The 72,089-nt window shown below is 36.9% G+C and overlaps 2 protein-coding genes and 4 pseudogenes across 3 annotated transcripts; 4 read left to right on the top strand and 2 right to left on the bottom strand.

Annotated features, from left to right (window-relative positions):
- Positions 1–706: 706 nt before the first annotated feature.
- LOC107625205 (uncharacterized) lies at positions 707–4,383 on the bottom strand. The gene is made up of 4 exons (XM_016327787.3): positions 3,484–4,383; positions 1,902–2,161; positions 1,094–1,240; positions 707–998 (listed from the first exon to the last, which is right to left on the bottom strand). Exons 1-3 carry the CDS (start codon positions 4,342–4,344, stop codon positions 1,105–1,107), a joined length of 1,257 nt encoding a protein of 418 aa, XP_016183273.2. The 5' UTR covers positions 4,345–4,383; the 3' UTR covers positions 707–998; positions 1,094–1,104.
- Positions 4,384–33,445: 29,062 nt separating this feature from the next.
- RID3 (Transducin/WD40 repeat-like superfamily protein) lies at positions 33,446–39,685 on the bottom strand. 2 transcript variants are annotated; one of them, XM_016327786.3, is made up of 9 exons: positions 39,391–39,685; positions 38,401–38,758; positions 37,994–38,107; positions 37,753–37,886; positions 37,501–37,648; positions 36,617–36,816; positions 34,744–34,871; positions 34,091–34,323; positions 33,446–33,949 (listed from the first exon to the last, which is right to left on the bottom strand). In XM_016327786.3, exons 2-9 carry the CDS (start codon positions 38,599–38,601, stop codon positions 33,773–33,775), a joined length of 1,335 nt encoding a protein of 444 aa, XP_016183272.1. In that variant the 5' UTR covers positions 38,602–38,758; positions 39,391–39,685; the 3' UTR covers positions 33,446–33,772. The 2 variants fall into 2 exon arrangements, with proteins under 2 accessions (XP_016183272.1, XP_020971394.1); XM_021115735.2 differs by having other exon boundaries at positions 38,401–38,735; positions 39,391–39,651.
- LOC148573500 (ethylene-responsive transcription factor 4-like) lies at positions 35,590–36,418 on the top strand (annotated as a pseudogene).
- LOC148573499 (GDP-fucose transporter 1 pseudogene) lies at positions 39,396–41,139 on the top strand (annotated as a pseudogene).
- A 1,048-nt stretch (positions 41,140–42,187) lies between these two features.
- On the top strand, positions 42,188–45,634 carry LOC148573498 (GDP-fucose transporter 1 pseudogene; annotated as a pseudogene).
- A 17,654-nt stretch (positions 45,635–63,288) lies between these two features.
- The window catches only part of LOC107627122 (GDP-fucose transporter 1 pseudogene), a 9,372-nt pseudogene continuing 571 nt past the window's right edge, over positions 63,289–72,089 (top strand).

The raw sequence follows: 72,089 nt of genomic DNA, 5'->3' as shown, positions 1-72,089 counted from the left end.
TGGGAGTTGGAATTTCACTTTATACATGTAACAACCTATTAGCCAACAATAAATCCTTAAAAATAGAGTTCAATACTGTGGCAGATTAGTCCTTGACCCATTGAAGTAGATGGATACCGTGAAAAACTAAAAAATTATATATATATATATATATATATATATATATATATATATATATATACCAAAAAAAAATATTTATAATACCAACATAGGAAAAATTGAATCAGTTTAGGTTGGTTAATTGAATCAGTTTAGGTTGATTTAGTGGTTAACTCATTAATGCACTTAACTAAATATTAGAAGTTTGAATTCTGTCTTATACATGCAGCAAGTTTAATCTGTTGAGTTGGGAAATGCTATGAATAAAAAACAGAGAAAAAATTGACCCAATATTTGTGGTTTGGCAGGTTTGCACCTCCGTTCTTACCACCGTATCTGTTATGTTAAGTTTTCATTACTTTATATATTTTCTTACCGTCACGTAGCTTCTACTCCCCAAATTGAAATTTTAACCTGAAATTCCTTTTTTTTTCCTATTCAAAAAGCCATGGTCGACGGTTTGCAATAATAATAGCAAACACCATAGTCAATAGTAAATTTGGTGTACTTGAACCAACCTGATGCTAGCCGTAATAGCAACAGTTTCACAAGGACCAAACTGATTTAAACACATTCTAACAATTTCAGAAGCCTGTGCAGAACCATAACAATTTATGACCTGTTCAAGTTGCTCATTAACTTGGGGATAAGCTGGCAATTCACTTCACTAAAACACAACCATAGTTCAATCCTAACTATTTGCCAAAATCATTTACATCAGACATACTATCATGTCTTTAACTTATCATATCCTATCAAATTGAGGATAATATACTTAACTGAATCGAATGCAGTTTTCTTCCGACAAGAGAGAAGTATAAGATGAACATGTATGTCAACAACGACCAAGTTGTTCCATATATGGTAGTTCGGATACATGGATTAAATGAAGTTAAATGCTGTCATAAATCATATTTGTTATGACAATTGAAAATATGCATCGCAATTCACAAAGCAATTTAGAAGCATATTTCCACAATATAGAAATACTTACACGCGCATCACTCAGAGTTGAGCAAGTAAAGCCACCAGTGAGTAACTAGAATAAGCACAATAGGATCCAACCATACACTGTAGTCTGTAATGGACAGAGGAAAAGCCCTCCGATGTCATCAAGATCAGTAGATCACCCACAAACATGCTATATATTCAGGGTAATGAATGTAACATAGTTAACATTTCAAAACCGACTATCTATCTTGCTCAGGCAAAACTATCCAAATTCAAAATAGAGGATCACCGAGTTACAGTTGTGGTTGATGGAATATGTATTTAGGTTCTTCTACCTTTCAAACAAAAGGTAACCAATAAGTTCATTTTAGAGCAAAAAGATAACCCTATTTATACATCTCACTTTCCATCAATGATAATAACAATAATAAGAAACAATCCTTTTTCTACTAGTTGAGGTCGATCATATAGATCCAACAATACCATTATGTTCTATCTTCTATCATAAAATATGACTACAAACAAACCCTTTCAAATCTCACCATCCATATCTACCAACACTCCTATCTTGGAATTGTGGCAATTATTGTTATTGTAATTTTGAACAACCACCAAAAGCAAAATTTATCACCTAGAACGTACAACATTAACACTCACCTAGATTGTAGTCCAATCATTCAACACAAGTTAAGAACGATCATCATTCTCTAGAGAGTGGTGGTTTTAAATTCAAGACAGTGCAATCGCAGCTCTCTTAGTTTCATTTCGCCACAGAATTTGCGAACTGAATTCAAAATGATGCTTGAAACCATAACTAATTCTAAGCAATTCAGCTCATCACTCGTTTTCACCTCTTCAGAGCCGCTTCTTTCTTTTGCTCTAGCTTCTGCAAGAACACATTAGCATTGTCCTCAAAATAATCTTTGTGATGATGATCCTCTGGGACAAGTTCCCTAAACTTCTCAAACTGTCTTTCAGCTTCATCTTTCTTCTTCATCATAGTATACACCACACCCTTACACAAGTAAGGCCTAAAATCCTTCGGTTCTTTTGTCACAAGATCCTCATACACCTTCAGCGCACTGGATAATTCCCCTTCCAAAACCTTAACCTGTATTAGAAAGTTAGTTAGATATGCATTTATGTTATAGGTACTTGTTAGAGTGAACTTAGTGAAGTACTTAAAGAGCCCCCCTAAAATATCATATCAGTGGCAAAATAGTAGATGGAGGATCGAATATTTGTCCAAATAATTATCATCTCTGACCAAGACAGATTTAAGTACTACAATTTTAACCATGAAAGATGTAATCTAGCTTGACACCTATCAATCATTGGGCTAGTTCGACCCACAATGGGGAAGTCGAGCTAGTTTATATATTACATGATTAAAATCTGTCCAGCCTCAAATCTTTCATGGTCTGAAATGTAGAAATGTAGTTTATCATATCTTTCATGGCAAAACAATCAATGGAGGATCAAACATTTGTCCAGAATAAATCATCATTTCAGGCCATGACAGATTTATGTCCTACAATTTTAACCATGAAAGATATAAACTAGCTCAACACCCATCAATAAATTGGGTTAGTTCGACACAAAATGATGAAGTCGGGCTAGTTTATATGTTTACATTATTTGTGTCAGAATTCACGATAATATCTCAAAGGTTTAATTATTCTATTGGTCTCTATAGTTTCACCAAATTTGCAATGAGATCCTTATACTTTTTTTCTTTACAATTAGGTCCCTACACTGCTTTTAATTTTGTAATTAGATCATTTTCATATCAAAAATATTAAAATTAGCAGAATATTTTTTCCAAAAAACATGTGGTTAAAGATCTAATTAGGTTTTTAATTGTAGATACACTCAATTTTCAGAGAAATATTCAATTAACTCTAACCGTTTTTACACTTAAAAGGACCTAATTACAAAATTAAAAGTAGTGTAGAAACTCAATTGAAATAAAATAAAGGACCTAATTACAAATTTGGTGAAACTATGAAACCTACAGAGTAATTAAACCTATCTCAAAAATAATAAACTTGATAATCAGATGTTTCTATGAATATGATACAAGGTAAATAGGTGATGAACAAATCAGATAATAATCAAATAATAAATGCTTAATATCCCAGTATCAATTCAAATATCCTAATATTTTCTAACAATTTGAACTACTCAAATATTTCATGTTTTGTAGTTTATTATTTTTCCCACATATCAGGGAGAATAACTTCCTTTGACAAATAAAAAATGATACATCTACAACTCCATCATACAACTCCAGCAACAACTCTGCAACTTGCAAGTTTGCAACTTATTCGTTAGTTAGTTAGTTAGATAGTTATCCTCTTTTGCTATAGTTAGTTATGGGCTGGTATGCACTTGTATATGAACACTAATTGAATCCCATTCAATGTTGATTACCTGCGCAATTAGCAGCTTCAAGTCCCTTGCCTCAGAATCCCTCTCTTCTTTCTCCAGGAACTTCACAGCTTCTTCAAACCTTGGCATAAAATCCTTCGTTGGTTCCTTCAACTCAAAAGCCGCCACAAGAAGACCATGAAGCGCAATCACGTTATAAGGGTCTCTCTTCAGCACTTCTTCAAACAAGTTCCGCGCCACCGCGTGGTCGTTGTTGCGGGCACGCAGGTGCGCCTTCAGCAGCGGCCAATCAAGCTCCTCCGGCTCAATTTCAATCAAGCGGTCTACCATCGGAACCGCTTCGTCGAATTTACGCTCTCTGATCTTTGCTTCGATGAGGGACTGAAGATCTTCAACGGTGCTGTTCTCTTCACCCGAAACCTTTTTTTCGGGGGAGATTTTTTCTTCGCCGGAGGCATCTTCCGGAGAGGATTCCGTCGCGGAAGATGGTGGTTGCGGTGCGGCTGTAGCGGCAGCGGCGAGGGCGGGAGAATTGAAGTGAAGGCGCATGAGGAACAATGCAGCTGCGATGCATGCTGATTTGAGGATGAGTGAGAAGAAGGGGTTTAGTGTTTGGGTCACGTGGGTTAATGGGTTTTTGGGTGAGTGTGAGGCTTTGATGGGTGAAAATCGAAAGGAAGCGGAAGAGGAAGAGGAGGAAGATGGTAGAGAAAGGAAAGGAACGGAAGAGAATGGTGTTGTTGAATGGTGGTGATTAAGAGAGAGAAGGGATTGGTGGTGGTGATGAGAGGGTTTCAGGGAAGAGAGAGACTCCATGGATGAGGCTGAACTGGGAATTGAGAACTGCCAAACCGGTAAATAACTAAATATCTCAACCCGAGAGATTCTCACCGATGAGAACATGCCGAGGTAGCCAATGTGTTGAGTTATGACTATATGGTGACCTTGTTAGTGTTTTCTTTTTTTTTTTTCCTTTGAAAGAAATTAGAACCCACGAGCCAAAAGAAAGCATAAAATAAAAATGATTCGATGGTTCAGAACGTTTGGACTATTAAACGATCCCATAATAAAGTATGTTTTTTAAGTTTTTTAATAACTGATAAATAGTCTTTATTTAATTTTAATTACAAATTAATCTCATATATTTTATTTATCATAAACACTATTTTTTATTTTATAAATTATTATTTTATCATTAATCTATTATATTTATTAACAATAAAAAATAAAAACAATAACGAATTAGATCTTCCATTGATCGTAATAAATTTTTTGGCTATTCCAATCGATTAAAAGATTATATTTGATCCGTAACGTTTGTCCAGAACTGTGAAATCGTGTTTCTTTAAAAATCAATCGATTGGATTATCAAAACAATCAATTGAATTTCAAATTTTTCATAACTCAATCGATTGGACTACAGGTTGTTATCACAAAACAATCGATTGAAAATTGCAAGGCAGCATGATTTTCACAAAAATCAATCGATTGGTCATATTATCCAATCAATTGAACGATGACTAAAATGTGAATTTTTAATAATTCAATCGATTAAATGCTTCAAATTAAAAGAATTGATTGATAATCCACTATTAACGAAAAGAATTGAGGATATACATGCCTATTCAATTTCCCCTTTTTCTTTTCGTGGTCACCATAACATTCACACTAAGGTTAAAGTATTCTTAAAGACTTACATAATTGAGATCCACGACATTGGTTAAAAAAATATATGTTAATAAAGGTGTAAAAGCTTAATAGTTAATGATGCTGTGCAAGTCAAGAATTCTTGGGGGATATAGGCATAAGCATATAGAAGTTGTTATATTCAGAAATTCTACTTAATTATTATTGGTGGTAGGCTGGGTGCAAGGATATATTAAATTATCAACTACTATTATGATTTTGTGAATAAGTGTTACTATTTTCTTATATGTATGATCTTTTGTTGCTCCTAGGTGTGAGGCTTTTCCAACATACCCTAGAACCTACGATTTGGTGCATGCAGACGGACTTCTATCCCTCGAAACTTCTCAGCAGCGCAGATGCACTATGCTTGATATGTTTATTCTTTTAATTTGAAGCATTCAATCGATTGGGTAGTATAAGCAATCGATTGAATTATTAAAAATCCACATTTTAGTCATCGTTCAATTGATTGGGTAATATGACCAATCGATTGATTTTTGTGAAAACCATGCTGCCTTACAATTTTCAATCGATTGTTTTGTGATAATAACCTGTAGTCCAATCAATTGAGTTATGGAAAACCTGAAATTCAATCGATTGTTTTGATAATCCAATCGATTGATTTTCAAAGAAACACGATTTCACAGTCCTGGACGAACGTCACGGATCAAATATAATCTTTTAATCGATTGGAATAGCCAAAATGTTTATTACGATCAATGGAAGATCTAATTCGTTATTGTTTTTATTTTTTATTGTTTATTAATGATAAAATAATAATTTATAAAATAAAAAAATAATTTTTATGATTAAATAAAATATATGGGGTTAATTTGTAATTAAAATTAGATAAGGACTATTTATCAGTTATTAAAAAACTTAAAAAACATGTTTTGTTATGGGACCATTTAATGGTCCAAACGTTCTGGAACCATCGAATCCGGTGCCATCAAACAGGCACTAGTAAGTCTCTACGAAAAACGTTTCGCAATCTCGATCTGAGAGAGGTAGCTTTTAGAAAATGGATCATTCTCCATATAATTCACTTATTCTAGAGGAGATTGGTCATACTCAAAATCTTTAACTTGGAGTTGGAGGCCTTCTACTATTTATGTCATAGGGAGTATCTTAGGTGGTCATGACTGAAACTTGTATGTCTCTTAGGTGTTGAGTAATGGCATTAATATGTTGGGACATGACTTTGTTTTGGGCTATAAGGATAACCGACGCATTCAATTTCATGATTCCTTTTTTTATTGTTCTTTCATAAGAATATAGATATTAATTTTTGGCCACTATCTCAGTTAACTCCAACACTTCATCATAGTCTTTTTCATTTGCAAAGAACCTTCCGCTGAATTATCCAATGAGATCCTTGAAACGAGGGTAATTTCATCATAGAAAATCTAGAGTTGCACCCAATCAAAAAAATGTTCGGAAAATACTTTTGCAATATCTCCTGGTACCACTCCCAGGCCTCATGAAGAGACTCTTATTCTTGCTATCTAAATGTCTGAATGTCGGTTCTCAACTTTGTCAACCTTTGAGAGGAAAAGAATTTGGTTAAAAACTTACTCAGCAAATCCTCCCAGATTACTATACTTTTCTTGAGTTGTGTCTCAAGTCACTACTTAGTCTGGTCCCTGATAGAAAACAGAAACAATAATAGTCGGTAGACATCAGCAGGGACCATTAGTCTTGATTGTGTTACAGATTTTGAGGAAGTTAGAAATGTATCGGTTGGGATCCTCTTGAGGACTTCCACCAAATTGACAATTTTGCTGAACCAAAGTGATGAGTTGAGACTTTAACTCAAAGTTATTAGCATTCTGATAAACCACTATTTTATAGTATATTTTGGATTGAATTAAGTGGATTTTGTCAATTATTCTCACACTTATTCATCTAAATTGCATGATTTTAAGTTTCTGTTCATACCCTGGGTCAAGTTGTACGACCCGGGCTGATTAGCGACAAGTTGACCGACCTCTTTAGGTCCGAACTACCCGACCTCTTCTCAAATAGTTCGGCCAAATCACCAAAAAGAAGCCCAAAAAGGGGCCCAAAAGGAGGAACACGACCCAAATCCAAAGACAGCCCAAGCCTTGAGAGATAAGGGTGGTTCCCTTGAAGATAAGATGACTTCACTCAAAGATAAGATAAGATAACTATCTTATCTCCAGAAAGGTCACTCCACACCATTATAAATACACTGGAGCACCCAGGTATAACTCATATACTGATTCTACTAAAAACCTGCTTAATACCCTTGCTAACTTAAGCATCAGAGTCCCTTGCAGGTACCACCACCCTCCGGTGACGAAGGATCAGCATCACTAACAAGTCCAACAAGTCGGACACATCAGCGCCGATTAGCACAGAAGATCTCGTCCGAGATCGACCTACAGTTTCAGGTAACCGTCGGAACATTAGCGCCGTTGCCGGGGACCTGGAAGTCATCTCATCAAAATGGCAGACAACCTTGACAACAACCACAACTCTGATCTAGAAGACAGGACGCCGCACAAAAACGCGGACACCACACCAAAGGATACTTTTCAACCAAACAAAGACAAGAATTTGCCAAATTCAGAAGTCATGGAGGCACTTCAAGCTCAACAAGATCGCCTCAAAGAGCTCAAAAAAGAGGCTGAACATCAACGAGAAGCCGAGAGGGACCTTCGGAGAGAAACTAGGCGACGTCGAGAATTAGATGACAAGCTCTTGAAGCTCGAAGCCGAATTTCAAACAAAAACTATCCAACCTGATCCTGAAGGCAGCTCTCACAAAGATCAAGATCCATTCACCAAAGAGATCATGAGGGCCAAAGTCCCAAAAGACTTTAAAGCTCCCGACATGACTACATACGACGGCACCTCGGATCCCAGTCATCATCTCAGTAATTTCAGAAGTCGAATGTATCTCACGGACGCCTCGGACGCCATTCGATGCAAAGCCTTCCCAACAACCCTAACAAAAACAGCAATTAAATGGTTCGACACTCTCCCCTCTAGATCCATCACGAGTTTCGACAACCTGGCCAAGAAATTTCTTGCCAGATTTTTCATCCAGAAGGACAAAGCCAAACATGCCCCAAGCCTCCTAAGGATCAAGCAAGGAGATCGGGAGAGTCTTCGCAGTTACATGGAGAGGTTCAACAAAGCATGCCTGGACATACAAAGCCTACCAATAGAAGCAGCCATTATGGGTCTCATCAATGGCCTGCGAGAAGGACATTTTAGTCACTCCATATCAAAGAAACATCCAACATCTCTTAATGAAGTGCAAGAACGAGCTGAGAAGTACATCAACATGGAGGAAAACTCTCGGCTAGGAGATACCTCAAAACCTAGATTTTCTTACTCCTCCCGGGATAAGGAGAAAGAATCCAAGAAAAAAGAAGAACAATACGGTGAGAAGCCTAAAAAATACAACTATACCCCTCTCCGGGTGTCTCTTGTGGATATTTATCAAGAAGTATGCCACACTGAAAAGATCCTACCCCCTCGTCCACTCAAAAGCAAGAAAGGAGGAGGAAATTGGACAGAATACTGTGAGTATCACCGAATCTACGGACATCCTACCAATGAGTGCTTCGACTTGAAAAATGTTATTGAGAAATTGGTAAGAGAAGGACGACTAGATCGGTATTTAGCCAACAAATCGGAGGAGCCTCGGAAAAGAAAAAGAGACGAAGAGGTCGGACAAAGAGAACGACCACCTCACACCCCAGAAAGACACGTTCACATGATAAACAGAGGATTCGCAGGAGGAGGGATCTCAAAATCATCTCACAAAATGCACCTCAAAGAAATATATCATGTCGAGGGAGGAGAAGGAACATCTGACCTCCCTACAATTACTTTCACCCAAGACGATGCAGCAGGCATCCTCCCAGGACATGACGATCTTATGGTCATCACTATCATATTGGCCAATGCAAATCTCCACCGCACACTGGTAGACCAAGGAAGCTCGGCGGATATCTTGTTTAAACCCGCCTTCGATAAACTCGGCCTACAGGAGAAAGAACTTAGAGCATATCCGAACAGCTTGTTTGGGCTAGGAGACACTCCAATACAACCGCTTGGATACATCTTACTACAAACAACCTTTGGAAAAGGAACCCGATCAAGGACACTCAACATAGACTACATCGTAGCCGACGTAAGTTCAGCCTGCAACGCCCTGATAGGTCGGGCAACATTGAATCAGCTCGCAGCAGTAGTTTCAACTCCGCATCTATGCATGAAATTTCCAACTCCAGAAGGGATTGCTATGATAAAAGGAGATTAAAAGATAGCACGACGCTGTTACAATGAAAGTCTGAACCTCAGAGAAAAAAGAGAAGAAATCCACACCATCAAACTCGGGGGGAGTTCGAGGTCGGGTAGAGCTCCGTCCACAACCTGAGGGCGAAATTGAAGAAGTCCAGATCGGAGACACCCCGGACAAAACAACAAACATTGGGGCAACCCTAAAGAAAGAAGTAAAAGAACCTTTGAAACAATTTCCGGGCATAGACCCCAAGCTAATATGCCACAAACTGGCAGTATATCCAGGATCTCGGCCAGTGCAACAGAAGCGTAGGAAGCTCGGACCGGAAATATCCCAAGCTGTGGAAGAATAGGTACAAGCTCTACTGGAGGCAGGATTCATAAGAGAAGTCAAGTACCCCCTATGGCTAGCCAATGTTGTTTTGGTGAAAAAGTCAAATGGAAAATGGCGGATGTGTACTAATTACACCGACCTCAATAAAGCTTGCCCAAAAGATCCCTATCCACTTCCAAATATCGACACTCTAGTGGATGCCTCCTCCGGATACAAATACCTCTCATTCATGGACGCTTATTCAAGATACAATCAAATCCCAATGTATCCACCTGATCAGGAAAAAACCTCATTCCTAACTCCTAAAGCAAACTACTACTATGTCGTCATGCCTTTCGGACTCAAAAATGCAGGAGCTACCTACCAGAGATCGATGAACAAGGTCTTCGCCGACCATATCGGGAAACTCATGGAGGTATATGTGGATGACTTGTTGGTGAAAACACGAGGCGAGGAAACATTATTGTCCGACCTTGCCCAAGTGTTCGATACCCTCAGAAAGCATGACATGCAACTTAACCCTGCAAAGTGCACCTTTGCAGTAGGAGCTGGCAAATTCCTGGGCTTCATGCTAACACAACAGGGAATTGAGGCAAATCTGGATAAATGCCGGGCTATACTCGACATGAAAAGCCCAACCTGTGTCAAAGAGGTACAACAACCCAACGGAAGACTGGCAGCCTTGTCCAGATTTTTAGCTGGATCAGCCATAAGATCCCTCCCCTTTTATGCCACTCTAAGGAAGGGAAAGAAGTTTGAATGGACAATGGAGTGCGAACAGACTTTCCAGGATTTCAAAACGTTCCTGGGACGACCACCTATTCTGACTCGACCAAGGGAAGGAGAACCACTCGTACTGTACCTCGCAGTAGGAAATCAAGTAATGGCCTCAGCGCTAGTCAAAGAAGATGAGAGTGGACAACAGCCCATCTACTTCATCAGCAAAGCCCTACAAGGGGCCGAACTAAACTATCAAAAGATAGAAAAGTTCGCCTACGCTCTTATACTAACTTCTCGATGACTTCGACCATATTTTCAAGCTCACACGATCAAAGTCCGGACTAACCAGCCCATAAAGGCATTCTACAGAAAACAGATTTAGCCGGGAGAATTCTACAGTGGGCAGTCGAGCTATCTGAATTCGACCTTCAATATGAAGCTCGGACGGCCATCAAGTCCCAATATTTGGCCGAATTCATTGCTGAATACATTGATACTCCGGGAATCCCCACAGAATGGAATCTCTACGTAGACAGCTCTTCAAACAAAACCAGAAGTGGCACAGGCGTGATATTGGAAAGCGATCAGGGAACCCAAATCGAACTTTCCCTCAAATTCGAGTTCCCTGCTTCAAACAACCAGGCCGAATACGAGGCACTACTAGCTGGTTTGAAGTTGGCTAGGGAGGTTGGATCTCAAAAGCTTATCATCTTCAGTGACTCACAAGTAGTCACCTCACAAATAGCAGGGAGCTACCAAGCCAAGGATCCCACCATGAAAAAGTACTTAGACAAAACCATGGAACAGCTCAGAAAACTCGGGGAATATGAAGTCTGCCACATACCTCGAGAACAGAATGCTCGAGCTGATGCACTCTCAAAACTAGCCAGCACCAAACCAGGGGGCAACAATAGAAGCCTCATCCAGGAAATACTGCAGAACCCATCAATCTCGGAGGAAGAAAAAGTCCTAGCCATAACAGGTCTGGATCAAGGATGGATGACTCCCATAATTAACTACCTCAAAACAGAAACACTCCCTGCAGATAAGAAGGAGACAAAAAGGTTAAAAAAAGAGGCACAATACTATATCATCATAAACAATACTCTATACAAAAGAGGAATTTCAACACCACTGTTAAAATGCATGCCGACTTCCAACACAAAAGAAGTTTTAGAAGAAGTATACAGTGGCATCTGTAGCAACCATCTCGGAGCACGAGCTCTCACCAAAAAAGTACTCCAAGCCGGATTCTATTGGCTGAATATACAAAAGGAAGCAACAGAATTCATAAAGACATGTTCACCATGTCAGAAACATGCTAATTTTCACATCGCCCCACCAGAGGCAGACTATTTTACAAAATGGATCGAGGCAGAACCCCTAGCTAACGCCACCGCTTAAAGAAGTCAAAAATTTCTATATAGAAACATTGTCACAAGGTTTGGGGTTTCTTACTCCATTACCACAGACAATAGCACCCAATTTACAGACGCAGGCTTTAGAAAATTGGTGGCCGACTTGAAAATAAAGCACCAATTCACTTCCGTAGAACACCCCCAGGCTAATGGACAGGCAGAAGCCGCCAATAAAGTCATATTAGCCGGGCTAAAACGGAGACTACAGGATGTGAAGGGAGCCTGGGCTGAGGAACTCCCACAAGTCCTATGGGCATATCGGACAACTCCACACTCCACAACAAGAGAATCACCTTTTCGACTGGCTTATGGAATGGAGGCAATAATCCCAGTGGAGGTCAAAGAAGGATCCCCCAGAACGATCTACTACAATGAAGAGGCCAACTCCCAACTTCAAAAAGAAGAGCTTGACCTACTTCCAGAAATCCGAGAAAGAGCTCGGATTAGGAAGGAAGCGTTAAAACATCGCATGGCCTCAAGATACAACCAGAATGTAGTATAGCGAAATTCTGCTAACAACGACCTCATCCTAATCCGAAATGATATCGGAACAAGTCGACCAGGAGAGGGGAAGCTAGCAGCTAACTGGAAAGGACCTTACCGAGTCATAGAGGTACTCGGAAAAGGCTACTACAGGTTGTCCGAACTCGACGGGCGAGAGCTACCAAGGTCATGGCACGACTGCAACCTGAGAAGGTATTATAGTTAGGAGATAATAAAGATCTTAGGCCAAAGTGCACTCTTTTTCCTGAGAAAGTTTTTTAACGAGGCACCAAACCAAGATCTATAAACTCCCTGACTTAGAAGGGTAAACACCCACATGTATGTATTTTTCCTATTTGTCTACTTTCTATTTGGAATAAAACTTTTCAGATTTCTTCTGCAAAGCCTCTCTATAGGTCGGCAAGGTGAAAAACAAATTCATCACCCGACCACGATGAAAACCAAATTCATCGTTGATTTCGACAAAGGTCGACAAAGTGAAAACCAAATTCACTGCTTGATCAAGACAAAGCCATAGGTTGGCAAGGTGATGATCAAGCTCATCGTCCGATCACGATAAAATCGACAAAGTTATAAAAAAGTAATCCATAAGCTGAGCCTGGCCAGTCCTAACTAAAAAATAGATTACTAATAACTTAAGAACGGACCGACATGAAGAAGTCGGACCAATCGACCAAAGCAACAAAAAGTTATAAAAAGCAATCCATAGAAAGAGGCCTAACGAGGTCTGAGAAAAAATGAATTGCTATAACTTGGGATGGACCGACATGAAGAAGTCAGACCACACTGATCAAAACGACAAAAAGTTATAAAAAGTAACCCATAGAAAGAGGCCTGATCAACCCTTATCAAAAGTGGATTACTAGAAATAACTTAGAAGGGACCGATATGAAGAAGTCGGCCCAAGACGATTAAAAGTGACAAAGAGTTATAAAAAGTAAATCCATGGCAAGAGGCCTGGCCAGCCCTGCCCAAAAATGAATTACTAAGAAATAACTCAGAAGTAACCGACATAAAGAAGTCGGCCCAAGACGATTAAAGCTACAGAGTTACAAAAAGTAAAATCCATAAAGAGATCTGGCGAGATCCAAATTAAAAATGGATAACTAAAAGTAACTTGCAAGACTCAACAAAAGAAGTTGACCGGCAGAAGGCGTGCGTTAGCAGGGACACAACTCGACCCAAAGAAAGCCACGACCTCTCCTAAAATCGATTCACAAGTAGAACAGTCAAACAAGGCTAGCCTCAAAAGGTCACTTCAGGAAATACACCAACACTAAGGAAATAGAAAAAGTGGTCGGACAGCAAAAAAGCTCCAACACTCTTAAAGATTCCTGGATATGCCAAAAAGTTGCAAACAATCATATCATGAGGAAACAAAACTACTATAATCAACAGGCCACCCGAAGGTCGACCTCAAGAGTTCAAAAGACATTTGTTTTTCTAAATAAAGTCGCTAAGAAAAGCAACTAAAATATCCAAATCCAACATAGCACAAGTTATCAAACTAAGAGTTCAAAGACCCACAAACTGGGCCATCAAGATATAGAAGCAAAAACTACAAAGGGTTTAAAGATTCCCCAGTGGCGGCATCTCGGGGTGAAGGAGGACAAGTCTGGAGGGGGACAGCATGGACGGTCCCATCCGACCGGTTCAGGATCTGAACATCAGGATCCAACTCAGGGTGGTCGACCTCAGCTGCAGGAGTTGGAGAAGTCGGCACAACAGAGGCCTTGATAGATGGCGCAGGAGGTGGATCTACATCATCATCATCTTCATCCGGGGCAAGGACGATCTTCCTATTTTTCACAATATTGTCAAAACTGAAGAGAGACAGGTCGAGCTCGGGAGCAAGAACTCGAACCTGATCCTTCAAATTTTCATAAGCAGAAGTCACACTGCCCACAAGATGGCCCTGGAGCTCGGCATAATCAGCTCGAGCAGATTCCAAACTCTCCCTGAGCTCTATCATCTCACCATAAGTCCGGACATAGCTATCCTTATGCTGCTGCGCCATCTCCTTAGCCAGATTTGCAGAAGCCACAGCCGCAGTAGCTCGAGCCTTTTCATTCTCCAAATCAAGTTCCAACTTGATCACTTTGGCATCCAGCTCATCCTTCAACCCCTTGATCCTGTCGAATTCCGACTTGGCCTCCTCCATAAAAGCCTTTGTCCCGTGCACAGGAAGATCCTGGGCAGTTCGGTACAAGGCTGCTCCCATATGTGCCATTTTAATACTGCTTCGGGTAATAAAGTCTAGATGATGAAGAATGGATACATCATCAGTAGGAACAACACCATAAGGAGCAATTTGTTGATCAACAAACCCAACAGCATCAAAGTCAGGGGCGTCCAAGTTAAAAGGCTCAACAGTCCTCTGTCTTTTCGGAGGAGGGCCAGCAGTGGGAGAAGAGGTAGCAGCAGAAGTTTGGGAAGGATCAACCAAATGGACCTGAGGAGTAGGGATCATCATCCTCGGCCCAGAAGTGCCCAAGATTGGCTTTTTAGGAGGAACCTGAGAAGATCCTTCCCCAGCGGCCTTAGCCGAGATGTTCTAGGCAGCTGTAGCTTTTCTCGCCTTCTTAAAGGCCTTCATGGAATCGTTAGTCTTTGCCATCTCTGACAAAACACAGCAAAAACAAGTTACAAAACTGGAAAAAAAGAAAAAAGCAAGTAAACAAAGCGAAGAAAAAAGAAGTCGACCACTACCAAGCTCAACTCGAACAAGGGAAGGGTTCCCTAAGACTTTCTTTGTATCGAGATGGGGGGCTGCCACCAAATCTCCTCCAACACATTCACAAAATGTTGTTCGACCTCATCAAGCATCTCCCACGAATATCTAGACACCACAACATTCTTCTGCCAACTTAAAGGAAAGCCAGGTTCATTGTTTGACTCCAAGAAAAATGGCCGAGCTCCTTCAATAGCTCGGACCTTAAAGTAATAATTCTTAAAGTCCTTAAAGGACTCATCATACATGGAAAAAACTTTTTTTTCCTGGGGATCGAAAAGAAACCCGAGAAGCTTTCTTTTTTGAAGAAATCACAGGCTTAGTCAAAACAAAAAGATAAAGAAAAAGGGTTTGAGAAGGCTTAATATTTAGTTCTTGACACAACAACTGAAAGATCTTAATAAAACCCCATGAGTTTGGATGAAGTTGGGATGGAGCTACATTACACGACCACAACAAATCGGTCTCGAAGGATGTAAAAGGAATGGTAATGTTCATTTGGCTGAAAAAATAGTCATAAGTAAAAAAGAAGGGACGTTCCCCCCTGGGTCAGAGAAGGAAAACAAACCCTCTCATCAGGGTCTGTCACTACCAACTCATAGTTCTTCTCTTGATCTCTACTACTACAGATCCGGTGATGCTTTCTAAGCTTCACGCAGTACTCAGAATTCACTACTGAAACATACATCAGGACGAGGGAGTCCAACCAGTCAGACATTCCCTCGAGGACTTTGGAGGAGGTCTCGACAATATTTTTTTCAAGAAGACATGGTCAACTAGTCCTACAGCTAGAAAAAGAAAAAGGGGTTACTATCCACAACAGGTCGGGCAAATCAAGAAATCAGCTCGGACAAATATGGATACAACTTAGACTAAAGCATGCAAACAATAGGAGTCAGATACAGCAGCGAAAGGAAACCCCAAGACTCACACCAAAGGTCCAGGGGCATCCTTTGGAGGCAGTAACAAAACGAGGACTTAGAAAAAAATCTACAAGAATATATCCCAACATCTCTCAGCAAGAAGAATAACCCTCTTTCAACAAACGACACTCCGAGAAGAAAATCACGAATCAAAATAGCTATCTTTTCTTATGGACCAATCAGCAAAGGAAACTATCAACATCAAATAGGTCAAGTGGAAATCATCAAAGGCGCAATCTTTTTCAGAAATCAAGCAGTTCATAAGCTTCATAATCAATGGGTACAATCAGAAACAGTAACGACATTTCAAAATCCTAAATGCATCAACTATCAGGAAATACGCCAAGGATCATACATAAGTCGAAAGAACTCCAAAAAACATGCACCACAGCAACAGTCAAAGCACGACGAACAGAAAAAATTCAAGTTCTTCAACATGAATCCAAGCAAAGATCAAAACTTTTCCAAAAAATAGAATAATGCAAGCATGAAAAAGAACAGCGTAGGAAGAAAGAAGAAGAAAACCAACCTGCAAATAGTAGAAGACAAGAAAATATTGAAGCAACGACGAGGCCACGCCAGACGATCACCTTTCGAAAGAGCGAAGCACCAATAGTCACCTCCGAAAACAAAGAGAAGCGCGAAGATGTGAAAAACTTGGGAGCAAGCAAAAACGAAGAGTCCAAGGCGAGCCAGAAAATGCAAGAACAGAAGGGTAAAAGATGGAGTTACAGTAAGCAAAAGAGAAAAAGAAGCTGAAGCAAAGTCTTTTGGAAGTTCAAAACGAAATATGAAAGAGGGAAACGGCAAAAAAGAGGAGTTAATGGGCAGTAGAGAACCCTCGAACGTTCCCAAGAAGAATACAAAACACAAAAATGCGCGTTTCAAACTAAAAGGAGTGAAGGAAAAACGCTTCACATTCAAAAAGCCTCAGCAGGACCAACCGAAGTGCTCGAGCTCGACTTCTCCAAAGAAGGATCGAAGTCCTAAGAAAGGACTCGACCTCAACAGGAAGACCATGCTCGAGCAGGGGCACTGTTCATACCCTGGGTCGAGCTGTACGACCTGGGCTGATTAGCGACAAGTCAACCGACCTCTTTAGGTCCGAACTACCCGACCTCTTCTCAAAGAGTTCGGCCAAATCACCAAAAAGAAGCCCAAAAAGGGGCCCAAACGGAGGAACACGAACCAAATCCAAAGGCAGCCCAAGCCTTGAGAGATAAGGGCGGTTCCCTTGAAGATAAGATGACTTCACTCAAAGATAAGATAAAATAACTATCTTATCTCCAGAAAGGTCACTCCACACCATTATAAATACACTGGAGCACCCAGGTATAACTCATATACTGATTCTACTAAAAACCTGCTTAATACCTTTGCTAAATTAAGCATCGGAGTCCCTTGCAGGTACCACCACTCTCCGGTGACGAAGGATCAACATCACTAACAAGTCCAACAAGTCGGACACGGCGGCTCCGGCCGCCACCCACAAGTCGGACACATCAGCGCCGATCAGCACAGAAGATCTCGTCCGAGATCGACCTACAGTTTCAGGTAACCCTCGGAACAGTTTCCTTCCTAATTTTGTGCTATGATTGAAAACATGCTTCTTTGGCCTTAAAATTACTAATTTTTAATATTTTCTTATTACCATTCGATGTCTGATATGTGTGTTAAGTATTTTCAGGTTTTATAGGGTAGGAATGGCTTAGATGATGGAAAAGAAGCATGCCAAAGTGGAAGGAACACAAGAATTTGGAGATTTGAGAAGCTGATCTTGACGCGTACGCGTGACCAAGCCATAGTCCAAATGATGTGTACGCGTGGCCAGTGAATTATCAAAGCGACGCGTGTGCTGGCTGACGCGTACGCGTGACGAGCGTCATGTACCTCAGTAAAGAGAAAATGCTGGGGGCGATTTTTGGGCTGCTTTTGACCCAGTTTCAAGCCTGAAAATGAAGACAAGAGGCTGGGAAGTGGAGCTGGACGGATTCACCAATCATTCATTCACACACTTTAGTTTGAGATGTAGAATTCTAGAGAGAGAAGCTCTCTCTTCTCTCTAGAATTTAGGGTTTCTTCTTTCAATTTCTTCTTAGGTTTAGGTTTAGGTTTCAGTTTTATTTTAATTTAGTTTTCTCTTATTTTTATTTGTTCTAACACTTTGGTTCACCAACTCCTCTTGTTAACTTCTTTATTTTGAAATTTTAGTTTATGAGTCCCTTTGTTACTCTCAATTTTCTTTCAACGCAATTTTATGTTTTCATGTCTCTTGATAATTGCCTTAGTTACTATTATTGATTTCTTGTTTATGTTAGCCATAGCCTTTATTACTTCTTGCATTTTGTGATGTTTACTTTTATTGCATGCTATATGTTTGATAAAATGTTTCTTTTAGCTATAGAGTAGATTTTTCTATTCTTGGCTTGGGTTGGTAACTTGGGTGACTTTGAGTTGCTAATGTCCAAGTGATTTATGATTGATGTCCATTGACACTAGCTTTCACTAATTCGATTAGTGAGTGGCTAGGACTTATGGATTGAGATTGATAAAGCTCATTTGACTTTCCTTCAATTGTTAGAGGATGACTAAATGAGGTTGATCCCTACAACTATCATATTGTAGTTAGTGACAAGGATAGAGATCCTTAACCATTAACCCTTGCCAAGATTTTTTTTACCATTTGAGTTTTCTTTACCCTCCTGCTATTTACATTTCTTGTTCCCTATTTCAAAACCCCAAAAAGAAGTACATCATAACCAATAATAAACACGCTTCCCTGCAATATGAGAGATGACCCGAGGTTTGAATACTTCGCTTTATTTTTATTGGGGTTTGTACTTGTGACAACCTAATTAAACGTTGATCGAGGTTTAATTGTCGGTTTAGATCTATACTTGCAACACGATTTTATTTAAAAAAAAATTTACTGACATTTATCCTCTGTCACATTCACAGTGGAAGTGACAATGCTACTACCATAATACCCAGGATTTGGAGTAATGAAGGTGCCAAGAGTCTTTCTAACTGGCTGAGCATTAAGGGCATTGTGGCTAACATCATTATTATTGTTTGTCATGTCAATTTCAATTTCTTCAATTTCCACTTCACTTTCTTCTTCAATCCTCTATTCTCTAGCTTGCTTTCTTTATCGCTAGAGAGTCCTTTCAATTTTAGGATCATAGTAAAGAGGTTCTTTGTCTTTATTTCTCTGCATAAACACACAGAAAACCAAGAAAAAGTGGAATTTCCTTTGTCAAAGAGAGGAAAATTCCAAGTGAGGCAACTAACAAAAATTAAATAAACAGAAATAAAAGAGTCTAATCTAGGTAATCAATTAATGGGTAGTTGTTAGTCACAATTAATCCTCGGCAACGGCGCCAAAAACTTGATGCGGGTTTTATAAAACCACAAACGATCGGCAAGTGCACCGAGTCATACCAAGTAATACCACGGGAGTCAGTTATCATTCCCACGAGGATTAACAGATTAAGCAAGCAATAGTCACTTGATTATGCTAGTCAGACAAGCACAAACTTAGGGTTTCAATAGCAAATAGCATTGATGAAAAGGATTTATGTCGGCTTAGAATTTCTCAATAGAAAATAATTGTTTCGTTGCAAGCATAGTTCGAACCGACAATTGATCCTCACATCAAAGATTAAATAAGGATTGTCACAATGCAAATCAAAATAACTGGGAGTTTTAAATCTTGGGTGGTCTGATGTGTGGAAAACGATCCAACACAAAACTCACCGGCAAGTGTACCAGGTCGCATCAAGTAATAATAACTCACGTGAGTAAGGTCGATCCCACAGGGATTGAAGGATTGAGCAATTTTATTTTAGTGGGCAATTTAGTCAAGCGAACAAGAGTTGATTTGAGTGATTTGTATCCAACAGAAATTAAATTGCATGAAATTTAAAGGGAGAGGGATAATTGACAAGAATTTAAAGTGCAGAGAAATTAAAAGAGCTAAATCTAAAGTGCAAGAAATATAAATTGCAGAAATTTAGATTGCAAGAAATGTAAATGACTGAAACTTAAAGTGCAAGAAATGTAAATTGCTTGAATTATAAAAGGAATTGGGAATTGGAATTGCAGAAATTAAACAGGGAAAAGTAAATTGCATTAATCAGACAAGTAGAAGATGACTTGAATTAAAGTAGATCTCAAACAGAAAATGTAAATTGGCTTGAAGAAGCCTTAGCAGAGGAACAGAAAGGAAATTCTAGATCTCAGGGGTCAAGAGACTAGAAAACTAAGTCTAGATCTCACTACCTTCCTTGATCCAATTCAGAAATCAATTGCAAGTGAATTTAAAATCTAACAGTAGAAGAACTTGAATTTAAATTGCTAAATCTGAATTATGCAGAGAAAGAAACAAAGAGATCCCAAGGTGAGATTGATACAGAATTTCCTCAATTCTCAAAACTCAAGACTCAAGTAAAGCTTTGCAAAAAATGAAAACAAGAAACCCAAAGAGGAAGAGAATTCAATTCTCCTCCAAGATCCAAAATCAAAGTTATAGTAAGCAAAATCCTCTAAGAGGTACAAATTCAAAAGTAAAAGTTCATGTCCCTCCTAAATCAAACTAACTTCTATTTATACACTTTCTTCTAATAGTCTTGGAGCCTTGAATTTGGGCCTTGGTCTTGATGGAATTGGATTGAAGAGAGCCTCAGTTGGTTGCTCTTAGACTTGGGAAAGAATCCGTTTGCAATTTGGACCTTGGAGCCTTTAAGTTGAGTCAAAGTTTGAGGCAAACTTTGACTCAAACGTTGGTGTTAAAATTATGCAGAACGGCAATTATCTGTCACTCACGTTTGAATTCACGTTTGAGTTCCAAGAACATTTTGGCGCCAAAGTTTGACCTCAAGTTTGAGGCAAACGTTGGCGCAAACGTTGGCCTCCCCTGGGTATAGAAATTGTGCCAACGTTTGACCTCAAGTTTGAGGCAAACGTTGGCGTAAACGTTGGCCTCCCCTGGGTATAGAAATTATGCCAACGTTTGACCTCAAGTTTGAGGCAAACGTTGGCGCAAACGTTGGCTCTTCCCTGGGTATTAATCATGCCAACGTTTGACCTCAAGTTTGAGGCAAACGTTGGCGCAAACGTTGGCTCTTCCCTGGGTATTAATCATGCCAACGTTTGACCTCAAGTTTGAGGCAAACGTTGGCGTGAACATTGGCTCCTCCCTGGGTATAAATCATGCCAACGTTTGATCTCAAGTTTGGGGCAAACGTTGGCATAAACTTGAGCTTCCTCCAGGGTGGTTTTGCTGCCTTCTGCCATCCCCTTTCTTCAACCTTCCTCCAAGCCTTTTGGTCACCTGTCATCAATCAACAAATGCATCAAAGCTATGCTCAAATCATGAGATTTATTATCATCCTTGACATATAAGCAATTATAGCACAAAACCTCATGAAAATGCATCAATTTACTCATGATTGATTGAATCCAAATACACATGAATTTCCACCCAAATGGCTTACTTGTAACTCAAGAAAGTGTATAAAACCTATTAAAAACAAAGAAAAAAAGACTAGTAAAACTAGGCTAAGATGACTTGTCATCACAACACCAAACTTAAACCTTGCTTGTCCCCAAGCAAGAAAAGAATTATGCTCAAAGGTTCTTTCTATTAGAATGGATTGAAGAATAGCTTGTAATGTCCTGTGAGTGAAGTGATTAAGTGACAGTGGAGTGAACTCTAAATTATATGCTCATGCAAGGGCTTCAGTGCTTACTAGTCCCTACATCTTGGAAGTCTTAGGTCCTAGGACTTTCATCCAAATGATATCATGGAGGTCTCTCTATAGGTAATCACCTTGAAGCAGCTTATGGTTTCTGTGCTTTGGCCTTGACTCTAAGTGTCATGTCTCAAAGCGGCTCTTTAGATAAGCTTTCAATCAATACTCCTAAACCAGTTGGTTTTAAGGTATTAGGTGTTAAAGCACCCCTAAGGATTTTCTTGCTCAAGCCTCTCTCTTTGACACGATTCGACCACAAGCATTTACTAGGATAACAACTCTTTGAGTTTTTGTTTCTTCCTTCTTTTCTGCCTAGTAATTAATGCTCAGAGCCTTGGGCCATGTTCTTTCATTTTTATGTTTTCTTTCTTTTGTTTGCTGCTTCTTGGATCAATAAATGTTTGAGAACCTCCACAATACTTCTTTGAACTCCATGTCCTGCCTATGAGCTCCCATGCAAGTTTTCATAAGCATGCAACCTCAATGCATAATCATACAACTAGAACCACCACTTCTCCTAATCTTTTGCTTGCCTCAAAATTGTTTAATTCCTCAATCTTTCTTTTCAAAGAACTGTCATGTGATGCCTTTTCGAGACATTAAGTGCAAGCAAGTTTTGGAGAGTATAATGTTGTGAATAATCAAGTATCTCAATTATTGAATTACAGAAAAACTAGACAGACAGGTAGGGGTACAATGTCACTCTCAATCATAGCAGTGTCTGATGTAAAATAATCACTTAACAATACAACCTTTTGGAGTTTACTTGCTTTACTCATCATCATCATCATTGCTGGTCTTCACATTCCTCTTTCATCTTTTTTTTTTTGGTTGATTATGCTTAATCTTTCCAAAAACTTGTATGATACTCTGCAATGATATTGAAAGTTGCTTGTTCTCCAAGCACTTGAAAAATGGTTAGCATGCATGAATTAATTGTGGGCTTTTGAACTTACTTTGGTGTGGGAACACCAAACTTAGTACCTTGCCAATGGTTCTCATGCATCAAATTGACCATATGTGGAACCCTTTTTCTTTGCTAAAGGCAACAAGACTAAAAACTAGAAAACAGACATTGGTTAAGTAGTTTCTCTGCTTGCTTGGATCTAGCAACCATTTATGCAGAAGGTGAGAATGTGTTTTTAAAAGAGGTTTTCGGTGGAACACCAAACTTAGCATTCTTCATTCTCCCATTAATTGTTTTGGTGTGCAACACCAAACTTAGCTCCTTACAATATAGAGAAAGTTACTTAGCCTTTTTATTAAATGGAAAGAAAACACTACCTTAGGTTGGGTTGCCTCCCAACAAGCGCTTCTTTATTGTCACTAGCTTGACATCCTCCATTCTTTGATCATGGAGGTTGAAAATCCTATTGCCTTTGATTTTCTTCTCTCACTATGGGCTTCCTTCCCTCTGTTTCTTCTTGTGGAACTTCTCTGTGATGCTTTTCTTGGATGATTGTTTCTTTTTTCATAGCCCTCTCACTTCCCTCTATGACTGCTTTCCATTTCTCCAACCTAGCAGCTTTTTTGTTGTCTTTTGGGTCATCTTCAGTAGCTTTGGAGATGGTGTTTGCCCTTTTCTCATCCATTTCTGCAAGGTGTTTAGCTAGTTGTTCCATTTGCCTCTTAAATTTTCTAATTGAAGCTTCTTGGTTTTTGCTTACCATCTCTTGATTTTTCATGAGTTTCTCCATCATCATCTCCAGACTAGAGATTCTTTGAGAGTCTGGATCCAGCTGTGGTTGTGTAAAATGAGATGGTTGTTGAAAGTTATTTTGGGGAAATTGTGAGGTGTGATAGGGTTGGAAGGATATGTGTTGTGGTGGTGTGTAGTGGTTGTTGTTGGTATGGTGGTATTTTCACTAGTTTGTGAAGTTGGAGTTATTGTAATTGAGATCTCTTGGTCCTTGATTTTGGTGCTCGCTCCTCCTCCAGTTGGAATGAGTCCTCCAAGGTGGGTTGTACACATCACCCTGAGATTTGTGTTGGAATAGGCTTGAGGTACTGTTTGGAGATTGTAATCGCTCAGGACTTTGTAGCTCATAGTTAATTGTTCCAAAACCTTTTTCATTTTAGTTCCAACCATGTGAATTTTGAGGTAGGTTGTGTGCATGTACTATAGCAGTTTGCAGCTCATTGATTTTTCTGATCATTAACTCAATTTGTTGCTGAAGTTGTATGATAAGAAAATAAATACACAAGGATAGATAAAGGTATTTTCCTACTAGACCTCTAAGATACATGTTCTTAGCAACCTAGGTCACCGGAAAGGATTTCCTACTAGACCTTCAAAGAACTTGTCCTTGACAACCTAGATCAGAGGGATGAAAATTGAATCACTCAATCTTCTTCATGCAACAAGCGAAGCAAATCACTCACCTCACTCCTCACACAATAAAAACGTGCTTAAAAGCAACTGAAAATTTATTCATCAAAAGTTGTATAAATTGTCTCACCAGAAGGTGTTTAAATAGGCACCTAACAAACTAACTAAAAGATAAGATAAGATAACTTAATTTAAATCAGATTTGATCTTATTTGGATTAGACCAGATTTGATTTAAATTTTAAAATCCTAAAGATATGATAACTAATTTAAATCAGATTTGATCTTATTGGATTAGATCATATTTGATTTAAATTTTAAAATTCTAAAAATACTACTAAGCAAATTATAAGTAAATCAAATTTTCTAACAAACTCTAACAGAAAAATAAATTAAAATAAAAGCCTAATAAATTCGAAATAAATAATAAATTATGCCTCCCACTAAATTTGAAAAGCATTATTGGGCTTCTTGCTGTCCTGACTTAGTCTATTGGGCCTTATGAGTTGTCGCCCTTTCAGCACCACTGTTTTTGAGACGAACTCTTGGTCTTCTAGATGTCCATGATTCTTCTAGTATTCAGATCTTTGAATGTGACGAGATTACCATTCTGTCCCTTAACTCTAAGATAACGAAAATGCCCTCTTGACCACATATCATTCTCTCCCTCTTCAAAAAGATTTGTCCTCGAATCTTTCATGAGATGCTCTTCGTCCCTCCAAGGAATCCAAACCCAATCTTCGGGTTTAAATACCATGGTTTGTTGACTCGTCTCTATCCACTGAATTGTGGTTATGTCCGTCATGTGTGCAAGTTCAATCTTTCCAACCATACTTTTACCATCTTGTCCAAGGTGTGCAATTTGTCTTTCTTCCTTTTCATCCCTATTAATGCCTCCATAATTGACTAGTGAATCTACAAAGCCTGGGAAAGTTGATATAAAAACACTAGGAATTTCATGGTTAGATGTATGAGAAACTAAGGACTCTGTGGATTTCAATAAGACTAATGCACTCTTGTCTAAGCTAGAACTTTCTAGATCTCTCTCAAAAGTGTGTTTATTGAACTCAGTTTCTTTTTCGCTCATTGACTTCTCTCGCTCACTATTCTCATCTTTTCTCTCAAAACTCTTGCTTTCAATCAAACATGGATTCTTTTCACTCAAACACTCAATCTCTTTCTCAATTTCTTTTCTCTCATATTTTTCAAATTGCTCACATCCCAAGGACCCAGTTGAGAAATTCTGCACTGTTGAATCTTCCAAGGACACATCACCCTCTACAGCATACTCAACAAATTCTTCCATCTCTGGCTTTGAAGAAGAATGAAAGATAGGCATAGGAGAATTCCTCTGGTTATGGCGATCTATCATTTGTTGCACTTGCTCCCAGTCAATGGCCAATTTGACCAAATTGTCCATGGTCGTGTAACGATAACGTTGGACTTCATCTGTAAGTTCTTCACGTAATCCAAACAAAAATCGGGCCTTAAGAACCTCAGGACTCCTTTTAATATTAGCCATGTCCATCAAATATAGAAACTCCTTGTGGTACTCCATCACTGATTGTGAGCCTTGTTGTAACGTAAAAAATTTGCCAAAAAATGTATTGTGGTATGATGATGGCAAAAATTGCCTCCTCATGATTTTCTTCATCTTCTCCCAGCTGCTAATTGGGCGCTTTCCGTACCGTCTTCTAGATCTTCCTAATTCAATCCACCATATACGGGCAGCATTGGAAAAATTGGCTTGTACCAGTTGAACCTTCTTTTCTTCCGAAAGGATGCAATTTGCAAAAATCGATTCTACCTTTCTTTCCCATCTGAAATACGCTTCAGGATCATCCCTCCCTTTGAATGCAGGGATTTGAAATTGAGAACTCTTTTTCGCATATGAGCTTCCTTCATCATCACTATCGTAATACTCAATCATTTTTTTTATTATTTTTTTCAGACACTGACTTAAAGATGGAATAATTGCAAAAACAAAATTAAAAAAGAAATTTTTTTTGTTTTTTTTCGTTTTTTTTTTGTTTGACTCTAACGTGAATTTACAGAAATTAAAGAGAAAAAAAAAAGGAGACTAAAGAAGACCCATGGAACGTGTAGATAAATAATAATTTACCTACGACCTGTAACTGATACCAGATGATAAGAAAATAAAAACACAAGGATAGATAAAGGGGTTTTCCTACTAAACCTCTAAGATACCTGTTCTTAGCAACCTAGGTCACCGGAAAGGATTTCCTACTAGACCTTCAAAGAACTTGTCCTTGACAACCTAGATCAGAGGGATGAAAATTGAATCACTCAATCTTCTTCATGCAACAAGCGAAGCAAATCACTCACCTCACTCCTCACACAATAAAAACGTGCTTAAAAGTAACTGAAAATTTATTCATCAAAAGTTGTGTATATTGTCTCACCAGAAGGTGTTTAAATAGGCACCTAACAAACTAACTAAAAGATAAGATAAGATAACTTAATTTAAATCAGATTTGATCTTATTTGGATTAGATCAGATTTGATTTAAATTTTAAAATCCTAAAGATATGATAACTAATTTAAATAAGATTTGATCTTATTGGATTAGATCAGATTTGATTTAAATTTTAAAATTCTAAAAATACTACTAAGCAAATTATAACTAAATCAAATCTTCTAACAAACTCTAACAGAAAAATAAATTAAAATAAAGCCTAATAAATTCAAAATAAATAATAAATTATGCCTCCCACTAAATTTGAAAAGCATTATTGGGCTTCTTGCTGTCCTGACTTAGTCTATTGGGCCTTATGAGTTGTCGCCTTTTCAGCACCACTATTTTTGAGACGAACTCTTGGTCTTCTAGATGTCCAAGACAGGCATGGTATGATTCTTCTAGTATTCAGATTTTTGAATGTGACGAGATTACCATTCTGTCCCTTAACTCTAAGATGACGAAAATGCCCTGTTGACCACGTATCATTGTAGGTGCATCTGCTTGTTTTGAGCCATGATTGCACTTACACATTCAATTTCTCTCATTCCATTCTCTTGTGTGGATGGTTGCACTTCTGCCTCTAGCTTACCAATTTCCTGGGGTGGTTTCAACTTGGCCAGGAATTCACTCACTAGATCCTCACATCCGATGATGCTTCCTTGTGGGAAGGCTTCAAGCCATTGAGCAACATCGTTTATGGTGATGAGCGGATGCTTCAATTCATGGGTTGCATTGTCATCTGGGGTGAGGACACTGCTCCCACAATGACTGGGATTCGTTGGGTTCTCCTCCATGATCTACACAATCACAAACAGTCCAAATGAAGATTGAATATATTCATGCCAAAATGTGGTTAGAGGATTAGTTGACACAATGTGTCAAACAGTTGATAGGCTTAAAGGATTAATAAAAGAAAACTGCTTCTGTCATATACTCAACAAGCAAAAATATATAGGATGCACAGAACCAGCGAAACCAGAAAAACTTCACTCTATTGCTAAAGTGAGGTTTTAGTTGGCTTAAGTAAAAATTCAAACAGTTAGTGAGTTAGTCAAAAATTAAAGAAATAGAAAAGAAAAAGTGCTTGATCTAGACCTCCACTTCACTTAATCATTGTCAATCTAATCAATCCCCGGCAACGGCGCCAAAAACTTGATGTGTGGAAAATGATCCAACACAAAACTCACCGGCAAGTGTACCGGGTCGCATCAAGTAATAATAACTCACGTGAGTGAGGTCGATCCCACAGGGATTGAAGGATTGAGCAATTTTAATTTAGTGGGCGATTTAGTCAAGCGAACAAGAGTTGATTTGAGTGATTTGTATCCAACAGAAGTTAAATTGCATGAAATTTAAAGGGAGAGGGATAATTGACAAGAATTTAAAGTGCAGAGAAATTAAAAGAGCTGAATCTAAAGTGCAAGAAATATAAATTGCAGAAACTTAGATTGCAAGAAATGTAAATGACTGAAACTTAAAGTGCAAGAAATGTAAATTGCTTGAATTATAAAAGGAATTGGGAATTGAGATTGCAGAAATTAAACAAGGAAAAGTAAATTGCATTAATCAGACAAGTAGAAGATGACTTGAATTGAAGTAGATCTGAAACAGAAAATGTAAATTGGCTTGAAGAAGCCTTAGCAGAGGAACAGAAAGGAAATTCCAGATCTCAGGGGTCAAGAGACTAGAAAACTAAGTCTAGATCTCACTACCTTCCTTGATCCAATTCAGAAATCAATTGCAAGTGAATTTAAAATCTAACAGTAGAAGAACTTGAATTTAAATTGCTAAATCTGAATTATGCAGAGAAAGAAACAAAGATATCCCAAGGTGAGATTGAGACAGAATTTCCTCAATTCTCAACACCCAAGACTCAAGTAAAGCTTTGCAGAAAATGAAAACAAGAAACCCAAAGAGGAAGAGAATTCAATTCTCCTCCAAGATCCAAAATCAAAGTTACAGTAAGCAAAATCCTCTAAGAGGTACAAATTCAAAAGTAAAAGTTCACGTCCCTCCTAAATCAAACTAACTTCTATTTATACACTTTCTTCTAATGGTCTTGGAGCCTTGAATTTGGGCCTTTGGTCTTGATGGAATTGGATTGAAGATAGCCTCAGTTGGTTGCTCTTGGACTTGGGAAGGAATCCGTTTGCAATTTGGACCTTGGAGCCTTTAAGTTGAGTCAAAGTTTGAGGCAAACTTTGACTCAAACGTTGAAGTGTTAAAATTATGCAGAACGGCAATTATCTGTCACTCACGTTTGAGTTCACGTTTGAGGTCAAACGTGAACTCAAACGTGCTCCCTCCAAGAACATTTTGGTGCCAACGTTTGACCTCAAGTTTGAGGCAAACGTTGGCGCAAACGTTGGCCTCCCCTGGATATACAAATTGTGCCAACGTTTGACCTCAAGTTTGAGGCAAACGTTGGTGCAAACGTTGGCCTCCCCTGGGTATAGAAATTGTGCCAACGTTTGACCTCAAGTTTGAGGCAAACGTTGGCACAAACGTTGGCTCTTCCCTGGGTATTAATCATGACAATGTTTGACCTCAAGTTTGAGGCAAACGTTGGCGTGAACGTTGGCTCCTCCCTGGGTATAAATCATGCCAACGTTTGACCTCAAGTTTGAGGCAAACGTTGGCACAAACTTGAGCTTCCTCCAGGGTGGTTTTGCTGCCTTCTGCCATCCCCTTTCTTCAACCTTCCTCCAAGCCTTTTGGTCATCTGTCATCAATCAACAAATGCATCAAAGCTATGCTCAAATCATGAGATTTATTATCATCCTTGACATATAAGCAATTATAGCACAAAACCTCATGAAAATGCATCAATTTACTCATGGTTGATTGAATCCAAATACACATGAATTTCCACCCAAATGGCTTACTTGTAACTCAAGAAAATGTATAAAACCTATTAAAAACAAAGAAAAAAAAGACTAGTAAAACTAGGCTAAGATGACTTGTCATCATCGTCTTTTCTTGCACTAGTAATTAGGTGCGCACACTTTTGGTTGTGAAATTGGTGGTTTTTAACATGGAACGGGAATTTAAAAGAACTAAAAAATAAATCAACTACAATGGGTCAAAAGATAATTAATGCATATTTGAAGAAAATAATATCAAAACTAGTGAAAATGTGATAAATGCATAAAAGAGCTTTGACTTGGGAATGAGAGTTAAGGAATCATATCCTTATCATAACCACAACTATGGAAATTACAAAGTTAATTCCTCTTCATCAATCTTAACATCGAGGATAAGTCAAGCGAGCATAATTGACCTTAATCCACAAATCCTAGCTAACTTACTAATTAACTTAATAAAAAGCTAGCGTTAGTGGAAACAAGAGCAACTAACAACCCAAAATTACCATTAAATGTCAGATATTATGACTCTAGTATCCTAGGTACTCATTTTCTAAGCCAAGAGGTGAAAATCTACTCAAAATCCATAATTGGCATTTTCACAAACACTTGATGGGCATAAAATCAAAACATAGCAAATTACAAAAGATAATGAAAACTATAACCAATCTATACACAAAATCAACAATAGAAACTCAATCAAGCATATATAAATCATAAACATCAAATTCATCAACAAAAGATTTAAGAAATCAAAATTGGATATATTAACAAAGTAACTTGAACTATAAGGAAATATAGCAAGAGTAGTGTAATTAAAGAGGAAATTAAAGGTTACTTATAATAGGAGCAAACTATATCCAAGATCAAAATTGTAAATGAGCTACTTCTATTATAAACCCTAATTAAAACTCTAAGAGAGAATTGAGAGAAAACTTAAAAAACCTAACCCGGGCCTAACTAAAACTATCTACTAAGGTGTGTAAAAATTGATCCCCCTTGTTATGGAATGTTGCCCCTTTGATATAGCCTTCATTTTAGCTTTAGGACCTCTAAAATTGGGCCAAAAGGCTCCAAAATCACGAGCCACGTGACTTTTTAATGAAGTCACGTGTCAGGACTTGTGCGTACGCACAAGGTTGTGTGCGTACACACACTTGCTGATTTTTCACTTGTGCGTACACACAGAAAGGTGTGCGTACACACATGCAATGTGTGCATCTCCTTTGTTTTCTTCGTAAAATCTCACATTTTGCATGCTTCCTTCTAATTCTACCTAGTCATTCTTGCCTATTGGACCTGAAATCACTCAACAAAACATATCACGGTACCGAATGAAATAAAAGTGAAATTAAATTGATTAAGCATAAAAAAAGTATGTTTTCACAATTAGGTGCAATTTAGAGAGAGATCACAAAAATATGCTCTTTAAGTGAATAAATGTGAGTTTATGTGATGAAATTCACTCAATTCAAGCCAAAATTTACCATCAAATATGGATTCATCAAGCATGAAAACAGAGAGTTAAATAAGAGTAAACAAAAATTGCTTTAGAAAGTAATATGATTAAGAGAGTTAAGGTTTCAGAGATGTTGAGACTTCTGAAAAAATACTTTTCACCTTCCACCTTGATCATGCAAAGATGTATCTATGGCAAATTATTAGTAATCAAACCCCAATCCCATGATAACTCAATTTCTCTTTAACCTAATTAATCGCTAATCTCTTAGTCAATTATTTAAGAAAAGAGGTGAAGCGCTTTCACTGATTTCAGAACCACACAACTCATAAGAATTATTCCTAGTTGATTCAATGTCACATATCAAGTCTAGTTTTCAAACTTAAGAATTGTGAGAAGTTCCCGAGCTTAATTCAATTAATTAACTTTTCTAAGAAATTAAGAGAATTTAAGTCAGAGAAGAATTGTTTTCCAACACATTCAAATCCTTTGGATGAAGAACGAAATTTTTTTTTTAAGAAAACATCAATGCATTAATCAAAGGTAGAAAAGCTAGAATATTAGTCATAGAAATCAACAAAGCCCCCAACCTTAACCAAGGAGATTAACAGCTCATGCTTCAAGAGAAAAATTAAAAATTATGAATTGTAAAAATTGGCAAAGAAGAAAAATCCGTATGTGACTTCTCTCCTTATATACTAACCCTAAAACAAATTCAAAATTTAAAACTTAAGATAGAATCAACTTAGAACAAAATTAAATCTAACTAATTAATGTTTTCTATCTCAAGTCAAGCTTTAGATTTTTCTCCTTATAATCTTCAATCAATGCTAGAATTCATGGGCTCATGTTGAGCCTTGAGTTAATCACTTAAGTGTTGAAGAATTGGAGGGCTTGGTGAATGAATTGAGGTCCTGAAAGGTGGCCCAATTGATGCGTGGAACGTTTCCCATGTAGCCGTGCAACGTGTGGTTGTATTTTAGATTAGTTAGCCTCTGTTTTGGCCTTCACGTTGGATGGCTATATTCCCATGTGCAACGCATAGCCTTCCTTGTTGAAATTGCTCTTTGTTTGCTCCCAGGCGTCCCACGGCTGAATTCCCACGTCCCACGGCTGGTGCAATCGTGCGTACGCAGGATTGTCCTTGTGGCACTAGTTGTGATGCTTATGCATGACTCCCTTTGATTGCTCCCTTTAGCTTCTGTTTCTCTCTTCACGTTACACGGTAAGATTCCTGCGTGCAACAGCTAGTGTTATTGTACGTACGCATGCTAGATGCATACGCATGGCACCCTTTGTTTTTCCCAGCTATGCCACGCCTAAAGTGCCATGTCCCATGGTCAGTCTTCTTTGTTTTCAATTGTTTGTCCAAAGAGCTCTCTAGTCCAGAAAATTTTTTGTTTGATTCCCCTTCATATGCTTCTTGTTCATGATGAATCCTAGTATCTACTTCTTCCTTGATCTTTGCCAATTCTCTTTCAATTTCTCCGGTAACAAATGAATTCAACAAACTAAAAGTATTGCTCATTTAACCATGAAGTCATTGCTTATCCAACAAAAATTCTTAGTTTATTGAACGAAATTCTAAAAGAAAAACAACTAAAGATGCGAATGCATCACTAGCTCAAGCCTTGCCACGCTAAACATATTAAAACGACGTCGTATGCATTTTGGTTATGTCAAGGCATTAAACGATGTCGTTTGAGGATTATGATAAAGAACTTGATTGTGACATGATTGTTCAAACGACGCTGTTTAATGTCTTTTTTAGCGCCAAAACACGTATGACATTTTAATGTCCAGCATGACAAAACTTGGGCAACGTCACTAGCATTGAGCTCTAGTGACAGAAAATACACGAAAGACTACATTGGTGCACTGTTTTAAATTTGGGTGATCAAATTGTAGTAATTGAAAAGTCAGGAACTAAATCGGTACATCTTGCCAATTTCAAAGACCAAAGTGAGACTTAACTTAAGAAAATACTTGCATATATGGTCTTAAAAATTCCTATCTCTTAGCGCTAATAGTTTTAAATTATAATTAAATTATTAACCTAGTTAGTCTAATTAGAAGAGTTATTGCACTTAAATCATCAAGTGGCGATTATAATGAAGAGCAATTCGACCATAATTGCTTTATATTAGAAAAAATAGGGATAATAAATTATTAGAGAATTTAAAACATTTAGTGAGGTTAGTCACCAAAAAAAAAAACATTTAGTGAGGTTCAATAAGAATATGTACTCTTAATTGTTTCTCACAATTTTTTAACTTGCTATATTAACATTTTCTAATTAATCATCTTATTGAATAGTCCAAATAGTGAGAGACTCGATTAAACTGAGATTCAAAACTTTATTTAAATTAAATTGTATAAATTCGCATACAGATAACAGATTTTGTAAATTGAATTGTAGTGCATGAGGAATGCAGACAACTCTATAGAATCGACAAGGGTGAATCTAACAAACTCAATATTATGGAGTTAAATATGGATTTTGAATGTGCCTTCACACGAAATAGTTCACACACATGATGCCATGATAAAGGTTCATGAATAAGAATTTAATATATAATATCTAAATTAAAGTGCTAAAGCTATGAATCTATGATTATCTTACACCCCCTAACCGGCTCAGTGGTAGTACGCAAAAAGAATAAGAATAAGAATCCAATGTTTGTCCCTTACGGGGCAATGTAATTAACCTTTTAAAAGGATAATAATTAAAAAAATTTTAACTGCAACACCTAAACAGCAAATTTCAAATTTAAAATAACAAAAAGGACTATGTATGAACTCTACCTTCAAAATTGGGCAACGCTGGTTTATCGGAAAAAGGAAGAAAAATCTTATTTGTTATTTTCATCAGAAACACTCGCTTGACCACCATCTAAGAGCTCCTTCACACAAAATTGATGCAAGTTTTCATACATTTTCTTCCATTGATTAACCATTTGCATTGACTTCTGGTAATCATCTTTTAGTTTCTCCATTTCCAATTCAGAGGCAGCAGCAGAACCGTGACGCTGCAACAGAGGTTTTAGCGAGTCGATAAATCACAATCAAGAGTAGATAAAGGCAATCTAAACAAAAGCAAAAATTCACAAAGAAATAGGCCTAGACTGATAAGTAAAATCAGACATGCTGGTAATCACCAAGAGACAAACCTGAAGTTCCTTGACGTGAGAAGATATCGCATGAGAACTGAGATATGAAACTTCGGCACATCTCTTGGCACCGCAAAGGACAATAGGTGTCTTAGCATCTGAATCTTCAACTGAGTTTGCATATTTCTCCAACGGAGGGGGTAAATCGGACCCCTGCTTTCTTGATGATGATTGTAATATATGACTAGTTGAGTCTATTTCGGGCCTAACAACACAAATATTACTTACAGGCCCTGCACCATCAAGAATATAGTAACACTTAATATTTATATTTAGAAAAGTTGATTTTTAAAAAAAAAAAGAGAAAAAGAAAAATAAATGCATGCTTAAGCAGAATCAACACGTCCACAAACTACCATCTATGTATAAAAAAAAATGAAAAATGAAAAAAATACCATCTATGAATAAACTAGATTAAAAACACTCACGACCATCGAGGGGGAGAAATTGTTAAAAATATGAGTTAAAAATTATAACAAGTTGAGTTCATAAAGGTAGAGAAATAACATTGTGCACCAGCCATCAAAAGCTATTTTTTTATAAAACAGAGAAAATTAGGGGGGAAAGGGGCAATATAAATCTTGCCAGTAATCCTAGCAACATCAGCAGAAACATTAGGCAAAACACACATTTCATACAGTTTGGACAAATACCTTTAGCATATTTGAACATGCGGACAATGTTATGAGTTCTTGCATTCCAAACACGAATCATTCCATCCTCTGACCCGGATATTAACAAATTTCCACTGATGCCATATGCCAAACAAGTAACTGACTTGCTGTTAAAATAAGGAAAATAATTAGTTAAATCGGAGCATAACTTGGACTGTCATTTTTATAAATTACATGATCAGCAGCAATAAGAGTTATGATCAAACATAGGAAGAAAGCATATGTTTACAGACAATTGGACAAATATACTATAATCCAGTACCTGTTTATTACATAATCCTATTATCAAATTCCAATATACTCAGATGAATCAACAATGGCATTTATTTGGACATTTTTAATGCAACCAACGTCAAATTGAAAAGCTAAGGGTGCATTTGGTTTGCTTTTTCATTTTTTGTTTTCATTTTCAGTGTTTTCTGTTTTCTGGATTTTGTGAAGGAAAAAGTGAAAAAAGTGAAAACAATAAAATCTTGTTTTCTGTTTCACCTCCTGTTTTCACTTTTTCCGTCACAAAATCCAGAAAACAAAAAACACTGAAAATGAAAACAGAAAATGAAATGCAAATCAAACGCACCCTAATAATTTCAACATAAATGATCTCATTCATCATCCATTCTGACCAGTTGGGGGGACTAAAGGTTCTCTTTGAATTCATCAACATTCACACCCAAGACAAAAATTATGGGGAACCCGATACTTCCATGTTCAAGTCACCCACAAACCATAAACAATAAACCGATACCCACCCCCCACCCCCCACCCCCTGGCACTATTGTGTTTCCTAGTAGGTGCCGTCTATGGTGGCTTGCTTGGTTCGTGGCTATGGTGGCTAGATATGATGGAACCTATGAGAGTTTGACAGTTGGAAGGGAGATGGTTTTGACTTGGATTATGACCACCTTAATCGCGGTAAATTTGTTATGCAGTCACGCCAAAGAGATCTGTTACAGAGGTGTTGGAAACGGCCATGGACGCCGCCCAGATCCACGACCCTGGCAAGACGCACGTCTGGCTCGGAACTTTCGAAACTACAGCGGGGGCAGCGCGTGCGTACGACGCAGCGGCAAGAGACATCCACGGCGCCAAGGCTAAGACCAATTTTCCGATGGCGGTGGAGCTTCTGAACAAACAGCAACAACTTCGTTCACATTAACAATGCCACATGTAGCCCGAGCCAGGGTAGCATGCTTGATTCATCTTCGCGGCTGCCGCCACCGCCGTCAGTGCAGTCCTAGCCGCAGCGCATGCTGAAACCGTTTTCTCCGCCTTTACTTCTGCCGTCATGGCGTTCCCAGCAGCGCATCCTATCATGTTTTTTTGAAATGTTACCTCGTGCGACGGATCAAGAATGAGCCGCCAGCGAGATGTGTCTCATAGGCAATGCAACGACTTCGATTCTTCCTCTGTAGTGGACTACGAGGGCATGTCATACAAGGGGCTATTGGATCTCGGCCTCAACATCGCTCCTGCTGTAAAAAATGTGTTTACCTACCTTAGATTAGCCATAAGCATGTTTATGTTAATTTGGACCATGACAAATGTCACAATTTTATTAGATGGTCAATTACTAGCCACCTATAGCCACGGTTTACGTAAGTACCATAGTTGTGGCCTTCCTAATTTACTATATAAGCTACAATGGCTCACCTAAGACGGTCTCCATGAATTACCTGAACTATATAACCACATTTTACAAAATAAATACAAGGAAAAACAATCCAAGCACAAAGAAGAAACACTGCCATAACTAATGCAAATTTGAGAAATTGTCAAATGAAGATCATGCAGAAAGGATACTACCAGGAATATGCTTTAAAGATATGGATATAATAGGAGAAGAAAAGATAACCTGTGGTTAGAAAATGAACCAACGATATGCATCCCATCATTACTAGTAACAAGGCTCTCAGTGTGAAGTGCAACAATAAATATTTTTCCATCTCTACTGCCAGCATAAAAGACATGCTCAGCAGGATCCAATACAATGGCATCTATTATTGCAGGGAATACTATATTTCTTAGTAATGCTCCTGTGGACAAGCTCCACACCTAGACAAGATTATACAATAGATAGAATCCAGATCAGTAAATCGAATTACACAAAGAAAAGGAAAATAGTAAAGGCTTATCCTACTACTAGTTTGTTTGCATCGTAATCAAAGAATATTTCTGCCTAACATTATACTACTACATGAAAGTCAATTTGCACCATCATTTGAAATGGAAAAACTAAAAAAAAAATGGAATAAATCACAACCAAGAAGCCACATGTTATTAGGGAACAAACCAAAAATGGAAAAAGAATAAGTAATAAAGCAACAGGTGGCATAAGCACAAGTTATGCTTACTTAAATACAAAGACAATTGTATGGAGATTAAACAAACTAAATTGATGATCATAAATTTGATGACCAATAGGACCAGGAAAATAGTACCAGAAGAATGTGCCGAATTCTATTTCCTCGAATGGTGAGGGCTTCCAGGGTATTTCTATTGAACCCATTTTTTTTTCCGGTCATTTATTTCATTCTTGCCTTTTCTCCATATAAGTAAACATATATTATTTTTGTAAGTAGTTTATGATCATGCTGACATATAATACTTCTAGTCTTCTACCAATAGTAGAGATTGCAGTTCAAGAAGGACTAGAAGTAAATATAACCCCATGGTCAACATTTTATTGCTTTTCATTTTGATTCCATGACACTGCCATGCAAAAACTGTAAATCTAACCTTACAGGTCCGATCCTCTGACGCCGACACTATAATGGCATTGCTACCTCCATAACCAATCACAACATCAGTTACACGTAGGGCATGACCTGTAAAGCTATGCTCATAGAGATGAGTTGCTTCTTGACTTCTCAAATCATCAAATATCCTGAACCATTGAATCAAGGGGGGAAAATTATCATACATATAATAGTACCATTAGCATTATGCTAAAACTGAAAAAACAAAAGAGACAAGATGGGTGTCACATACATGAAGAGGGACCAAACTCTTACTGAACCATCTTCCGAACCAGAAATCAGAAGAGAGTCGTCTTCAGAAAATACCAGACAAGTAACAGCTCTATAATGAGCATTCCACTTCTTAAGTAATCTGCCAGTTTCAACCTAATGCAGCAAAAATAGGGGCATGTTTGACATCTGTCTGAACAATTAATTAAGTTATATTTTTATTCCATGCAAAATTACAAAAAATAAAATAAAATAAAATTCACCTCCCAAAGGTATATGTCACCAGAGTCACCTCCACCAGCTATATATGTGCCTGGATGATTAGCAGAAAGGGGCTTTATAGTTTCAGCTGGAAAGCACCTAACTCCAACTTGAGGCTGCACACAACCATCATTCAATCAAAAACATCAACATTCACCATGTAAAATAAATTAGAATTTCTTACAATTATTCCACTGTATTCTCAATGTGCTGCATATTCAAGATAGTAGATACATTTTGACATAAATGTTCACTATTTATTGTACAAAATCTTGTAAACAGTATACGAATCAGAAGGGACAAAGGAAGAGCGTTAGGTTTTTGTAATTTGTATTAAAAGAAGGAAAGCCTAGGCCCTAACACGTAGTTGCTTTGTTAAGAAGAATAAGGAAAGAAGGGAAAAGAAGACCTTAGACCAGGACCAGAAGAGAACAGAGCCGCCAGAGGATAGTGGAGAGAGATGTGAAGAAGCGAGGAAGCGACCACCGACAGAGATGAGGCCATGAGGAGGGGAGGAGCATGACTTGTGGCGGAGCTGCTCTGCCCCCGTATATAGATCCCAGCAACCTATTCCGGCATCCACGGAGGAGGAAGCCACCACAACTTCCATGGAGGTGATGGTCGTGTCTCTATCCCGCCGTCAAGCTCTCCGGTGAGTGACTGAAGAAGGGGGATGGGGGCTGCTGATGAAGAAGTACGACCCCAAAAGTGAATGCAATGCCTGCAAGGTTGCGAGAACCGAACCTGTCAATGAACCAGTCAGATGACTGGTTCAATGGTTCAATATAAGTTTTAAAATATTTAAATTCCATGATCTATATAACAACAAAAATCAAAATTTTACAATTTAAGTATTTAACATAATAATTTATCTATATTTCATCATTAACAGTTGACAAGCATACAAATTTATAACTAATTGACTAACAAGTAACAGAGTACAACAAGCAACAATGGAAAACACAAAAAATTACAAAAATGACAAAATCAAATTACTAATTTTGTTTAATCAACAATGAACAATAACCAACAATAAACAACATCACAGAATTTGACCACCTTTTTCTTCGTTTTATCTGCTCCCAAACCTCGTTTATTATTCTTCACATATGTTTCTACATGCTCTAATCTACCCTGCTCAAAGACGACAAAACCAGTGCCTTCTTTCCAAATATGACTAATATTTTATTACTAATTTTATTTCAAATGAAAAATATCAGAAATCAGATTACTAAATTTATTTGAGTTAAGTTTAACCTATAATTTTAAAAAACAAATTAAACTAAATTAAAAAAAATAAAAAAAATACAGAAACATAGGTAGTGAACAGAGTGAACGACCCACGACCACGAAGCAGGGAGTGAGGGACGAACAGCAAGGTCAGAGGTGAGGAGCTTACCGTCGATGACGCCGAAGAAGGAAGCAGAGACGTCACTCGGCGGAGACCGGAGAAGCGGGCATAGAGGCGATTTGGGCGGCGAGCCGACGACGTAGACGGAGTAGACGAACCGTAGCAGTAGAAAATAGAGGGACGCGGGCGAGGCGAGCGACGCCGGCTGCGTCAATGCCGGCGACAGTGGCCGAGAGAAGAGGGAGAAGGTTGCTGGCTGCTACTGCTATGGTAGGGTTTACGGCGGCGGCTGCTAATGGGAGTGAGGGTGAGCGTCTGATGCTGATTTATGATTTAAGTTTTGAATTTTTATTGGAATAAATCACTATTTCTACCTCGGACTTGACTGGAAGATCCGGTTTACCTTCAAACATTTTAAAAATTAATTTGGTATAATTTTATCGAGTCTAGACTAGATAAAGTGTTTTAAAAATAGATTCGGTCATTATTTTGGATCGAATTCGATAAAAAAGAATCCAGTTTCATTTAACTCATGTGCATCTTAAGAGAACTAAAAATGATATATATATTTTAAATTATTTTTAATATTATGTTATATTAATTATAAGCTTATTGTTTTATTTTTAATCACACTTGTTGAATTAGAAAATAGATCAAAAAAGAATCAAATTAGAATTTATGGACAAATATAAATTCAAATATGGATATCAACTTTTCGATAACAAGTTTCTTCTTTATAAATAAATTTTTTTATAAATTATTGTTAAAACTTTAAAGACCTGATTTTCACCCGGTTTGGATCCAGTATAATTGTGACCCGAAAATGTTTAGATTTCATCGGGTCTAGGGCCCGGATAGGGTCTAAAAAATAGATCTGGTGTATATTTAGGGTCGGATCTGGATCAAGACAAACTCAGTTTCACCCGGCCGATAAACACCCCTTTTTCTACCCATGAAATCTGCGAATACTAAAAAGTATTTATTAAACAAAAATATTTAACGTTATATCCATAAAAGATGAGTTTCGTGTGATAAAAGTATTCAAACTCTAATATTTTTCTTAATAACATTTTTAAAATACCTTACATTTTATCTTCTTTTTCAAATCCCAAACTTTTGCAACCTTCACCATTACCCACACCTTCTTGATTATTACTACCTCTCATCTCCCTCTTTCCAGAATTTCCTTTTCTTGTGATCAGTTAGGCATTCTGCTTTAGCTTCCTCACCATCATTAACAAGTACGCCATCACCTAATTCAACTATCCTACCTCTTAACCGCACTTCAGTACCTCATTTCCGCTCTTGGCAACAACCTTCTAAGCAAATTAGGGTTCCTCGACCATGACCCTTTTACTATCAACACGGCCAAGCACTTTTTCCATACCACACTCGTCTTCTTCCTCGCCATCTTCACCAACACCAACCTCCTCCGCCACGCCAATGTCGACACCTTCATCGTCTTCCGATCTCTCACCCCTCTCCTCGTCGCCCATGTAGACATCGTCTTCCGCCACTAATCTTGCCCCTCCAAACTCACATTTATCTCTCTCGCCAGCGTGGGTATGTCGTGATTCTGCTTTACCTCACTGTTTATTCTTTGGATTTTGCTTATCTTGTCACAATCACACTAAGATGGTTTACATCAAGCATATGGTCATGAATCTAGAGTTGAACATTTAGGGTTTTATTTTGTACAATAATTTGTTCTCTCTCATGATTTTGTTCTGGTTCCTTATCTATGAGAATCTTGAGGTTTTTGATGCTGTGAAATTTCAATTTTGGGTGTTTGTTTGATCCTACAAAAAGGGGATGATGGTGGTAAAGGGTGATGATAGCTGGCGGTCGTGGGTCCTGACGGTGGGTAGTGGCACTGGAGAGGGGAGGGGAGGCGGTGATATTCAGGAAATGTGTTGGTGGTGGTGAGGGTTGTAAAAGTTTAGAATTTGGGAAAGAAGAAAAAGGATGGGGTAATTTAGGAATTTTAATAAAAAGTTAACAAAAAATTAGAGTTTGGATACTTTTGTCACACGAAACTCATCTTTCATGGGTACAACATTAATTTCTTTATTTGATGGGTACTTTTATTGGTATTTATAAAGTTTATAGATACAAATGGTAGTTTATTCTTAAGTTTAACCAACACTTAAATATTGTTGGCTATAAACTTTTGTGTGGTCCTGTACGATGCAATAGAAAGAGATAAATACTAATTTGGCACCCGAAAAATTCAGGCGCTGACAAAATAGTACCTAATAGATGTTATCTATAAAATGGTCATTGAACAATTTTTAAATTTGACAAAAGTGACCATCCATCGTTTAACTCTGTTTTCATTGACGAAAAAACTGAGTTAGCAAAAAAATTTGATGAAACTCCTAATTTACCCTTGATTCTACTGTCACTATATCTATCTCTTTCTCTCTCTTTCGTCTGTATTCTTTCTTTCTTCTTTTTCTTCACAGATGAAAATGAAAAATCATCATCATCAACCCCGTGGCATCACTATCAACAAGCCACACTCATTCATTTTTCGAGAGAAAGATTAAAACTTTAGCAACTAAATAATAATCAAAATTTATGAATGAACTAATTTTTTTTATCCATAATCACACAAGAAAATTCCGAGAGCGGGGAGGTGAGGAAGAAGAAAAACAGAAGCAACGACAACATAACCATAAAGAAAAATAGAAACGACAATAAAATATAATCGAAACAAAACATATTAAAGCAACAATCAAAAAGAAGAAGAAAAATAAAAATAGCACCGTAAAAGAGAAGAACACCACCACCACAACGAAGAAGAGAAGAAGAACATAAATACCAGATCCCAACCTCAGATAATATGCTGAGAAGGAAACAAAGAGAACCCCCAAGAGAAGCATGGAGTTACAACTATTCCCTAACGCTGTTCGGAAACTCGCCATCAATGGTGTTCACGCCTATTTCCGTGTATCACGATGGCAACGGAGAATTCTCCGAGGATTCCTCTGGATGGGTCCTTTGCAACGAATCAAGTTTCATCGTCAAAAGTTCGATTTGTCGGCGAAGCCTCTGAAAAATTTTGTAAAGAATTGTTTAACCAAGAGTTTGAATTCAAAAAAATGTAGCCAGATTTAGAACCATTGTTTTTTTTTTATTTTTTGTCTATAAAAAATTCATTCTTGTTATTGTTGATAAAGAACAAGATGATGATGATGTTGTGTGGTGAGAAGATAGAGTGATGGCAAAATTGAGATAGGGTGAGAGATAGGTGACAATGGGAGTTGGAGTGAGAGAGAATGAGATTATGATTTGTGACTAAGGAGTAAATTAAGGATTTTATCATTTTTTTTTTGCCAACTTAGCGTTTTTCATTAATGAAAATGGAGTTAAGCAACGGATGGTCACTTTTGTCAAAACTAAAAATTGTCTAGGGATTATTTTGTTGATAACATCTATTAGATACTATTTTGTCATTGTCTAAATCTTTCGGGTACCAAATTAGTATTTACCTTTTGGTCACTTTAATTTAATTGGATTGTTATAATTATTTTTGTTTTGATTCATGCACGTCAAGTGCCTCTATATAACACTTTGAATTTTGAATTATATATTATGTTTGTATATCTCTTAAGTAACAATTGAGCTAAAAGATTATTGATTCTGTTTAAAAATAATTATAAATATTAAAGTAATTTTACTTTTTTACATGTAATTAATGACTTTCTTGATTGACTTAGAGAGTTATTTGCTTATTTATTGAAGAAACAATGCAAGATCATCATGATGATTATATAAAGGAAATATTTGGGTTTTAATTCTGACAACTATTGAAATGTTCGTTTCTTGTTTTATTGCTTTAAATCAATCATATATAAATGAGTAGTGTAAATTATAATTAATTTTATATGTTATTTTTAATTTTTGTTTTGATTTGCCACATTTTTAGGAGTGTCAAAATGGTGACCACAAGACTTAAGAATATTTTTGATCTATTGATGATATTAATCTATTTAAAACTTTAATTTATGGTTAAACTTATAGAATTAACTTTTTTGTTATTCTACTTTAAAATAATTTTAGTTAAAATAAAAAATTTTTAAATTATTTACGTTATTATGTATTATACAAATATTGACTTCGTTAGTAAATTAGCAAATATATTAATTAAATAAAAAATGAATATCATTTGCTAAATTGCGTGTGTAATTTGTATTAAAAGAAATTATTACAAAATGAATGTTGTGTTTTTGTATCTAATTAATGAAATAGCTCTAGATAGTTGCTTATCCAATTGAAAGACATATAAATAATATTAAGGCATATTTGTATCTGGTTAGCCCATAAAAATTAAACTTAAAATTGTGTAATGGATCTAGTACTTTCAATTTTCCTACTAATATTAATAATAAAGAAATATCCAAACACAATATTAGTGGATTTGAAGATACACAAGTGATTGAGGTCTCATAATCTTCTCCTTTGTTAATTTATTATTGCTTTGAAAATTCTTTTAAAAAAATGGTCAAAATATATGTCTCCCTTTCTTTTTTATTAATCTAATCTATTAATATATCTTCTTCTCTTGTGCTTTAAGGGGCAATAATAAATAGAAAATGGGAAAAAAACATAAAAAAGAGGGAACACAAGTACACAACAACTCTAAATATTCTCTCCCAATTAGAGGGAAAAAAAACATAAAGAAAACAAAATAGTGTGACGCTCCGCCAACAGTAAGAGGGGAGGATTTTGAAAAAAAAAATAGAAAAATAAAAAAATTTAGTTAATTTTGCTTCTTTTTAACATGGAAAATCACGGGCCAAAACTGCACATGGCCCGACTTGCCTGGAAGATCCGGTTTACCTTCAAACATTTTAAAAGTTAATTTGATGTAATTTTATCGAGTTTAGACTGGATAAGGTGTCTTAAAAATAGATTCGGCCATTATTTTGGATCGAATCCGGTCAAGAGGAATCCAGTTTCATTCGACCCATGTGCATCCTAAGAGAACTAAAAATGATATATATATATATATATATATATATATATATATATATATATATATATATATATTTTAAATTTATTTTAATATTATGTTATATTAATTATAAGCTTATTGTTTTATTTTTAATCACACTTGTTGAATTAGAAAATAGATAAAAAAAGAATCAAATTAGAATTTATGGACAAATGCAAATTCAAATATGGATATCAACTTTTCGGTAACAAGTTTCTTCTTTATAAATAAATCTTTTTATAAATTATTGTTAAAACTTTAAAGACCTGATTTTCACCCGGTTTGGATCCAGTATAGTTGTGACCCGAAAATGTTTAGATTTCATCGGGTCTAGGGCCCGGATAGGGTCTAAAAAAATAGATCCGGTGTATATTTAGGGTCGGGTCTGGATCAAGACAAACTCAGTTTCACCTGGCCAATAAACAGCCCTATTTCTACCCATGAAATCTGCGAATACTAAAAAGTATTTATTAAACAAAAATATCTAACGTTATATTCATAAAAGATGAGTTTCTTGTTATAAAAGTATTCAAACTCTAATTTTTTTTCTTAATAACATTTTTAAAATACCTTACATTTTATCTTCTTTTTCAAATTCCAAACTTTTGCAACCTTCACCATTACCCACACCTTCTTGATTATTACTACCTCTCATCCCCCTCTTTCCAGAATTTCCTTTTCTTGTGATCAGTTAGGCAATCTACTTTAGCTTCCTCACCATCATCAACAAGTACGCCATCACCTAATTCAACTACCCGACCTCTTAACTGCACTCCAGTACCTCACTTCCGCTCTTGGCAACTACCTTCTTAGCAAATTAGGGTTCCTCGACCATGACCCTTTTACTATCAACACAGCCAAGCACTTTTTTCCTACCGCACTCGTCTTCTTCCTCGCCATCTTCACCAACACCATTCTCCTCCGACACACCAACGTCGACACCATCATCGTCTTCCGATCTCTCACCCCTATCCTCGTCACCCTTGTAGACACCGTCTTCCGCCACTAATCTTGCCCCCTCCAAACTCACATTTTTCTCCCTCGCCGGCATGGGTATGTTGTGATTCTGCTTTACCTCACTATTTATTCTTTGGATTTTTCTTATCTTGTCACAATCACACTAAGATGGTTTACATCAAGTACATGGCCATAAATCTAGAGTTGAACACTTAGGGTTTTATTTTATACAATAATTTGTTCTCTCTCATGATTGCGCTCTTGTCCTAGTTCCTTACCTACGAGAATCTTAAGGTTTTCGATGCTCTGAAATTTCAATTTTGGGTGCTTGTTTGATCCTACAAAAAAGGGGATGATGGTGGTAAAGGGTGATGATAGTGGTCCTAGCGGTCGTGAGTCCTGACGGTGGGTGGTGGCACTGGAGAGGGGAGGGGAGGCGGTGATATTCAGAAAATGTGTTGGTGGTAGTGAGGGTTGTAAAAGTTTGGACTTTGGAAAAGAAGATAAAGGATGGGGTAATTTCGGAATTTTATTATAAAGTTAACAAAAAATTAGAGTTTGGATACTTTTGTCACACGAAACTCATCTTTCATGGGTACAACATTAATTTCTTTGTTTGATGGGTACTTTTATTGGTATTTATAAAGTTTATAGATACAAATGGTAGTTTATTCTTAAGTTTAACCAACATTTAAAGATTGTTGGCTATAAACTTTTGTGTGGTCCTGTACGATGCAATAGAAAGAGATAAATACTAATTTGGCACCCGAAAAATTCAGGCGCTGACAAAATGGTACCTAATAGATGTTATTGACAAAATGGTCATTGAACAATTTTTAAATTTGAAAAAAGTGACCATCCGTCGTTTAACTATGTTTTCATTGACGAAAAAAACTGAGTTGGCAAAAAAATTTGATGAAATTCCTAATTTACCCTTGATTCTATTGTCACTATATCTATCTCTTTCTCTCTCTTTCGTCTGTATTCTTTCTTTCTTCTTTTTCTTCACAGATGAAAATGAAAAATCATCATCATCAACCCCGTGGCATCACTATCAACAAGCCAAACTCATTCATTTTTCGGGAGAAAGATTAAAACTTTAGCAACTAAATGATAATCAAAATTTATGAATGAACTAATTTTTTTATCCATAATCACTCACGAAAATTCCGAGAGTGGGGAGGTGAGGAAGAAGAAAAATAGAAGCAGCGACAATATAACCATAAAGAAAAATAGAAACGACAATCAAATATAATTGAAACAAAATACATTAAAGCAACAATAAAAAAAAAGAAAAATGAAAATAGCATCGCAGAGGAGAAGAAGAACACCACCACCACAACGAAGAAGAGAAGAAGAACATAAATACCAGATCCCAACCTCAGATAATATGCTGAGAAGGAAACAAAGAGAACCCCCAAGAGAAACATGGAGTTACAACCATTCCCTAACGTTGTTCGGAAACTCGCCATTGATGAGCGGATAATTTATACGCTTTTTGGCACTATTTTTAGGTAGTTTTTAGTATGATTTAGTTAGTTTTTAGTATATAATTATTAGTTTTTAAATAAAAATCACATTTCTGGACTTTACTATGAGTTTGTGTGTTTTTCTGTAATTTCAGGTATTTTCTAGCTGAAATTGAGGGACCTGAGCAAAAATCTGATTCAGAGGCTGAAAAAGGACTGCAGATACTGTTGGATTCTGACCCTACTGCATTCAAAATAGATTTTCTGGAGCTACCGAAGCCCAATTGGCACTCTCTTAATTGCGTTGGAAAGTATACATCCTGGGTTTTCTAGCAATATATAATAGTCCATGCTTTGCCTAAGATTTGATGGCCCAAACTGGCGTTCAAAGTCAGCCCAAGGAATTCTGGCGTAAAACGCCTAAACTGGTACCAGAATTGGAGTTAAACGCCCAAACTGGCACCAAAGCTAGCGTATAACTCCAGGAACAGCCTAAGCACGAAAAATTTTCAATGTTCAGCCCAAGCACACACCAAGTGAGCCTCGGAAGTGGATTTTTGCATCATTTACTCATTTTTGTAAACCCTAGGCTACTAGTTCATTATAAATAGGACCTTTTTACTATTGTATTTTCATCTCTGGAACATATTATGTAATTTATACGTTCTGAGACCTCCATGGGAGGCTGGCCATTCGGCCATGTCTACCCTATTTTCACTTATGTATTTTCAACGGTGGAGTTTCTACACCCCATAGATTAAGGTGTGGAGCTCTACTGTTCTTTATGAATTAATGCAAAGTACTATTGTTCTTCTTTTCAATTCAAGCTTATTCTTATTCTAAGATATTCACTCGCACTTCAACCGGATGAATGTGATGATCCGTGACACTCATAATTATTCTCACTTATGAACGCGTGCCTGACAACCACCTCTGTTCTATCTGCAATAGCTTGAGTGTGTATCTCTTAGCCTCCTGGTCCACAATGCATGGTTGCCTCTCCTGACAACAGAGCCTTCCATTCCGTGAGATCAGAGTCTTCGTGGTATAAGCTAGAATCAATTGGCAGCATTCTTGAGATCCGAAAAGTCTAAACCTTGTCTGTGGTATTCCGAGTAGGATCTGGGATGGGATGACTATGACGAGCTTCAAACTCGCGAGTGTTGGGCGTAGTGACAGACGCAAGAGGATCAATGGATCCTATTCCAACATGAGTGAGAACCGACAGATGATTAGCCTTACGTAACCCGTAGCCGGACCATTTTCACTGAGAGGATGGATGGTAGCCATTGACAACGGTGATCCCCCAACATAGAGCTTGCCATGGAAGGGAGTATGCATGACTGGATGAAGGCAATAGAAAAGTGATGACAAGTCATCTTAGCCTAGTTTCACTAGCTTTTTTATTTTGTTTTCGATTGATTTATGCACTTTCTTGAGCCATAAGCGAGCCAATTGGGTAGATTTCCATGTTTCCTTTGATTTAATCAACCATGGATGAATTAATGCAATTTCATGAGATTTTATGCTATAATTGTCATATATTATGAAAGGATAACAAACTCATGATTTTGAGCAAAGCTTTGATGTGTTTAGTTGATTGATGATAGGTGAAAAGAGTTTTGAAGAAGGTTGAAGAAAGAAGGAATGGCTAGGAGCAAGAGAGAATAAAAAGTTTGAGCCAAAGTTTGCCTCAAACTTTAGCTCAAACTTTTAAAAGAGTTGAAAACATACCAGAGGAAAAAAAAGCTTGAGCCAAAGTTTGCCTCAAACTTTAGCTCAAACTTCTGGAAGAATTGAAAACACTCCAGAGGAAAAAAGCTTGAGCAAAAGTTTGCCTCAAACTTTAGCTCAAACTTTTTGGCAAACGTTGGCATCACAAAACCAACACCCTGGAGGAGAAAAGTTTGCGCCAACGTTTGCCTCAAGCTTTTTGGCAAACGTTGGCGTCACACACATTTACAAGGGGGCCAACGTTTGAGCAAAAGTTTGACCTCAAACTTTGGCTCAAACGTTGGTAGCAGCAAGCTTAAGCCATCTGGTATAAAAAGTTTGAGTAAAAGTTTGCCTCAAACTTTTACTCAAACTTTTATGATTTCAACCCGGTTCACAATGGATCTTTCTCCAACTCCAAGAGCAATCAACCAAGGCCTTTATCAACCCAATTCCATCAAGAACAAAGGCCCAATTCAAGGCTTGAAGACCATTTGAAGAAAGTGTATAAATAGCTTAGGATTTAAGTTTTCAGGGAGTTTTTTTTTCCTTTTAGAGCTTTTCCTTTGAGTTTTGCTGAGTAGTTTTGGAGAGCTTTTCGGTTGAGAGTATTTGGAGATTCTGAGTCTTGGGGAAGGAGAATTGAATTCTCTTCCTCTTAGTTTTCTTGCTTTCAATTTCATTTACAATTTGTCTTGGATCTTGGGTTGGAGAATTGAAGGAATTCTGTTTCAATCTAATCCTGAGATCTCTCTATTTTATTTACTGCATAATTGAATTTAAATTTCTGTTCATTGTCTCTTCTTCTACTCATTCTGCTATTTACTTATCTCTATTTCTTGCAATTGAATTCTACATTTGGATCTAGGAAGGCATTGAGATCTAGACTCGGTTATCTAGTCTCTTGGGTCCTGAGATCTGGAGTTCGCAATTTTAAATTCTCTGTTTAAAGCTTTTCAAGTTCATTTACATTTCCGTTTTAGATCCGGTTCAATTCAAGTCACCTTCTACTTGTCTGATTAATGCAATTTACTTTTCCTTGTTTAAATTCTGCAAATCCACTTCCCAATTCCCTTTACAATTCAAGCCATTTACATTTCTTGCACTTTAAGATTCTGCAATTTACATTTCTTGCGTTCTAAGTTTCTGCCATTTAATTTCTTGCTCTTTAAGATTCAGCACATTTACCTTCTCTGCTCTTTAATTTACTGCAATTGTCCCTCTCCCTTTTAATTTCATGCAATTTAGCTCCTGTCGAATACAAACCACTCAAATCAACTCTTGATTCGCTTGACTAAATCAACCACTAAACTAAAATTGCTCAATCCCTCAATCCCTGTGGGATCGACCTCACTCCCGTGAGTTTTATTACTTGATGCGACCCGGTGCACTTGCCGGTTAGTTTTGTGTGTTTGGGATTCGTTTTTCGTTTTCCGAAAATACACATCAAGTTTTTGGCGCCGTTGCCGGGGATTGAAATAGATTGACAATGATTACGTGAAGTGGAGATCTAGATCAGGCACTTTTTCTTTTCTGTTTCTCTAATTTTTGACTAACACGCTAACTGTTTGAAATTTTGCTTGAACTAGACTTCATTCTAGCAATAGATTGAAGTGTTACTGGTGGTGTTTCTTTTGTTTTGCTTGTATGTCAGGTACAGGGAGATCCATTCCTGTTTTATCTGAAACTGACCAGAGAACTCTTAGAAGGTTAAGAAGAGCTGAAAGAGGGAAAAATATTGTTGGAGAGGAAGAATCTGAGGAAGAATATCACGAGATGGAAGGAGATCCATCTAATCCAGGAGGAGGGGTTAACAATAACCCACAACAGAGGAGAGTACTGGCCTCCTATACCTTTGCAAATGCTAGACATTGTGGAAGCAGCATTCTCACCCCCAATGTCAATGCAAACAACTCTGAACTAAAGCTTATAGAGAAAAAAATAATAGTCAAGGACAAAGGAATAATGAGAGGTCATAGCAGTGTGTTGCTTGATGCTTGAAGGAGACTTTCTAAGCCTAAAAGTCAATAAGAAGTGAGTATTTACATATCCACAGAAAACCCCATGAACTACCAATAATACTCTGCTAGCATGAACATCCTCTTCCATTTCATTCTTTCCTCTCAATGATTCTTTTCTTGCTTGGGGACAAGCAAGCTTTAAGTTTGGTGTTGTGATGACAAGTCATCTTAGCCTAGTTTCACTAGCTTTTTTCTTTTGTTTTCGATTGATTTATGCACTTTCTTGAGCCATAAGCGAGCCAATTGGGTAGATTTCCATGTTTCCTTTGATTTAATCAACCATGGATGAATTAATGCAATTTCATGAGATTTTATGCTATAATTGTCATATATTATGAAAGGATAACAAACTCATGATTTTGAGCAAAGCTTTGATGTGTTTGGTTGATTGATGATAGGTGAAAAGAGTTTTGAAGAAGGTTGAAGAAAGAAGGAATGGCTAGGAGCAAGAGAGAACAAAAAGTTTGAGCCAAAGTTTGCCTCAAACTTTAGCTCAAACTTTTAAAAGAGTTGAAAACATACCAGAGGAAAAAAAAGCTTGAGCCAAAGTTTGCCTCAAACTTTAGCTCAAACTTCTGGAAGAATTGAAAACACTCCAGAGGAAAAAAGCTTGAGCAAAAGTTTGCCTCAAACTTTAGCTCAAACTTTTGGGAGAAAAGCTTGAGCCAACGTTTGCCTCAAACTTTTTGGCAAACGTTGGCATCACAAAACCAACACCCTGGAGGAGAAAAGCTTGCGCCAACGTTTGCCTCAAACTTTTTGGCAAACGTTGGCGCCACACTTGCACACCCTGGAGGAGAAAAGTTTGCGCCAACGTTTGCCTCAAGCTTTTTGGCAAACGTTGGCGCCACACACATTTACAAGGGGGCCAACATTTGAGCAAAAGTTTGACCTCAAACTTTGGCTCAAACGTTGGTAGCAGCAAGCTTAAGCCATCTGGTATAAAAAGTTTGAGTAAAAGTTTGCCTCAAACTTTTACTCAAACTTTTATGATTTCAACCCGGTTCACAATGGATCTTTCTCCAACTCCAAGAGCAATCAACCAAGGCCTTTATCAACCCAATTCCATCAAGAACAAAGGCCCAATTCAAGGCTTGAAGACCATTTGAAGAAAGTGTATAAATAGCTTAGGATTTAAGTTTTCAGGGAGTTTTTTTTTCCTTTTAGAGCTTTTCCTTTGAGTTTTGCTGAGTAGTTTTGGAGAGCTTTTCGGTTGAGAGTATTTGGAGATTCTGAGTCTTGGGGAAGGAGAATTGAATTCTCTTCCTCTTAGTTTTCTTGCTTTCAATTTCATTTACAATTTGTCTTGGATCTTGGGTTGGAGAATTGAAGGAATTCTGTTTCAATCTCATCCTGAGATCTCTCTGTTTTATTTACTGCATAATTGAATTTAAATTTCTGTTCATTGTCTCTTCTTCTACTCATTCTGCTATTTACTTATCTCTATTTCTTGCAATTGAATTCTACATCTGGATCTAGGAAGGCATTGAGATCTAGACTCGGTTATCTAGTCTTTTGGGTCCTGAGATCTGGAGTTCGCAATTTTAAATTCTCTGTTTAAAGCTTTTCAAGTTCATTTACATTTCCGTTTTAGATCCGGTTCAATTCAAGTCACCTTCTACTTGTCTGATTAATGCAATTTACTTTTTCTTGTTTAAATTCTGCAAATCCACTTCCCAATTCCCTTTACAATTCAAGCCATTTATATTTCTTGCACTTTAAGATTCTGTAATTTACATTTCTTGTGTTCTAAGTTTCTGCCATTTAATTTCTTGCTCTTTAAGATTCAGCACATTTACCTTCTCTGCTCTTTAATTTACTGCAATTGTCCCTCTCCCTTTTAATTTCATGCAATTTAGCTCCTGTCGAATACAAACCACTCAAATCAACTCTTGATTCGCTTGACTAAATCAACCACTAAACTAAAATTGCTCAATCCCTCAATCCCTGTGGGATCGACCTCACTCCCGTGAGTTTTATTACTTGATGCGACTGGTGCACTTGCCGGTTAGTTTTGTGTGTTTGGGATTCGTTTTTTGTTTTCCGAAAATACACATCAAGTTTTTGGCGCCGTTGCCGGGGATTGAAATAGATTGACAATGATTACGTGAAGTGGAGATCTAGATCAGGCACTTTTTCTTTTCTGTTTCTCTAATTTTTGACTAACACGCTAACTGTTTGAAATTTTGCTTGAACTAGACTTCATTCTAGCAATAGATTGAAGTGTTACTGGTGGTGTTTCTTTTGTTTTGTTTGTATGTCAGGTACAGGGAGATCCATTCCTGTTTTATCTGAAACTGACCAGAGAACTCTTAGAAGGTTAAGAAGAGCTGAAAGAGGGAAAAATATTGTTGGAGAGGAAGAATCTGACGAAGAATATCACGAGATGGAAGGAGATCCATCTAATCCAGGAGGAGGGGTTAACAATAACCCACAACAGAGGAGAGTACTGGCCTCCTATACCTTTGCAAATGCTAGACATTGTGGAAGCAGCATTCTCACCCCCAATGTCAATGCAAACAACTCTGAACTAAAGCTTATAGAGAAAAAAATAATAGTCAAGGACAAAGGAATAATGAGAGGTCATAGCAGTGTGTTGCTTGATGCTTGAAGGAGACTTTCTAAGCCTAAAAGTCAATAAGAAGTGAGTATTTACATATCCACAGAAAACCCCATGAACTACCAATAATACTCTGCTAGCATGAACATCCTCTTCCATTTCATTCTTTCCTCTCAATGATTCTTTTCTTGCTTGGGGACAAGCAAGCTTTAAGTTTGGTGTTGTGATGACAAGTCATCTTAGCCTAGTTTCACTAGCTTTTTTCTTTTGTTTTCGATTGATTTATGCACTTTCTTGAGCCATAAGCGAGCCAATTGGGTAGATTTCCATGTTTCCTTTGATTTAATCAACCATGGATGAATTAATGCAATTTCATGAGATTTTATGCTATAATTGTCATATATTATGAAAGGATAACAAACTCATGATTTTGAGCAAAGCTTTGATGTGTTTGGTTGATTGATGATATGTGAAAAGAGTTTTGAAGAAGGTTGAAGAAAGAAGGAATGGCTAGGAGCAAGAGAGAACAAAAAGTTTGAGCCAAAGTTTGCCTCAAACTTTAGCTCAAACTTTTAAAAGAGTTGAAAACATACCAGAGGAAAAAAAAGCTTGAGCCAAAGTTTGCCTCAAACTTTAGCTCAAACTTCTGGAAGAATTGAAAACACTCCAGAGGAAAAAAGCTTGAGCAAAAGTTTGCCTCAAACTTTAGCTCAAACTTTTGGGAGAAAAGCTTGAGCCAACGTTTGCCTCAAACTTTTTGGCAAACGTTGGCATCACAAAACCAACACCCTGGAGGAGAAAAGCTTGCGCCAACGTTTGCCTCAAACTTTTTGGCAAACGTTGGCGCCACACTTGCACACCCTGGAGGAGAAAAGTTTGCGCCAACGTTTGCCTCAAGCTTTTTGGCAAACGTTGGCGCCACACACATTTACAAGGGGGCCAACATTTGAGCAAAAGTTTGACCTCAAACTTTGGCTCAAACGTTGGTAGCAGCAAGCTTAAGCCATCTGGTATAAAAAGTTTGAGTAAAAGTTTGCCTCAAACTTTTACTCAAACTTTTATGATTTCAACCCGGTTCACAATGGATCTTTCTCCAACTCCAAGAGCAATCAACCAAGGCCTTTATCAACCCAATTCCATCAAGAACAAAGGCCCAATTCAAGGCTTGAAGACCATTTGAAGAAAGTGTATAAATAGCTTAGGATTTAAGTTTTCAGGGAGTTTTTTTTTTTCCTTTTAGAGCTTTTCCTTTGAGTTTTGCTGAGTAGTTTTGGAGAGCTTTTCGGTTAAGAGTATTTGGAGATTCTGAGTCTTGGGGAAGGAGAATTGAATTCTCTTCCTCTTAGTTTTCTTGCTTTCAATTTCATTTACAATTTGTCTTGGATCTTGGGTTGGAGAATTGAAGGAATTCTGTTTCAATCTCATCCTGAGATCTCTCTGTTTTATTTACTGCATAATTGAATTTAAATTTCTGTTCATTGTCTCTTCTTCTACTCATTCTGCTATTTACTTATCTCTATTTCTTGCAATTGAATTCTACATTTGGATCTAGGAAGGCATTGAGATCTAGACTCGGTTATCTAGTCTCTTGGGTCCTGAGATCTGGAGTTCACAATTTTAAATTCTCTGTTTAAAGCTTTTCAAGTTCATTTACATTTCCGTTTTAGATCCGATTCAATTCAAGTCACCTTCTACTTGTCTGATTAATGCAATTTACTTTTCCTTGTTTAAATTCTGCAAATCCACTTCCCAATTCCCTTTACAATTCAAGCCATTTACATTTCTTGCACTTTAAGATTCTGTAATTTACATTTCTTGTGTTCTAAGTTTCTGCCATTTAATTTCTTGCTCTTTAAGATTCAGCACATTTACCTTCTCTGCTCTTTAATTTACTGCAATTGTCCCTCTCCCTTTTAATTTCATGCAATTTAGCTCCTGTCGAATACAAACCACTCAAATCAACTCTTGATTCGCTTGACTAAATCAACCACTAAACTAAAATTGCTCAATCCCTCAATCCCTGTGGGATCGACCTCACTCCCGTGAGTTTTATTATTTGATGCGACCCGGTGCACTTGCCGGTTAGTTTTGTGTGTTTGGGATTCGTTTTTTGTTTTTCGAAAATACACATCAAAAAGCAGAGGTTCAGAAGCAACAAGCATCTCCATACACTTATCTGAAATCCCACCAATGAATTACATAAGTATTTCTATCTTATTTTCTGTTTTAATTATATTTTAATTATCAAAACCCCAAAACCATTTGAATCTGCCTGACTGAGATTTACAAGGATACCATAGCTTGGTTCAAGCTGACAATCTCCGTGGGATCGACCCTTACTCACGTAAGGTATTACTTGGACGACCCAGTGCACTTGCTGGTTAGTTGTGCGGAATTGCAAAAGTGTGATTGTAATTTCGTGCACCAAGTTTTTGGCGCCGTTGCTGGGGATTGTTCGAGTTTGGACAACTGACGATTCATCTTGTTGCTCAGATTAGGTAATTTTATTTTATTTTTAAGCTTTTTATTTCTTATTTTCGAAAAATACAAAAAAATTCTTCTTTTTCGTTTTTCCCAAAATAATTTTCGAAAAAACCAAAAAATTTATAAAACCATAAAACCAAAAATATTTTGTGTTTCTTGTTTGAGTCTAGTGTCAAATTTTAAGTTTGGTGTCAATTGCATGTTTTTCTTTTTCTTGCATTTTTTGAAATTTTATGCATTATGTTCTTTGTTGATCTTCAAGTTGTTCTTGATGATTTTCTGTGTTCTGATCTTTAAACTCTCCTGTTTGGTGTCTTTTGTTGTTTTTCATATGCATTTTCAAATTGTTATTGTCCCTAATATACAAACTTCTAAGTTTGGTGTCTTGCATGTCTTTGTTTTCTTGAAAATTTTCAAAAATATATTCTTAATGTTCATCATGTTCGTCAAAGTGTTCTTGCATGCATTATTTGTTTTGATCTTGATTTTCCATGTTTAGTTTAATTCTGTTGTTTTTCTCTCTCATCAAAAAAATTTTTAAAAATTCAAAAAATATATCTTTTCAAGTCAATAATACAGAGAATTGAAGATTCAGAACATACATCAGAGGAATTATAGAGAAAAAAGCTGGGTGTTCAAAACGCCCAGTGAGGAAGGAAAACTGGCGTTTAAACGCCTGGCTGGGCGTTAAACGCCCAAAAGGGTAGTATTTTGGGCGTTAAACGCCAGAATGGATACCATTCTGGGCGTTTAACACCAGGACAACACAAGGGAGGTAAGTTAGTTTTTAATTCAATCTTTTTCAAATCTTCATAATTTTTCAAAATTAATGCTAACATTTGATGTGATTGATTCAAAAATCTCAAGTTGTTACTTGCCTATTAAGAAAAGGTTCAAACTTTAAATTTTAAAATCATATCTTTTAGTTTCTTATTAGTCAAGTAATCAACTTTAATTTTCAAAATCAAATCCTTTTTTATTTCCTTTTCAAATCTTTTTCAAAATAAATTTCAATCATATCTTTTTCAAAATCAATTTCAAAATCTTTTCTAACTTCTTATCTTTTCAAAATTGATTTTCAAATCTTTTCAAATTAACTGCTTGACTTTTTGGTTGATTTTAAAAGTTTTCTATTTTGGTCATATCTTTTTTTAACCACCTAACTACTTTTCTCTTTCTAATTTTCGAATTCTAACTACATTTTAAAATAAAAACATAAAAAATATTTTCCTTTTATTTTAATTTAAATTCGAATTCTTTCCCCCTCCTCACTTTCTTCTATATAAGGACTAACACTCCTCCTCAATTAGCAATTCGGACTCTCTTCCTTCTTCATATGTTCGAATTCTATTCTACCTACCTCATCACTCTGTTCCTGTTTTTCTCTGACATCTCAAGAAATCTCTATACTGTGACATAGAGGATTCCATACTTTATTTGTCTCTTCTCTTTCATATGAGCAGGAGCAAGGATAAGAATATTCTTGTTGAAGCTGATCCAGAACCTGAAAGGACTCTAAAGAGGAAGCTAAGAGAAGCTAAAGCACAACACTCTAGAGAGGATCTTACAGAAAATTTTGAAAAAGAAAAAGACATGGCCAAACCCAACAACAATGGTGGAGATGCAAAGAAGATGCTTGGTGACTTTATTTTACCCTCTTCTAACTTCTGTGGAAGGAGCATCTCAATTCCTGTAATTGGAGCAAACAACTTTGAGCTTAAGCCTCAATTAGTTTCTCTAATGCAGCAGAATTGCAAGTATCATGGACTTCCATTGGAAGATTCTCATCAGTTTTTAGTTAAATTCTTGCAAATCTGTGACACTGTTAAGACCCATGGGGTTGACCCTGAGGTCTACAAACTTATGCTTTTCCCTTTTGCTGTAAGAGACAGAGCTAGGACATGGTTGGACTCACAACCTAAGGACAGCCTGAACTCTTGGGAAAAGCTGGTCAATGCTTTCTTGGCCAAATTCTTTCCACCTCAAAATTTGAGTAAGCTTAGAGTGGAAGTCCAGACCTTCAGACAGAAGGAAGGCGAATCCCTCTATGAAGCTTGGGAAAAATACAAGCAATTGATCAGAAGGTGTCCTTCTGGCATGCTTTCAGAATGGAACATCATATGCATATTCTATGATGGTCTGTCTGAACTATCCAAGATGTCATTGGACAACTCTGCTGGTGGATCTCTTCATCTGAAGAAGACGCCTGAAGAAGCTCAGAAACTCATTGAAATGGTTGCAAATAACCAGTTTATGTACACTTCTGAAAGAAATTCTATGAATAATGGGACAACTCAGAAGAAAGGAGTTTTGGAGATTGATGCTCTGAATGCCATATTGGCTCAGAACAAAATATTGACTCAGCAAGTCAATATGATTTCTCAGAGTCTGTCTGGAATGCAAGCCGCAGCAGGCAATACTAAGGAAGCTCCCTCTGAAGAAGAAGCTTATGATCCTGAGAATCCTGGAATGGAAGAAGTGAATTACATGGGAGATTCCTATAGAAACACTTACAATCCTTCATGGAGGAATCATCCTAACCTCTCATGGAAGGATCAACAGAAGCCTAATCAAGGCTTCAATAATAATAATAATGGTGGAAGAAATAGGTTTAGCAATAGCAAACCTTTTCCATCATCTTCTCAGCAACAAACAGAGAACTCTAAGCAAAGTTATTCTGGCCTAGCTACCATAGTCTCTGATCTATCTAAGACCACACTAAGTTTCATGAATGAAACAAGATCCTCCATTAGAAATTTGGAAGCACAAGTGGGTCAGCTGAGTAAGAGAATTACTGAAACTCCTCTTAGCATTCTCCCAAGCAATACAGAAGAAAATCCCAAGAGAGAGTGCAAGGCCATAACCATGACCAACATGGCCGAACCTGGAGAGAGTAAGGAGGACGTGATTCCCAGTGAGAAAAACCTCATGGGATGTCCTCTGAGCGAAAAGAAGTTCCCCTTTGAGGAACCAAGGGAATCTAAGGCTCATACAGAGACCATAGAGATTCCATTGAACCTACTTCTGCCATTCATGAGCTCTGATGAGTATTCTTCCTCTGAAGAGGATGAAGATATTACTGAAGAGCAAGTTGCTAAGTACCTTGGAGCAATCATGAAGCTAAATGCCAAGTTATTTGGTAATGAGACTTGGGAGGATGAACCACCCTTGCTCACCAATGAATTGAATGACTTGATTAGGCAGACATTACCTCAGAAGAAATCGGATCCTGAAAAATTCTTAATACCCTATACCATAGGCACCATGACCTTTGAGAAGGCTCTGTGTGATCTAGGATTAAGTATAAACCTCATGGCCCTCTCTATAATGGAGAAACTAGGAATCCTTGAGGTGCAAGCTGCAAGAATCTCACTAGAGATGGCAGACAATTCAAGGAAACATGCTTATGGACTTGTAGAGGATGTCTTGGTAAAGGTTGAAGGCCTTTACATCCCTGCTGACTTCATAATCCTGGACACTGGGAAGAATAAGGATGAATCCATCATCCTTGGTAGACCCTTCCTAGCCACAGCAAAAGCTGTGATTGATGTTGATAGAGGAGAGTTAGTTCTTCAAGTGAATGAGGACTACCTTGTGTTTAAAGCTAAAGAATCTCCTTCTGTACACATGGAGAAGAAGCATGACAAGCTTCTCTCAATGCAGAGTCAAACAGAGCCCCCACATTCAAACCCTAAGTTGGTGTTGGGAGGCCATCATCATGCTCTGAGTATCTGTGAGGCTCCATGAGAGCCCACTGTCAAGCTATTGACATTAAAGAAGCGCTTGTTGGGAGGCAACCCAATTTTTACTTATCTATGTTAAATTTCTATTGTTATGTTTTCTTTAGGATGATGATCATGTGGAGTCACAAAAACAACTGAAAAATCAAAAACAGAATGAAAAACAGCATTAAAAATAGCACGCCCTGGAGGATAAGCTTACTGGCGTTTAATGCCAGAAAGGGAAAAAAAGCTGGCGTTTAACGCCAGAAAGGGAAGAAAAGTTGGCGTTTAACACTAGAAAAGGGCACCAGATTGGCGTTTAACGCCAGAAAGGGAAGAAAAGCTGGCGTTAAACGCCAGAAATGGGCAGCAACCTAGCGTTTAATGCTAGGATTGGCAATCAAAGGGGCGTTTACACGCCAAAATGGTGCAAGGATGAGAAATTCTTGACACCTCAGGATCTATGGACCCCACAGGATCCCCACCTACCTCAACTCTCTCTCCCTCTTCTTCACACCTTCCCATAACACCCTTCCCCAAATACCCCTCACCAATCACCTCCATTTCTCTTCTCCATCACCTCTTCACCAATCACCACATAATTCAAATTCAAATCCATTCCCTCCCAAACCCAATCCCTAATACACGAATCCTGTCCCTCTCTCCACTCCTATATAAACCATTCATCCCTCCTTCATTTTCACACATCATAAACACTTCTTTCCCCCTTGGCCGAACCACTCACACATCTCCATCTCCTCTATTTTCTTCTTCTTATACTCCCTTCTTTCTTCTTTTGCTCGAGGACGAGCAAACCTTCTAAGTTTGGTGTGGTAAAAGTGTTGCTTTTTGTTTTTCCATAACCATATATGGCACCTAAGGCCAGAGAAACCTCTAGAAAGAGGAAAGAGAAGGCAAAAGCTTCCACCTCTGAGTCATGGGAGATGGAGAGATTCATCTCAAAGGTCCATCAAGACCACTTTTATGAAGTTGTGGCCAAGAAGAAGGTGATCCCTGAGGTCCCTTTCATGCTCCACTAAAAAGAGGATGGAGCAAATAAGAGAGCCCACCTATGGACCTCAACAAGAGCATGAGAAAATTTCTCATCATGAAATCCCTGAGATGCCTCAAGGGATGCACTTTCCTTCACAAAACTATTGGGAGCAAATCAACACCTCCTTAGGAGAATTGAATTCCAACATGGGACAACTAAGGATGGAGCACCAAGAGCACTCCATCCTCCTCCATGAAATTAGAGAAGACCAAAGAGCCATGAGGGAGGAGCAACAAAGGCAAGGAAGAGACATTGAGGAGATAAAGCACTCCATAAGATCTTCAAGAGGAAGAACTAGCCACCATCACTAAGGTGGATCCGTTCTTTAATTTCCTTGATTCTTTATTTTCTGTTTTTCGTTTCTTATGCTTTATGTGCTATCTATGTTTGCATCTTCATTACATGATCATCAGTGTCTAGTGCCTATGCTTTAAAGTTATGAATGTCCTATGAATCCTTCACCTCTCTTAAATAAAAAAAATGTTTTCTGAAAAAGAAAAAGAAGTACATGAATTTCGAATTTTAAAATACTTTAATTATTTTGATGTGGTGGCAATACTTTTTGTTTTTCTGAATGAATGCTTGAACATTGCATATTTTTTATAGTGAAGTTTATGAATGTTAAAATTGTTGGCTCTTGAAAGAATAATGAAAAGGAGAAATGTTATTGATAATCTGAAAAATCATAAAATTGATTGTTGAAGCAAGAAAAAGAAATGAATAGAAAAAAAAGAGGATGATATGCAGAAAAAAAAAGCAAGAAAAAAGCCCATAACCCTTTAAACCAAAAAGCAATGGTAAAAATGATCCAAGGCTTTGAGCATTAATGGATAGGAGGGCCTAAAGGAATAAAATCCTGGCCTAAGCGGCTAAACCAAGCTGTCCCTAACCATGTGCTTGTGGCGTGAAGGTGTCAAGTGAAAAGCTTGAGACTGAGTGGTTAAAGTCGTGGTCCAAAGCAAAAAGAGTGTGCTTAAGAGCTCTGGACACCTTTAATTGGGACTCTAGCAAAGCTGAGTCACAATCTGAAAAGGTTCACCCAGTTATGTGTCTGTGGCATTTATGTATCCGGTGGTAATACTGGAAAACAAAATGCTTAGGGTCACGGCCAAGACTCATAAAGTAACTGTGTTCAAGAATCAACATACTGAACTAGAAGAATCAATAACACTATCTGAATACTGAGTTCCTATAGATGCCAATCATTCTGAACTTCAAAGGATAAAGTGAGATGCCAAAACTGTTCAGAAGCAAAAAGCTAAGAGCCCCGCTCATCTAATTAAGACTGATCTTCATAGATGTTTTCGAAATTTATTGTATATTCTCTTCTTTTTATCCCACTTTGTTTTTATTTGCTTGGGGACAAGCAACAATTTAAGTTTGGTGTTGTGATGAGCGGATAATTTATACGCTTTTTGGCACTATTTTTAGGTAGTTTTTAGTATGATTTAGTTATTTTTTAGTATATAATTATTAGTTTTTAAATAAAAATAACATTTCTGGACTTTACTATGAGTTTGTGTATTTTTCTGTAATTTCAGGTATTTTCTGGCTGAAATTGAGGGACCTGAGCAAAAATCTGATTCAGAGGCTGAAAAAGGACTGCAGATGCTGTTGGATTCTGACCCTGCTGCATTCGAAAAGGATTTTCTGGAGCTAAAGAAGCCCAATTGGCGCGCTCTCAATTGCGTTGGAAAGTAGATATCCTGGGCTTTCCAGAAATATATAATAGTTCATACTTTACCCGAGATTTGATGGCCCAAACTGGCATTCAAAGTCAGCCCAAGGAATTCTGGCGTAAAGCGCCCAAACTGGCACCAGAATTGGAGTTAAACGCCCAAACTAGCACCAAAGCTGGCGTTTAACTCCAGGAACAGCCTAAGCACGAAAAAGCTTCAATGCTCACCCCAAGCACACACCAAGTGGGTCCCGAAAGTGGATTTCTGCATCATTTACTCATTTCTGTAAACCATAGGCTACTAGTTCATTATAAATAGGACCTTTTACTATTGTATTTTCATCTCTGGAACATATTATGTAATTTATATATTCTGAGACCTCCATGGGAGGCTAGCCATTCGGCCATGTCTACCCTATTTTCACTTATGTATTTTCATCGGTGGAGTTTCTACACCCCATAGATTAAGGTGTGGAGCTCTGATGTTCTTCATGAATTAATGCAAAGTACTATTGTTCTTCTATTCAATTCAAGCTTATTCTTATTCTAAGATATTCACTCGCACTTCAACTGGATAAATGTGATGATCCGTGACACTCATCATTATTCTCACTTATGAACGCGTGCCTGACAACCACCTCCGTTCTATCTGCAATAGCTTGAGTGTGTATCTCTTAGCTTCCTGGTCCACGACGCATGGTTGCCTCTCCTGACAACAGATCATTCCATTCCGTGAGATCAGAGTCTTCGTGGTATAAGCTAGAATCAATTGGCAGCATTCTTGAGATTCGAAAAGTCTAAACCTTGTCTGTGAGAACCGACAGATGATTAGCCCTACGTAACCCGTAGCCGGACCATTTTCACTGAGAAGACGGACGGTAGCCATTGACAACGGTGATCCCCCAACATACAGCTTGCCATGGAAGGGAGTACGCATGACTGGATGAAGGCAATAGAAAATCAGAGGTTCAAAAGCAATAAGCATCTCCATACACTTATCTGAAATCCCAACAATGAATTACATAAGTATTTCTATCTTATTTTCTGTTTTAATTATATTTTAATCATCAAAACCCCAAAACTATTTGAATCTGCCTGACTGAGATTTACAAGGATGACCATAGCTTGCTTCAAGCCGACAATTTTTGTGGGATCGACCCTTACTCACGTAAGGTATTACATGGACGACCCAGTGCACTTGCTGGTTAGTTGTGCGGAATTAAAAAAGTATGATTGTAATTTCATGCACCAGCCATCAACGGTGTCCACGCCTATTTCCGTGTATCACGATGGCAACGGAGAATTCTCCGAGGATTCCTCCGGATGGGTCCTTTGCAACGAATCAAGTTTCATCGTCACAAGTTCGATATGTCGGCGAAGCCTCTGAAAAATTTTGTAAAGAATTGTTTAACCAAGAGTTTGAATTCGAAAAAGGTAGCCAGATTCAGAACCGTTGTCTTTTTTTATTTTTTGTCTGTAAAAAATTTATTCTTGTTATTGTTGATAAAGAACAAGATGATGATGATGTTGTGTGGTGAGAAGATAGAGTGATGGCAGAATTGAGATAGGGTGAGAGATAGGTGACGATGGGAGTTGGAGTGAGAGAGAATGAGATTAGGATTTGTGACTAAGGAGTAAATTAGGGATTTTATCAAATTTTTTTTGCCAATTTAGTGTTTTTCGTTAATGAAAATGGAGTTAAGCAACGGATGGTCACTTTTGTCAAAACTAAAAATTGTCTAGGGACTATTTTGTCGATAACATCTATTAGGTACCATTTTGTCATTGTCTAAATCTTTCGGGTACCAAATTAGTATTTACCTTTTGGTCACTTTAATTTAATTGGATTGTTATAATTATTTTTGTTTTGATTCATGCACGTCAAGTGCCTCTATAACACTTTGAATTTTGAATTGCATGTTTACTTGTATATTATTTTTGTATATCTCTTAAGTAACAATTGAGCTAAAAGATTAATGATTCTGTTTAGAAATAATTATAAATCTTAAAGTAATTTTACTTTTCTGCATGTAATTAATGACTTTCTTGACTGACTTAGAGAGTTATTTGCTTATTTATTGAAGAAACAATGCAAGATCATCATGATGATTATATAAAGGAAATATTTGGGTTTCAATTCTAACAACTATTGAAATGTTCGTTTCTTGTTTTGTTGCTTTAAATCAATCATATATAAATGAGTAGTGTAAATTATAATTAATTTTATATGTTATTTTTAATTTTTGTTTTGGTTTACCACATTTTCAGGAGTGTCAAAATAGTGATCATATAGGAGTGTCAAAATGATGACCACAAGACTTAAGGATATTTTTGATCTATTGATGATATTAATCTATATAAAACTTTAATTTATGGTTAAACTTATAGAATTAACTTTTTTGTTATTGTACTTTAAAACAATCTTAGTTAAAATAAAAAATATTTAAATTATTTATGTTATTATGCATTATACAAGTATTGATTTCTTTAGTAAATTAGTTAATATATTAATTAAATAAAAAAATAAATATAATTTGCTAAATTGCGTGTGTAATTTGTATTAAAAGAAATTATTGCAAAATGAATGTTGTGTTTTTGTATCTAATTAATGAAATAGCTTTAGATAGTTGCTTATCCAATTGAAAGACATATAAATAATATTAAGGCATATTTGTATCTGGTTAGCCCACAAAAATTAAACTTAAAATTGTGTATCTTTATCATATATATCATATAAATTAAAAGTATTATTAGACTTGTGTAATGGATCTAGTACTTTCAATTTTTCTACTAATATTAATAATAAAGAAATATCCAAACACAATATTAGTGGATTTGAAGATACACAAGTGATTGAGGTCTCATAATCTTCTCCTTTGTTAATTTATTATTGCTTTGAAAATTCTTTTAAAAAATGGTCAAAATATATGTCTTCCTTTCTTTTTTATTAATCTAATCTATTAATATATCTTCTTCTGTTGTGCTTTAAGGGGCAATAATGAATGAAAAATGGAAAAAAATCATAAAAAAGAGGGAACACAAGTACACAACAACTCCAAATATTCTCTCCCAATTAGTGGTAAAAAAAACTATAGAAAACAAAACAGTGTGACGCTCCGCCAACAGTAAGAGAGGGGAGGATTTTGAAAAAAAAATAAAAAAATAAAAAATCTAGTTAATTTTGCTTCTTTTTAATATGGAAAATCACGGGCCAAAACTGCACATGGCTCGACTTGCTAGGAAGATTCGATTTACCTTCAAACATTTTAAAAGTTAATTTGGTGTAATTTTATCGAGTTTAGACTGGATAAGGTGTCTTAAAAAAAGATTCGGCCATTATTTTGGATCGAATCCGGTCAAGAGGAATCCAGTTTCATTCGACCCATGTGCATCCTTAGAGAACTAAAAATGATATATATATATATATATATATATATATATATATATTAAATTAATTTTAATATTATGTTATATTAATTATAAGCTTATTGTTTTATTTTTAATCACACTTGTTGAATTTGAAAATAGATAAAAAAAGAATCAAATTAGAATTTATGGACAAATACAAATTCAAATATGGATATCAACTTTTCGGTAATAAGTTTCTTCTTTATAAATAAATTTTTTTATAAATTATTGTTAAAACTTTAAAGACCTTATTTTTACCCGATTTGGACCCAGTATAGTTGTGACCCGAAAATGTTTAGATTTCATCGGGTCTAGGGCCCGGATAGGGTCTAAAAAATAGATCCGGTGTGTATTTAGGGTCGGGTCTGGATCAAGACAAACTCAGTTTCACCCGGCCGATAAACACCCCTATTTCTACCCATGAAATCTCCGAATACTAAAAAGTATTTATTAAACAAAAATATCTAACGTTATATCCATAAAAGATGAGTTTCGTGTGATAAAAGTATTCAAACTCTAATTTTATTCTTAATAACATTTTTAAAATACCTTACATTTTATCTTCTTTTTCAAACTCCAAACTTTTGCAACCTTCACCATTACCCACACCTTCTTGATTATTACTACCTCTCATCCCCCTCTTTCCAGAATTTTCTTTTCTTGTGATCAGTTAGGCATTCTGCTTTAGCTTCCTCACCATCAACAACAAGTACGCCATCACCTAATTCAACTACCCGACCTCTTAACCGCACTCTAGTACCTCATTTCTGCTCTTGGCAACTACCTTCTCAGCAAATTAGGGTTCCTCGACCATGACCCTTTTACTATCAACTCGGCCAAGCACTTTTTCCCTACCGCACTCGTCTTCTTCCTCGCCATCTTCACCAACACCAACCTCCTCCGCCACGCCAATGTCGACACCTTCATCGTCTTTCGATCTCTCACCCCTGTCCTCGTCGCCCTTGTAGACACCGTCTTCCCCACTAATCTTGCCCCCTCTAAACTCACATTTTCTCCCTCACTGGCGTGGGTATGTCGTGATTCTGCTTTATCTCACTGTTTATTCTTTGGATTTTGCTTATTTTGTCACAATCACACTAAGATGGTTTACATCAAGCACATGGTCATGAATCTAGAGTTGAACACTTAGGGTTTTATTTTGTACAATAATTTGTTCTCTCTCATGATTTTGTTCTGGTTCCTTACCTATGAGAATCTTGAGGTTTTTGATGCTCTGAAATTTCAATTTTAGGTGCTTGTTTGATCCTACAAAAAAAGGGATGATGGCGGTAAAGGGTGATGATAGTGGTCCTGGCGGTCGTGAGTCCTGACGGTGGGTAGTGGCACTGGAGAGGGGAGGGGAGGCGGTGATATTTAGGAAATGTGTTGGTGGTGGTGAGGGTTATAAAAGTTTGGAATTCGAGAAAGAAGATAAAGGATGGGGATAATTTAGGAATTTTATTAAAAAGTTAACAAAAAATTAGAGTTTGGATACTTTTGTCACACGAAACTCATCTTTCATAGGTACAACATTAATTTCTTTGTTTGATGGGTACTTTTATTGGTATTTATAAAGTTTATAGATACAAATGGTAGTTTATTCTTAAGTTTAACCAACACTTAAATATTGTTGGCTATAAAGTTTTGTGTGGTCCTGTACGATGCAATAGAAAGAGATAAATACTAATTTGGTACCCGAAAATTCAGGCGTTGACAAAATGGTACCTAATAGATGTTATTGACAAAATGGTCATTGAACAATTTTTAAATTTGACAAAAGTGACCATCCGTCGTTTAACTCTGTTTTCATTGACGAAAAAAACTGAGTTGACAAAAAAATTTGATGAAATTCCTAATTTACCCTTGATTCTACTGTCACTATATCTATCTCTTTCTCTCTCTTTCATCTGCATTCTTTCTTTCTTCTTTTTCTTCACAGATGAAAATGAAAAATCATCATCATCAACCCCGTGGCATCACTATCAACAAGCCAAACTCATTCATTTTTCGGGAGAAAGATTAAAACTTTAGCCACTAAATGATAATAAAAATTTTTGAATGAACTAATTTTTTTTATCCTTAATCACTCACGAAAATTCCGAGAGTAGGGAGGTGAGGAAGAAGAAAAATAGAAGCAAAGACAACATAACCATAAAGAAAAATAGAAACGACAATCAAATATAATCGAAACAAAACACATTAAAGCAACAATCAAAAAGAAGAAGAAAAATAAAAATAGCACCGTAGAGGAGAAGAAGAACACCACCACCACAACGAAGAAGAGAAGAAGAAAATAAATACCAGATCCCAACCTCAGATAATATGCTGAGAAGGAAACAAAGAGAACCCCCAAGAGAAGCATGGAGTTACAACCATTCCCTAACGCTATTCGGAAACTCGCCATCAACGGTGTCCATGCCTATTTCCGTGTATCACGATGGCAACAGAGAATTCTCCGAGGATTCCTCCGGATGGGTCCTTTGCAACGAATCAAGTTTCATCGTGACAAGTTTGATTTGTCGGCGAAGCTGATGAGCGGATAATTTATATGCTTTTTGGCACTGTTTTTAGTATGTTTTTAGTAGAATCTGGTTACATTTAGGGATGTTTTCATTAGTTTTTATGTTAAATTCACATTTCTGGACTTTACTATGAGTTTGTGTATTTTTTTGTGATTTCAGGTATTTTCTGGCTGAAATTGAGGGACTTGAGCAAAAATCAGATTCAGAGGTTGAAAAAGGACTGCTGATGCTGTTGGATTCTGACCTCCCTGCACTCAAAGTGGATTTTCTAGAGCTACAGAACTCAAAATGGTGCGCTTTTAATTGCGTTGGAAAGTAGACATCCAGGGCTTTCCAGCAATAGATAATAGTCTATACTTTGGCCAAGTTTAGATGACGTAAAAGGGCGTTGAACGCCAGTTCTACGCTGCTGTCTAGAGTTAAACGCCAGAAACACGTCACAAGCCAGAGTTGAACGCCAGAAATACGTTACAAACTGGCGTTCAACTCCAAGATTGACCTCTACACGTGTAACATTCAAGCTCAGCCCAAGCACACACCAAGTGGGACCCGGAAGTGGATTTATGTATCAATTACTTACTTCTGTAAACCCTAGTAACTAGTTTAGTATAAATAGGACTTTTTACTATTGTATTAGACATCTTTTGATCATTTTTAGATCTCTAGACCTCCATGGGAGGCTGGCCACTCGGCCATGCCTGGACCATTATCACTTGTGTATTTTCATGCGGTAGAGTTTCTGCACTCCATAGATTAAGGTGTGGAGCTCTGCTGTTCCTCAAAGATTAATGCAAAGTACTACTGTTTTTTTCTATTCAATTCAACTTATTCCGCTTCTAAGATATTCATTTGCACTTCAACCTGAATGTGATGAACGTGACAATCATCATCATTCCCTATGAACGCGTGCCTGACAACCACTTCCGTTCTACCTTAGATTGAATGAGTATCTCTTGGATCTCTTAATGAGAATCTTCGTGGTATAAGCTAGATTGATGGCGGCATTCATGAGGGTCCGGAAAGTCTAAACCTTGTCTGTGGTATTCCGAGTAGGACTCTGGGATTGAATGACTGTGACGAACTTCAAACTCGCGAGTGCTGGGCGTAGTGACAGACGCAAAAGGAGGGTGAATCCTATTCCAGTATGATCGAGAACCTCAGATGATTAGCCGTGCTGTGACAGAGCATTTGGACCATTTTCACAAGAGGATAGGATGCAGCCATTGACCACGGTGATGCCTCCAGACGATTAGCCATGCAGTGACAGCGCATCGGACCATTTTTCAGAGAGGATGAAAAGTAGCCATTGACAATGGTGATGTCCTTACATAAAGCCAGCCATGGAAAGGAGTAGGACTGATTGGATGAAGACAGCAGGAAAGCAGAAGTTCAGAGGGACAAAAGCATCTCTAGACCTTTATCTGAAATTCTCACCAATGATATACATAAGTATTTCTATCATTATTTTCTATCTCTTTATTATTTATTTTCGAAAACTCCATAACTATTTTATATCAGCCTAACTGAGATTTACAAGGTGACCATAGCTTGCTTCATACCAACAATCTCCGTGGGATCGACCCTTACTCACGTAAGGTTTTATTACTTGGACGACCCAGTGCACTTGCTGGTTAGTTGTATCGAAGTTGTGAATGAAAAACGATTTATTAAGACGTGCGTACAGAGTTTTTAGCGCCGTTGCCTGAGATCACAATTTCGTGCACCAGAAGCCTCTGAAAAATTTTGTAAAGAATTGTTTAACCATGAGTTTAAATTCAAAAAATGTAGCCAGATTCAGAACCGTTGTCTTTTTTTATTTTTTGTCTGTAAAAAATTCATTCTTGTTATTGTTGATAAAGAACAAGATGATGATGATGTGTGGTGAGAAGATAGAGTGATGGCAGAATTGAGATAGCGTGAGAGATAGTGACGATGGGAGTTGGAGTGAGAGAGAATGAGATTAGGATTTGTGACTAAGGTGTAAATTAGGGATTTTATCAAATTTTTTTGCCAACTTAGCATTTTTTGTTAATGAAAATGGAGTTAAGCAACGAATGGTCAGTTTTGTCAAAACTAAAAATTGTCGAGGGACTATTTTGTTGATAACATCTATTAAGTACCATTTTGTCATTGTCTAAATCTTTTGGGTACCAAATTAGTATTTACCTTTTGGTCACTTTAATTTAATTGGATTGTTATAATTATTTTTGTTTTGATTCATGCACGTCAAATGCCTCTATAACACTTTGAATTTTGAATTGCATGTTTACTTGTATATTATGTTTGTATATCTCTTAAGTAACAATTGAGCTAAAAGATTATTGATTCTGTTTAGAAATAATTATAAATCTTAAAGTAATTTTACTTTTTTGCATGTAATTAATGACTTTCTTGGCTGACTTAGAGACTTATTTGCTTATTTATTGAAGAAACAATGCAAGATCATCATGATGATTATATAAGGGAAATATTTGGGTTTCAATTTTGACAACTATTGAAATGTTCGTTTTTTGTTTTGTTGCTTTAAATCAATCATATATAAATGAGTAGTGTAAATTATAATTAATTTTATATGTTATTTTTAATTTTTATTTTGGTTTGCCACATTTTCAGGAGTGCCAAAATAATGATCACATAGGAGTGTCAAAATGATGACCACAAGAGTTAAGGATATTTTTGATCTATTGATGATATTAATCTATATAAAACTTTAATTTATGGTTAAACTTATAGAATTAACTTTTTTGTTATGGTACTTTAAAACAATCTTAGTTAAAATAAAAAATATTTAATTTATTTATGTTATTATATAATATACAAATATTGATTTCGTTAGTAAATTAGTTAATATATTAATTAAATAAAAAATGAATATAATTTACTAAATTGCGTGTGTAATTTGTATTAAAAGAAATTATTGCAAAATGAATGTTGTGTTTTTGTATCTAATTAATGAAATAGCTTTAGATAGTTGCTTATCCAATTGAAAGACATATAAATAATATTAAGGCATATTTGTACCTGGTTAGCCCACAAAAATTAAACTTAAAATTGTGTATTTTTATTATATATATCATATAAATTAAAAGTATTATTAGACTTGTGTAATAGATATAGTACTTTCAATTTTCCTACTAATATTAATAATAAAGAAATATCCAAACACAATATTAGTAGATTTGAAGATACACAAGTGATTGAGGTCTCATAATCTTCTCATTTGTTAATTTATTATTGCTTTGAAAATTCTTTTAAAAAAAATGGTCAAAATATATGTCTCCCTTTCTTTTTTATTAATCTAATCTATTAATATATCTTCTTCTCTTGTGCTTTAAGGGGCAATAATGAATGAAAAATGGGAAAAATCATAAAAAAAAGGAACACAAGTACACAACAATTCCAAAAATTCTCTCCCAATTAGAGGGAAAAAAACCTAAAGAAAACAAAACAGTGCGACGCTCCGCCAACAGTAAGAGGGGAGGATTTTGAAAAAAAAATAAAAAAATAAAAAATCTAGTTAATTTTGCTTCTTTTTAACATGGAAAATTACGGGCCAAAACTGCACATGGCCCGACTTGCCTGGAAGATCCGGTTTACCTTCAAATCATTTTAAAAGTTAATTTGGTGTAATTTTATCGAGTTTAGACTGGATAAGGTGTCTTAAAAATAGATTTGGCCATTATTTTGGATCGAATCCGGTCAAGAGAAATCCAATTTCATTCGACCCATGTGCATCCTAAGAGAACTAAAAATGATATATATATTTTAAATTAATTTTAATATTATGTTATATTAATTATAAGCTTATTGTTTTATTTTTAATCACACTTGTTGAATTAGAAAATAGATCAAAAAAGAATAAAATTAGAATTTATGGACAAATACAAATTCAAATATGGATATCAACTTTTCGGTAACAAATTTCTTCTTTATAAATAAATTTTTTTAAAAATTATTTTTAAAACTTTAAAGACCCGATTTTCACCCAGTTTGGACCCAGTATAGTTGTGACCCGAAAATGTTTAGATTTCATCGGGTCTAGGGCCGGGATAGGGTCTAAAAAATAGATCCGATGTATATTTAGGGTCGGGTCTGGATCAAGACAAACTCAGTTTCACCCGGCCGATAAACACCCCTATTTCTACCCATGAAATCTGCGA

The sequence above is a fragment of the Arachis ipaensis genome, chromosome B2, assembly GCF_059453495.1.
Source record: "Arachis ipaensis isolate K30076 ecotype BB chromosome B2, ASM5945349v1, whole genome shotgun sequence".
Lineage (NCBI taxonomy): Eukaryota > Viridiplantae > Streptophyta > Magnoliopsida > Fabales > Fabaceae > Arachis > Arachis ipaensis.
This window is presented reverse-complemented; position numbering and strand designations above follow the sequence as displayed.

Coding starts and splice junctions, on each gene's coding strand:
- RID3 (XM_016327786.3), bottom strand. CDS start 38,601: ATGGAAGTTGTGGTGGCTTCCTCCTCCGTGGATGCCGGAATAGGTTGC. Junction 37,887..37,993: donor GTGACATATACCTTTGGGAG/GTGAATTTTATT, acceptor TTGCTGCATTAG/GTTGAAACTGGCAGATTACT. Junction 34,872..36,616: donor GGTTCATTTTCTAACCACAG/GTTATCTTTTCT, acceptor TTATTTTAACAG/CAAGTCAGTTACTTGTTTGG.
- LOC107625205 (XM_016327787.3), bottom strand. CDS start 4,344: ATGTTCTCATCGGTGAGAATCTCTCGGGTTGAGATATTTAGTTATTTA. Junction 2,162..3,483: donor TGAAGCTGCTAATTGCGCAG/GTAATCAACATT, acceptor TTTCTAATACAG/GTTAAGGTTTTGGAAGGGGA. Junction 1,241..1,901: donor AAAGAAGCGGCTCTGAAGAG/GTGAAAACGAGT, acceptor CTGAATATATAG/CATGTTTGTGGGTGATCTAC.